Here is a 72,089-nt window from a genome sequence, read left to right as displayed (position 1 = left end):
GAAGATTTGGATTCTGGTTAATACATTTTAAATAAAGAGAAGTTAATATCTATTGTATCTATTATGCTTAATATCACTTTTCAGTACAACCATTCACAGTGATTTTTCCCTAGTGGAAAGGAATAATGTGTCTTTGTTCAAAATGTATAGCACTTCCAGCTTCAAATAAGCTTGTTAAGGCCACATTTTTCCGAGGATATAATAGGTGGCCTGGTTATAAAGAGGCGCTTGTTATCCAGGTGGAACAATCAGGTAGGCGTGCCTCTTCCAGCTACTTCTCAATGGTCTTAGAGTTTATTAAGAAATATAATGAAAAGAAATAGTAGAGAACAAATGAAAAGTTTATTCTATACAATAATGACAACTTAGAGTTTAGAATACATCAAAATCAAGGATGCACATGGGCATGTGCTTGCATGCACACACACACACGAACACTATGTGGGATTCTAGTTCCTGAGACTGTAAGCTCTTTGATGACATACTGTATGTCTCAATTCACCAGACTTCCTAGCATGTGTTTGGCACCTATTTGGTGCGTAATGACATCATGGAGCATGTTAAGTAAACATCTGGTCCCTAGCAAATGGTGAAAACTTGATTAGGTATAGCCAATGATTGATCTCCCAGTGGTTGGCAAACTGCGGCTCGCGAGCCACATGCGGCTCTTTGGCCCCTTGAGTGTGGCTCTTCCACAAAATACCGACTTCTGCACATGGGCCATTAAGTTTCAATCGCACTGTACGTGCGTGCCCGCACGTGGTATTTTGTGGAAGAGCCACACTCAAGGGGCCAAAGATTCGCATGTGGCTCGCAAGCCGCAGTTTGCCGACCACTGTTCTAGGCTAATCTGGGATCCTCCTTTTTCTAATGCTGATAATTCTATTTTGGGTTTCTTTAATTTTCCCATGGAAATCTATAATTATTAGACTGTCTATAGTTGCCTAGTGTTAATAGAACAAACAACAAAATCCTCTTGAACTGATTTATCATAAACTTCAGCCTTTATTCAATAGGGTCTATTGAACTATCAGATGGACTTAAACTGAGGAATGACTTCCCTCTTGAGTTTTGTGGTCTACGACTTTGTCACCCGTGCTATACTAGTGGTTTCCTACTTTATTGGTGATAATACTGTTAAATCTATTCCCTAGATAGAATTACATTAAAAAAATCACAGATTAAAAACAATCCCTATCAAAATTCCAATGCCATGTTTCACACAAAAAATTTTTAATCCTAAAATTTGTATGGAACTAAAAGTGATCCCAAATAGCCAAAGCAATACTGAGAAAGAAAAAAACTGGATACATTACTGGTATATTATATATAGTATATTTAAACTATTAAATACAAAGCCATAGTAATAAAATCAGTATGGTACTGGCATGAAAATGGACACATAGACCAATGGAACAGAATCCAGAGCCCATAAATAAACACTCACATATATAGTCAACTAATAATTGACAAGGGAACCAAGAATACTCAATGGAGAAAGCATAGCCTCTTCATTAAATGCTGTTGGAAAACTGGGTAATCACATGCAGAAAAAAATGAAGTTGGACCCCTATCTCACATAACTCACAAATATTAACTCAAAAAGAATTAAAAGACTTAAATGTAAGACGAAAGCTGCATAAACTTCCAGAAGGAAACATAAGGAACAAAGCTCTTTGATGCTGGTCTTAGCAATGAGTTTTTGGGATTTGACACCAAAAACAAAGGAAACAAAAGCAAAAATAAACAACTGTGACTACATCAAACTAAAAAGCTTCTGCACAACAAAAGAAATTATTAACAAATTGACAAGGCAACCTACAGAATACAATAGAATATTTGCAAATCATATCACTAAGGGGCTAATATCCAAAATATAGAACGAATTCATACAACTCAATAATAATAATAAAAATAAAACAACCCAATTTTTTAAATGGGCAAAGAATCTGAATAGACGTTTTTCAAAAGAAGACATACACATTGCCAACAGGTACATCAGGTACATAAAAAGGTCTTTAACATCACTAATCACAATATATCCAAAAAGAAGAAAAGAATGTATATATCAAAGAGATATCTGTACTTCCATGTTCACTGCAGTATTATTCGCAAAGCCAATTTATAAAAACAGCCCAAGTTTCTGTTAAGATTATATATATATATATATAATCTTCTTGACAGAATATATAATGTTGGTTACTAGGGCCTGGTGGTCAGAGTACAAACTTGCAGTTATAAAAGAAATAGTTTTGAAAATCTAATGTACAGCATGGTGATTATAGTTAACAGTACTGTATTCTATACTTCAAAGTTACTAAGAGAATAGATCTTAAATGTTCTCACCACAAAAAATAAATGGTAATAATGTGACATGGAGGTGTTAGCTAAAGCTATGGTGGCGATCATTTTGCAATATTTGAATGTATCAAATCAACATGTTGTCTATCTTAAATGTATACAATGTTATATGTCAACTAGAGGCCTGGTGCATGAAATTCATGCGGGGCGGGGGGAGGGGGAGTGTCTCTCAACCCAGCCTGCACCCTCTCCAATCTGGGACCCCTTGGGAGATGTCCAACTGCCAGTTTAGGCCCGATCCCTAAACCGGCAGTTGGACATCCCTCTCACAATCCGGGACCGCTGACTCCTAACCGCTCGCCTGCCTGCCTGCCTGCCTGCCTGCCTGATTGCCCCTAACCAATCCCCTGCCAGCCTGATTGACACCTAACTGCTTCCCTGACGACCTGATCTCCCCCAACTGCCCTCCCCTGCCGGCCTTATGGGCCCCAATTGTCCTTCCCTGCTGGCCTAATTGCCCCCAACTGCCCTCCCCTGCAGACCTGGTTGTCCCCAACTCCCCTCCCCTGCTGGCCTGTTCGCCCACAACTGCCCTCCCCTGCCGGCCTGATTGCCCACAACTGACCTTCCCTGCTGGCCATCTTGTGACAGCCATCTTGTGATGACATTGTGCGAAGGCATTGCACAATGCCACCTAGGCTTTTATTATATAGGATTACATCTCAATAAAGCTGGGAGTGGGGACCACATCAACTGATTTATAAGAAAGGCTTATTTTCTTTGCTTATTTTATTGCCCGATGCCAATTTAACTACTACTGATTATTTCTCATTCTGGTGATTCAGCACTAGATCAACCACCATGCAATAAATGTGGTAATAAACTGCAAATAGTTACTGTAAAAAGCTGTAAGCCCTAGCTGGTTTTGCTCAGTAATTAGAGCTTTGGCCTGTGGACTGAAGGGTCCTGGGTTTGATTCTGGTCAAAGGCACATACCTCAGTTGCAGGCTTGAGATCCCTGACCCCGGTCAGGGTGCATGTGGGAGGCAACCAATCGATGTGTCTCTCTCACATTGATGTTTCTCTCTCTGTGTGTCTCCCCCTCCCTTCCACTTTCTCTAAAAATCAATGGAAAAAATATCCTCAGGGGAGGATTAACAACAATAACCAAAAAAAAAAAAAAAAAGCTGTAAAAATAAAACTCATCTTTGACAATCATCAGTCTTTCTGATGTCCAAATGCTCACTTTCAAAAATTGAGAACAAAGGGGATTCTTAAGCTCCATCCTTAAGGAAGTCCATTGTTATTTTGTTATAGTTCAACCACAACTTGCTTTCTATCTTAATCAGGGCCTAATGCATGGCATTTATTTCCTCATAGAAGCAAATAGGAAACTGCACCAATTTGCTAAGACACTGAACACAAATTTTACCTGCCATTTCTTTTCCTCTCACTTCAGGTCTTCTTGTCATGCTCCTCTGAGATTTAATCACATACACAGAAAAAGCTGGATGTTCGTTCATCTCCTACTTCCTTGGAGCTATAATTTTAGTTTCTTTGTTATCTGCAGCATTTATCTTTTCTAGCCCATCAAATTTAGTTAAGATGATTTCTTTTTATGCCTTAGGAAGTTACACTTTTCCTTTGCAGTCATGTTCTGTTGTAAAGCAGTAGAGAGTTTGCATTATTCTACCATGTCCCTGCAACAGATGTTAGTTCCTCTTTGGCCATGAATTTCTTATAGGATCATGTATGTCCTCTATGGATATGGTATCGGTAATGATTGGACTGAATTAGGGGACCTGTTTACAAACTATGTTCTTCAAATGGGAATCTGTGTGCTTCCCAACAGTTTTCTGAGATTTGCACAAGTTAACAACAGTAAAATGTCCTCCACAGGGCTCAATGATTGTAGATTCAACTTATCAGATACCTTATTTATGTCAGGATCTTCACAGAAATTATCATTATTCATGACCACAATCTTATTTGCATTTTACAGAAAGGAAGACAAAGAATCAGGAAAATTAAATGACTTGCCCAAGGCATCATCTAGTCAACTCCTGATCCGTTTTACAATAAAGCTCATTTCACTGCCACACCACCCTGCCTATCTAGTTACTAACAAATATTCCCTTGTCATTTTCCCTGTACCCTATAATATTAATCAAAGCCATCAACTTGCCAACCACAGTGAAATCTGTATTCTAGAGCTGTGGTTGCAAACATCAGAAATTACCTGGGGTGCACATTAAAAATGCAGTTTTTGAGCCCTCTCTCCCAGAAACTCTGACTTAGCATTTTATTGTGGGGCTCATACATTTGCATTTTAACAAGCACATCATCCGATCTAATAATAAACATACATGGTAATTGACCATACCTTCGCCATGCCTCCCATTGGCTAATCAGTGTGATATGCAAATTAACTGCCAACAAAGATGGCGGCTAATTTGCATACTGCAGGCAGGGCAGGACAGTGCCATCCCACCTGCCCTGCCGCCATCCGGGCCTGCTATCTGCGACTCAAGGCAGCGAGCGTCCCATAAGCGACCCGACCCGGGGCGGCTGGGTGGGGCAGCAGCAATCCCCCGGCCCACCCAGGCGTCCCGTGTGCGACCCGACCCAGGGTGGCGGGGTGGGACAGTGTGGCTCCTCTGTCACCCCAGCTTCCTCATTGCAGCTCCCTTGGGGGCCTAAGCCTTTAGTCGGACATCCCCCGAGGGCTCCCTGGCTGCCAGAAGGATGTCTGACTGCAAGCTTAGGCCTGATCCCCCGGGGAGTGGGCCTAAGTCGACAGGTGGACATCCTCCAAAGGGTCCTGGACTGCAAATGGGCGCAGGCCAGGCTGAGGGACCCCCCCACCCCCGCGAGTGCACAAATTTTTGTGCACTCTGCCTCTAGTGTAATTATAATACAAGTTTTCATTTATACCTCACTGGACCACACCTAAGCTAGGCTCACATTAAAATGCTTCTCTTGCCCATCTGGTGTGGCTTAGTGGTTGAGCCTCAGAAGATCACGGTTTCATTCCCAGTCAGGGCAGGTTGCTCGCTCAATCCCCAGTAGGGGGCCTGCAGGAGGCAGCTGACCAACTAGTTTCTCTCATCATTGATGTTTCTCTCTCTCTCCCTCTCCCTTCCTTTCTGAGATCAATAAAAAAAAAATTTTAATTTTTAAATGCTTCCCTTTTTCCATTAAATTAAGCCATATTTTTTTGGATTTTTATTTAATTTTGGTTTTTGCTTGATGGATGACATGAATTACTTATTGAAACTTAGATGACATATTATAATGTGGATCAAAAGCAAGATATTTACTCTCATGTTTATGTAATTCCATTGTGTAGAGCTAGAGTAAATCAATAATCTTTCATTTCTACCAATTACTTTATTTCATTTTTCCAATTCTCTTGTCATTGCCTGAGTCCCTTCCATATTTAAGCTCAGGCATGTTAACAGGAACCTACTATTGTTTTCATTCAGTTAGTGATACAATCAGTGACATTAACTGACTACCTTTAAACTCCACTAGATTCTGTGAGAAGTTGCAAGAATGAAAAACCTAGTAGATCCCTGCCCAGAAATATCAATTTAAACTATAAGAGTAACTTTTAAAAAAACACATATTTTTACATTACATGAAGAAAAATGACAGAAACACCTGCCCATATGGTAGCTACAAATTTATGCCTCCCTGTAGTAAAAACCATTTACAAGTACATTAACAATATTTCTGTTTAGTATTTCACATTTGCACTAACTCTGGTTTAAATGAAACCTAAGAATCATTTTGGAACACTTTTTCCCTTAAAAATGTAGGTAAATTTGGATCAAACAGCCAATATTATGGCCTGGAAAATCCAGAAACCTCCTTTGTATGATTTCTGCAAATTCCTAAACTTATTTTCTTGTGTTCCATCTCAGAAATAAAATTTAGCCTCATCCTTGTTTTCACAAAATATGTGCACCCACAATTTTAGGAGTGTTAGAAGGTTACTGGGGATTATAGACGTTATGGAGAGAAATTAGAGCATGTACCTCACAGCCTTCGGCTGTGTCAGTGGCCCCAGCCCTCTCCTCCTTCTATGTCTGGCTATATGCCAGAGCCTGCACTCCCTCCACATCACCTTGTCACTGCCCACAATGCCTGGGAAGTACAATACTATTCAATCTCAGGAAACTATTTGTTATCTAAGTAAGACCAACCTCCCTGAAATTCTAATAAAATTTTCTCCATCTTGGCTACATGAGTAAAACCATCAGCTATACCCAATAAATGAAAGAACACTAAAAAAAAAAAATGTAAACTATGGAGTGTAAAACCCAGAAATTATTACTTAATTATTTATACATCTACAATCCTAATGAAAACAAGAAGCAGTAGCAACTACATAATAATCAATTATAATATATACTCCCTTAAATAATCTATTTCTATCCTACACATCTTTGTGACCCTCTCAGCATCTAAAATCGATGACAGGTGTGTGCTCTAAAATTATGCACTTACTCAAAGGAGAGCCTGGAGGACTCTCCACAGATTTATATTTAATTTATAAATGCACTTTACATATTAATTTTTATTATGTATACAAAAAATTTAACAACATATTTAGAGGTGGAGAAGGATGTTACTTAGAGGTGATTCCACTCCCAAAAACAGTTCAACCGAAGGCCTGCTGACAAGGTTGTCTAAAACAGAAAGTCTGAAATCAGAGCAAGATTTGGCCAAGTGCAAAAAAGCCCATGCCTCCCTGTAGTAGAATATACTACAATCTCAGAGCCTAGCTTGGTTTTTTTACAGCTACTAGGGGCTCCATAAAATGAATGAGTAATTCAATAAATATAACACTGATCTTATGATGTTAATTCCAAATAAGTAAAATGTCCAATTTATATTTAGCATTTTCATTTTAAGAAAGAAATTGAATGTATAATATATTTCAGAAAGATAAAGCAGTTTTTATATGCAAAAAAAAGGTAAGTCTTTTGCTATTTGAAAAACAGTTACCTGGAAAAGCTCCATCTTTAAGAATTCTGAAGTGGTAATATGTACACATAGCAGAAATAGAGAGCATTCAAGACTATCCCTGATAAACCAATGAATACATATAAATAGATGGAAAATACAAATCACATCCCCATTGTTGTACCTCCCTCATTATCATTATTTATATATCTGAATGTGGCTTTTTCCTCATGTAAAACCATGACATATCAAAAAAAAACTTTTTTAAAAATATATTTTATTGATTTTTTACAGAGAGGAAGGGAGAGGGATTGAGAGTTAGAATCATCGATGAGAGAGAAGCATCGATCAGCTGCCTCCTGCACACCCCCTACTGGGGATGTGCCTGCAACAAAGGTACATGCCCTTGACTGGAATTGAACCCGGGACCCTTCAGTCCGCAGGCCAACGCTCTATCCACTGAGCTAAACCAGTCAGGGCTCAAAAAAAAAACTTTTAATCTTATAAAATAATCACATTTCTCTATTTGCTCTTTGTTTGCAAAGTCAAACTTTGTTAAATTTTTAATGGACTTAGGGGCTGCTGATAGAAGACGGCAGCTGCCAGCCAAATTAGCAAACCACTCATATAGAAGCACATATGTGTTTTCTGCCGTCCTAACAGGCAGTGACTGTGTCATTGACCTGTGGATTGGCACATGCACCAATAGGAGAGTTGGCTAAAATCACTGCTGTAATAGGAACTTGATGAAGGCTGGTCTAAGAATGTGTCAAGGAGAAGGAAACTTAGAACCAATCAGAAAAGTGACCACTGCATTCAACTGGGTGTGGTGTGTGAAAAATGGGATGGATCTCAATGAGAGTTTCTTGGTAGCACAAGTTAAGGTTTAATAGGAAGAGAGAGTACATAGAACAAGAAGAGAATTATAAAGCAAGTCAAGAGGCCTGTAATCTAGAGTTTTAATGTAATTCAAGTTACAATTGTCAGCCATTATAAGTAAAAGATTATAAATAAATGGAGTCTCATGTTAAAAAGACTTTCAACCCCTTAAAATTGAAGGAAGACTTTCCTCTCCAGTGTTTTAATAAGTAGCTATTCAGATTCTTTTTTAACATGTCTTGGAGTAATGAATTTCCTTCCTTACTAAGAAGAACATTCCTGTGTCAGGAAGCTCCTAATTATTAGCATAGTCTTTGTCTTCGCAATATCCACTCGCCATTGATGGTAGAGACATGTGGAACCTCATAGAACAATCTACATCCCGCCTGTTGACCCTTAGAGTATTTCAAAGATAAAAAGCCCTTACTCCATGACATTAAATATTTTTACCCTTTCATCATCTAGGCTGTGCTAAAATTTCACTTCATTTCTTTTTTTCCTTGCTTTCCATTTGTCCCTCAACCCAGTAACATCTGATTACTGATCATTTTACCTGACCAATGTAGTATTCTCGTGCCTAACTTTGGCATTATACTAACAAAACATTAAAGAAAATATAAATAATATTGACAATATGTTCAGAGAAAATATCTGACCATTGTGATTTTCATAATAAATTAAAATATTAAACACATGATGATCTAGAGACATAAATAAATAATAAAAAGACATTAAGATATACTCATCTTCAAACCAGTAGACAAGACTAAATCCTTCCTTATCTATTTTTCACATTTATCACCCTTTTCCTTGAATCTCTGCTTCACTGCTTCTCTTGGTTCTTCTCTACCTCTCTTGCCTTTTTATACTATTATATTTGCCTTTTCTTCTACTAGACCCTTAAGTACTATTATTTCTCAGGGTTCCATGTTTTATTCTCTTCTTTTTTTTACTCTCATCTCTTCCTAGGCAACTTCATTTGTTCTCATAATTTTAATTAGTACTCTTAGGTTAAAAAATTACAATTTTTGCCCTAGCTGATTTGGCTCAGTGGGTAGAGCATTGATCCTCGGACTGAAGGGTCCCAGGTTCAATTCCAGTCAAGGGCACATATCTCAGTTGCAGGCTCGACCCCTGGCCCTGGTCGGGATGGGTGTGGGAGGTAACCAATCTCTCTCACATTGATGTTTCTCTCTGTCTCTCCCCTTCCCTTCCACTCTCTCTAAACATCAATGAAGAAATAACCTTAGGTGAAGATTAACAAAAACAAAAACAAAAACAATTTTGTATTATCTACATAGACCTCTTTTCTAACCTCTGTAAATCAACCTGTATGTTCTGGAGACTCTTTCAAATTAAAATGTCTACAATGGATCTTTTGCTTTCTTCTAACCTGTTTTACACCTAGTACTCAGAATCATCATTGGTGGTGTCACCACACAACCAGCCACACAGACCAGAAATCTGGGAGTCACTTTCAGTCTTTGTTCTCACTCTTTTCTACATAAACCTGTGTCAATCACAAGACCAGTTGGTTCCATCTGCTCTATAGATCTTGAATCTATGCTTTCCTCTGCAATCATATGCCCACAGCCTAGTTCAAGATGTTTTTTATCTCACCTAAACTCTTACCTGATTTTCTAAGCATAGCTCCTTCTAAACTATCTTCCATATTACCACCAGCATGATTGTGCTAAAAGGCACTTACATCATGTCATTCCAACGGCTTAAAGCTCTTCACTTGTTTTCTGTCACCTATAAAATAAAGCCCAAACACTTAGCATGGATAAAAGGACTTTTACAACCTGGCTGCTGCCTGTTTCCTTCTTTTTCTCCTGATAACCTTCCCCTCGCTTTCTAGGCCTGCTCAGTGCTAATAGTTCCATCTGCTTATAAGGCGCTAATCCCACTCACCTATCTCCATCTTCTCACCCCCGGTAAACAAGTCAACATTCACAGTCATTTCAAATGTTACTCTCACCAAAAGCATTCCCTGACTAACCCACACTCTTCTGTGTTAACTCTTTGCTCCTGCATATGTATTTTGTGACCTTATTCACACTGTAGTATAATTATATGTTCACCTACATATCTACCCTGTGGGACTCTAAGCTCCTTGGCAAAAAACAATGTGTCTCTATATCCTTCCTTCTCCCTCTGGTGCATAGTAATTCACAGGCACACAATAATTCAGTAAATATTTATTACCAGGTAAATAAGCAAATGTAAAAACATGATAGTCTAGTAAGGAGAATATATAAATAAACCATTAAAATGTGACCTATTCTATCCCAGATTTGTATGGGTATCAGAGTAACACAGGCTTCACTGACCACTCACAACCCACCTAATTGTGGGTCCTAATGAATGTCACCTCCAGACTTGATCTATTCATCATCTGTAAATAAAAGCTATTATAGTCTGGGAAAATATTGATAACCCCTACTTACCCAACCTAAAATAGAGAAACAAAGAACAAGCCAGGCAGGTGTGGCTCAGTGGTTGAGTGTCGATCTATGAACCAGGAGGTCACAGTTCAATTCCCAGTCAGGGTACATGCCCAGGTTGCAGGCTCAATCCCCAGTGTGGGGCATGCAGGAGGCAGCCAATCAATGGTTCTCTCTTGTCACTGATGTTGAGAGAGAGAGAGAGAAGGAAACAGGCGAAGGCTGGTAGTATAAGGGGCAAAGAGGTGGGGACAGGGCAATAGGTAATGGTTAAAGTGTTGGAGAGCCTGGCACCCAGGTACCAAACAAATATTTCTGAATCAATAAATGAATACTAAGTTGTGGTGGATAAAAGCAGAGTAGGAAAAGGCAAAATAGGTCTAATAATACAAAAAGTTGTGATTTGAACTACTAGCTCTCTCTTGAGTGTGATTAATCTACCATTAAGTAGATTTTCTTTGCTATACATTGGTTCGCTCCCTGTTGCCTTAAAATTGCTAAGTAGGTTGGTTCAAATCACATGCTCAAGGCTATGGGTTATGATGGGAGGGAAGCAACCAATTTTTAAGGAGTTTAGTAGAACCACCATAGGAAGTGACAATAAATATCTGCTTGTTGATTGATTCCACTATAAATTCAAAATCACAACCTCAAATAAGCCCACAGTCTTGCCCAGCAGTCCCACTAAGTTCCACTGGCTAACGCACCCACCCACATCCATGATGACATTTTCAAACCTTCTCTACCCTTCTCAACCTCTGGTCTTCCTACCTTCTCCACCAAGGTCAGAAGACGACCTTACATCTGCTTCACAGAGAAAATAGAGGTCTATAAGTAGAAAAAAACCTTCAAAGGACTTAAAGACCAAAATCCTTAACTTGACCTACAAGGACGTGACAGGACAGGCCCCATCCTCTCTCTAGCTTCATTTCACACCACACCCCTACTCACTTCCCATGCCCCATCTCCACTTGCCTCCTTTTGGTTCATAGAATACTCATATTTCTCTTTTGCCTACACCGCTCCCACTATCTGAAGAAATTTCACCCCTTCCTTTGCCTACTTAAAGCTTACACTTCTCTCATGTCTCAGCTTCTCAGTTCCCTGACCTCTCTGACTAGGTTAATTACATGTTCTTACAGCATAGTGCTAATTTCTCCATCCTACCCCCATTATAATTGTACAGATATTTGTCTCCTTTTGGTTAGTTACTATCTTTTCTACTAAACAGTTACCTCTATATGGGACTAAACCTTGTTTTTGTTGTGTTGTTATTGAGAGGATGCAAGATAAGAATAAAGCACCTCATAACCAATGGACACAGACAGTAGGTGGGTGAGGGCCTGTGCTGGGGGGTGGGAGCGGCTGGGGAGAGGCCAATGAAGGAAAAAGGAGACATATGTAATACTTTCAACAATAAAGAATTTAAATTAAAAAAAAGAATAAAGCACTTCTGTGTGATACTGTAATGGTGGATACATGGCATCTGCCAAAATCCACAACACAAAGAGTTAATTCTAATGTAAATTATGAACTTTAGTTAATAATAATGTGTTATACACTAATATATAAGCTCCACAAAAGGCTTTTTCCACTGATGTATTCATTAAACACAGCAATATGCATCATCCTTCTGGGCTTGACATGTTTGGAAAGCTGGATTCTAGACTGGGGCAGGGGGAGTGGTTATAAAGAATATTACTGAAATAACTGACAAAATTGGAGTATGAACTGTAATTTCTAATGATTTTTAATTTCCTGATTTCAGTAACAGTATGGTGATTTTTGTAGAATATTGTTGCTCTTAAGAAATACATAATGATGTAGGAAGTAAAGAGGAATAATGTTTGCAATTTAATTTTCAGAAAAAATAATAAGTATATACATATGTATAATCAGAGACAGAAAGAGAGGAAGAACAGAGGGAAAGAGAGAGGAGATGGAGAGAAGAGAAAATGAATGATCAAGCAGATGTGGCAAAGTTAAAAACTGGGAAGTCTGGGTAAAAGTTATATAGAAGTTCTGTGTACTATTTTTTTGTAAATTTTCCATAAATTTAAAATTATCTGCAAATAAAAACTTTAAAAACCACATTAAAAAAGGAATAAAGCACTTCACTGTCATTCAAACACATCCAAGAATTCCACTAAAAGTCTGAATAATACCATCCCCTATCCAGTTCTTTTAGAGATTTCGAATGTAGGCCTGTGCCTCTCTTTGGCTTTCCAATTACCTCAGGTTACCTCAGACTGGTACTTGGCTATGCCAAAAGTAAAGTATTTCAAACAAAGTGACTTCACAATGTACGATTTTGTTTTCCACCCCAGGGTCAGAGGGCATTTTCAAGAACATTCTCTAAACGCCATTTAGCTTGTGTGTGTGTGTGTGTGTGTGTGTGTGTGTGTGTTATCTTTTGTTCCTAGAACTAGGGACTACAGGTTCATGAATCCTATAGGCTTATGAAAATAGTAAGCAATGTACTTTACACCTATACAATAAAGATGTGATGATTATCAATCTTGGAAAAGAAGCATGAGCAATTTATCCCATTCTGATGGGATAAATAAATGGGCAGGAAAATTACACTTGCTTACTCTGTGCTAAAACCAGGGTTCTATTTGGATGCATGAACACATTAATCCCAAGGGCTATGCTGGAATGGTAGAATTATAACACTCTTGTGTAACATTTATGAGGTCTTTGGTGCATTTTCCAAACGGAGAAATTTTTTCTCATTGGTTATGTCTCACAGTAGTACTGTAAAGATGAGTCAATCCCCTTATCTTAACAGTATATTTGAATCCACTGGCAAATAGCCAGGTGAAATAAACTGCTAGTATCACTAACAAGTGAGGGAGAAAGCTAGAGTAAGTGCTTTTGTGTCTGGGTTACCAGACAGTTTTAATTTATTTTCAACCGCATCACATGGGCCCAGAAGGGCTATCGTGTGAAGATCTACAAAGTTAAAGACAATTCTTGCATTGGGAAAGAGTCACATACTACAAAGTATTTTTATCGGTCACCTCATCTTATATTCAAAAGCCTGTAAATGAAGGCAAGTATGGTCTCCAGTTTTATCAAAGAAAATACAACCCGGAGAAGCAAAATAAGGCCCAGGGTGTGCAGCTGAAGTCGCTAGGGCTTGAATCTCACTATCCAGTTTTACTGAATTATAATTTTATGTGTATTATTTACACTGAAGATTGTATGTGTCTAAAGACATAACACTGGCTCTACAGCATGACGTTCAAAGAGACAGAATTGTTTCTTTTTGCACTGTGTATACTGAAAGATGAATTAAGCTAGGTTTCCTGGTCCTAATAATGAAAAGAGAGCTTTCTCTCATACAGGCACGGTATCAGTTTTTTATACTGCCTAACTGTAGAATGAAAACTATACAGAATGATTTAGAAAACCTATCAATTTTTCTAATACCCAATTGTGTAATGGAAACAAAAGAAAACAAAAACTATTTACAAGGTTTTTTAATACAGTGTACCAAAGAAAAGAATTAAATATTTAATTTTTATATTCCATTATCTTTAAATACATATGTAATGAGCTAGCTTCCTGTGATTTGGATTTTGTAAGTACAGTCAAAAATATAAGACAAGGAGAAAGGAAATGGACCAGTTCATAAAACCAGTAAAAACATACCAGTATGTTCTCAAGCACAGGATCTATCTGTTCAATAAAAATGTTTCCTAAAAGAAAACAAACTTTTGGAAAGAATCACAAAGCCTAGAGCAGAAGATGTTTTCCGGAAAGCAAAATAAACGTTTCAACAAATATTTAGCAAAGAAATAGCACACTTATTTTTAAATACTCCAAATGTTTGCATTTTTAAATTCTGCGGGGAAAAATCCTATACCTGGAGGGAAACATGTCTAATTGGTTCCAAGACATTAAAGTTATTTTTGTGCTTTCACTTTCAATGAAAAATTGGTTGTGCGTATGATTATATATTTGCAGAGACAAAACTGTTGCCTTTCCTTCAACTTTATAATGTCACCGTGGATTCAGGGCCCATTGAAGATTTCCATCAAGACTAATCTAAAAAAAAAAAAATACTACTCTCAAAGCTTTCAAATCCATTAAAATGAAAAATGACATGAAAATGTATAATTCTTGACACTGAAAATGTTTTACAGTTATCACTCATCCAAAGAGAGGGCAGGCAGAATTGTTTAAAGAAGCTGCAGTTACTTCTCAGGTACAGCAGAGTGACAGCTGATATAAATAGCTCCGTTATTTACATATCTCTCCTACACTGCTCTAGAAAAGACTAGGTAAAAATTCCATGTTGTTTTGTTTGCTTTTCTCCCCTGCATTGGAGGTTTTTCATCTACCACATTTAGGTCTGTCACCCAAAGAATAAATCCACATCCCAAATCAATTAGTAGGTAAATCTTTAGCAATGTAATTGAAACTACAAATCAGACTTTCGATCAAGAACAATGTCAGCAGGGCAATAACAGCAAAGCAGGATCCTGTGGCATTTCCTGAGACAGACAAAGTCTCAAAGGAGAGAGGGAAACTAATTCTAAATAAATAAAAGGAGTACTTACGAGGCTAGAGGTAGAAAAGAGATAACAGAATAGGTAGGAGCAGATAAAGTTTATTGGAATAAAAAGGAGGAGAGATAAAATGTAATGGAGTAGGATTGTGAAGAGAGCAATAAACCAAGTGGAAAATACTAGAATATATTCTTGTTCTTTTCACTATATAGTAGTGCTACAAAAACATTATTTTCTTGACTGAATTTGCTTCTACCAGCAGCATTAATGGGTGAATTGTAAATGATGGTGATGCCTTGCAAGATTAACACACACACAAAAGAACAAGCCTTGTGCAGGGAACATTCCATACAGGAAATTGCTTACCTGTTACCTTTTTCTGGACATTAGAAACATGACTACAAATATCACTTTGGCCCTGGCTGGTTTGGCTCAGTGGATAGAGCGTCGGTCTGCGGACTCAAGGGTCCCAGGTTCGATTCCAGTCAAGGGCATATACCTTGGTTGTGGGCACATCCCCAGTGGGGAGTGTGCAGGAGGCAGCTGATTGATGTTTCTCTCTCATAGATGTTTCTAACTCTCTAGCCCTCTCCGTTCCTCTCTGTAAAAATATCAATAAAATATATTTAAAAATATATATATATCTTTTTGGCCAACAAGTTCACTCTGTCTCCTTGGCCAAAGCCGAATGAGAAGTTTTGAACCAAGGCTTTCCAAAGAGCCACAAAGGGTGGGAAGGTCTGGAGTATGGAGTTGAGGATGCCATTGTCCTGTGGCCTCAGAACCACACTGAGTTCCCTTAAGCAATAGAGCATGGTGTTCAGCTTACATTTCTTTTTCAATTTGCTAACACACCTTGATGGCAAAAGTTCAAAAAGTGTGGTTTATCGCCAACTGTATGGCCCTAACTGCCTATGCTCTCCTGGGAATTCGTTCTTTCTTCTGCTCTGCTGCCTCCCTGGCCTTTGAAAGGAAGAATACACCTGCAGGTAAATGCAATCAGGAAGTCAACCAGCGTCTCCACACACCCCAAACCTATCAGTGTTTATAAGCAGTCTGACCAGTCGCTTCAAGAACATTATTTTCTGTCACAAAATGAGGGAGTTTTGGTCCTCTGCCTCTTATTTAAACTACTTTCTATATTTCAAAGGAAAAAAAAAAGTAATGTTCCCAAACTGATAAACCTCTCACCCTCCTCTCACCAGAGCTCCCAGGCTCAAGCAGAAATACAACCTCTATAGCAGTGGTTCTCAACCTGTGGGTCGCGACCCCTTTGGGTGTCGAATGACCCTTTCACAGGGGTCGCCTAAGACCATCGGAAAACACATATATAATTGCATATTGTTTTTGTGATTAATCACTATGCTTTAATTATGTTCAATTTGTAACAATGAAAATACATCCTGCATATCAGATATTTACATTACGATTCATAACAGATTCAAAATTAGTTATGAAGTAGCAACGAAAATAATTTTATGGTTGGGGGTCACCACAACATAAGGAACTGTATTAAAGGGTCGCGGCATTAGGAAGGTTGAGAACCACTGCTCTACAGGCCCATCATTATTCTGTTGGCAGAATAAGCCCCATCCCATCTACTCACTCTGCTTCTCTTCCAGGTGACAGTGGAGCAAATGCACAGCCAGGAGGAACTGCATCCTTCTTAGCCAGACTTAGTTCCTTACGCGGACGCCTTTAAACAAACCTAGCTCATGATCAAGGCTACTTAAGACTTCACAGATTATCCGAAACCTGTCAGCTTGGTAACTTGCTTGATTTAGATTTCTGGCTCACATATGGTTATTTCCCGTGTCAAATTATTCAATGTAGTCTCTCTCCCACTCTGAACAAAGGCCACACCAACTGCTCTGGCTGAAAATTCTAAACTACTTGGTTTTGTTTTGATATTTAATTCTCACTACTTTTAGTCAATAGATGAGCATACTTAGCGAATAAACATCAAGTAAATAAGAACTCTGAGCCATTTATGTCAGATCATAAATCCTCATCTTTCAAGTTTCCATCTCCTTCATGAAGCATTCCACAATTTTTACATTGAGTTTTTCCTTCAACTAACTTGTGCACCTGAAAGAATCCATAAATCAATGAAATATACCAGACACTCCAATATCTCTGTTCCTAACGCATATATCTAGTACCTTGAAATACAACAATTATATGTAAATAATGTTCAACTCCATTGATTATAAAAGAAGTAAAATTAAAACAAGATGTCATTGTTGACCTATGAAACCAAAAGGAATTAACAGTAAAGTAATAAGTTAAATGTTAAAATACCAAAACTAGTGATTAAATGGTAAAATGTGCATCCTTCTTGCCCTCATTTGCCAATAAAAGAAATCTACTCAAAAAGCACAGGCCTCCTTTCTTTCTTTGCCTATTCATCTTAATTAAATCCAAATGCTGCTAACTTATTTAGTCTTGTCCCCTCGAAGAGTATGGACGGATTATCTTCTAAAGTTACCAAAAACAAAAGGAAAGAACCCTACTTTGTTGTCTTTTTAAGGAGAGAGTAGAGTAATATTAAATTTACCACCACACATACACACACACACACAGAAGGCCATTAATTAGAACTCTTTGCATATGTTGATGACAGGTAATACACTAATCCTAATTCTCCAGGAGTTTCCAAAACTTTTTTAAAAAATCTTTTATCAATGTACAGTTGCCCATGATTACAAAATACAGAGAAGATCCTACTAACCTAACTTAATGGCACACAAAGAGATGACACCTTGTCATTCAAAGGTGCTCCTGCCTCTAATTCATTGACCTTCCTGGGCAGGTGAGATAGATAATACCCCTTTTAATCTGAGCATGCAAAGAAGTCAATAAACTTCACTGTAGCTAGGAGTACAGAAATAATCAAAATTAGATAAGTATGGGACTGATAGATATAAAACAGGATAGATATAAAAGTATTTGCAGTCTCTTTTTGTCTAAATTTCTTAATATGAAGACTTGGAAACATCCATCAAGAGGAGTAAGCAGCCAGGTCGTTGTGGCTCAGTGGTTGAGCATCAACCTATGAATCAAGAGGTCACAGTTCAATTCCAGGTTAGGGCATATGCCTAGGTGCAAGCTTGATCCCCATTAAGGGGAGTGCAGGAGACAGCCTATCAATGACTCTCTCTCATCATTGATGTTTCATCTCTCTCTCTCCCTCTCCCTTCCTCTCTGAAATCAATAAAAATATAGTGCTGGGGTCCAACCCCAGCAGGTCCAGGGGTCCCCAAAGGTGTGGACGGAGTCAGCGAAGAAGGAATGACACGGAGACAGCGTTCAGTTGATCAGCAGCCTAGCCAGGATCTCTAGCCAGGAACTCCAGCCAAAGTTCTGGTCGGAGCTCTGGTTAGGAACTGATGAGGATCTGATGAGGATCTGATCTTTATTGTCTTGTTACATCCGTATTTATACCAGCCGATTTTAATCCTGTCAATTTCTATTACAAAGGTTAGGGCGTTTCTTATCTCCATTCCAGGGAGTAAAGATTATGTAGCTTAACTACCCGCCTGGCATTTAGTTAAGGGGTTGTATCCCCTCCCTAACCTCAGGGAAAAATCCCCACCTGGGGAAACAACCTTTCTCGGAGAGGTGACCTTGGTTAAAACACATGGCGCTAAGGAGAGCAAACATATTAAGAACAATATGCTATATATGCCAGGTCCCTTGAAACATATGCTGTGCAGATGTTTCTTTCCTGCAGCGACTGTGTCAAGCAGCAAGGATGGACCGGCTTCCGGCAAATATAGTTTTTTAAAAAGAGGAAGCATCTCACAAAGAGATTATACATTTAACAACAATGAGGAGATTTCAAATCAAGAATCTTTGCCTTTATCTTTGCACAGAAAACCTACCTCCTCATTCCAAAGCAGGGTTTCCTTAGCTATAAGAGGGGGAAACAGTGTTAGCAATCACTAAATGAGAGAGATATGAAAAGTAGTGTGAACACAGCTGACCTACTTTAAATTTGAGCTCCATAGAGAGAAGAGAAAGAATAGTGCAAATATTTGAAGAAATAATGATTGAGAAATATCCAGAACTGATCAAACACTTCAAGTCAAAGACTGAAGAAATTAAACAAACTCTTAGCAGAACATTTTTTATAACGACACATAACAAAGAAGCAAATATCGTAATGTCAACTCAAGAGAAAAAAGAAATTACATAGGAAGTTACGCATCTTTTAAAAGTATATCAATCAAAATATCAAAACTTTTTACCTTTTTAAGTTGGAAAGGTCATATTTCTAGTTTATTATATCCTTAGTAGGATAGATTGACTTAATTCCCTCATTTTAAATTAAATTTGAGCTTACTCAAAGTTCATTACTGACAAAATGGTACAATTTATTGTTTTATAGGGAAGAATAAAATATGCAAGTTCGTCTTTAGTGACACTATACTCTATTTAGTATTTGGGTATTATCTCACTTTTCAGTAATAATTTCCCACAGACATTTAGAGCCTAATTCACCAAGCAACTCAGCTGTGAGGGAAAAGGTCATATTCTCATTCTCTACGGCCTTCCTGGCTTGCATGGAGAAGATATTATTTTTTAGCCATTTCATGACAGTCCTGGAACATTTCAACTTATTCTAAATATAAAGAGCATTTAATGAGGGTCATCAAGACATTTGAATAAGTGGTGTAAAAGTGGTAATATCTTGCTGTCTCCCGGAAGTCCCTTTTCCTGTTTCATACATTCCACTTTGCCTTTGACCCTAACTCTCTCTTGGTCATAATTGAGCCCTTATACTTTTATTAAAAAATTATTTATTTTTTTCTAAACTATCTGACTTTGCTCATCTCTGGGGTACTTTAATTTGTAATTCTTTATTTTGTAATTCAAGTTAGATTGTTCATTTAGTAATAACTTTTGACATTATTCAAAATGTATTAAGACTTGAAAAATATCCTAGTTTGGAGTGGGGTTTTTTATTATTATTATTGATTTTTAGAGAGAGGGGAAGGAGAGGGAGATAGAGAAGCATCAGTATGAGAGCAGAACACTGATGGGCTGCCTGGACATGTGCCCTGACCAGGAATCAAACCGGCAACCTTTCAGTGCACGGATGGCACCCAACTAACTGAGCCACACCAGCCAGAGCGATCCTAGTTTTAATACATACAATTTCTTTAAGTCATAATACTCTAAGTTAGAAAGTAGTAAACTAAGATACTACCACTTTCTAACTCTAGCAATTAGACTATGGCCTGATCTTCCGTTTATGTGATATAAAGAATGGAAAGGGCAGGACAGAAGAGCTCCAGATTTCAACATCACAACTTTTGAAAGCAGGGTAGACTATTTTGCCTAGTATATACTTACACACACCCTTGAAGGAGAAAAAAATATCCTTGAAGCACTGTCTCCACAGAAGGCATACCATACTGTGAAATAATAATTGTTGAGCTCACTTTGCCTTATAACTATGGGAACAAAGTCTGTGCAATGATTTTGTTCATTATCATTGTATGTGCAAACAAGATGATAACGTTTCAATTGCAGCATAGTTAGCACAATCAAGATTTTCCACACATAGTAGCAAGGATCTTTGTAAAATGTCAGTTCTAGATTCAAACCCTCCAATGTCTTTCTATTTCAGTAGAATAAAATCCAAAATCCTTACTAGGCCATATACTATGATTGATCATGAGCTGGCCCCTGAAGACCTCTCAGATGTCATCTACTTCCATGTTACCAGCATCTTCATCTCTAGCTACATGCGTCTCCTCGCTCTTCCTCACACAGGCCAGGGGCACTCCTGCCTCCAGGCCATTGTAGACTGTCACCTCTTCCTGGAACATTCCGGTGGAGGTCCACATGGCTCCACCCACTGTTTGTTTCAGGTCTTTGCTCAAATGTCACCTCCCTTGCCCGAGCACATCTCCTACCCTGCTTTTGTTCTCTCCATAATAGACAGAGAATATAGCGGTTGATTTCTTTTCGATCTGCATTCCTTCACTGGAGTGTAAACTTTATAAGAATAGGAGCTTTGTTTTGTTTTGTTTTCAAAGATGTGCTCCCAGCACCTATGAGAATACCTGGTACAAAGCAAGCTCTCAATAAATATTAGTCTTAAATGAAGAAATGCAAAAGCTAGCATAGGACACTACTCAACTCACATTAGGTGTTCAGACAATACTAGTACTTCTGACTCCCTATTTAATGAGGCCAAGGCTGCTGATGTGATCACCATAGAAATTAAGCAGTTCGAAGCTGAAATGAAAGCTGTACTCTGCCCACGCTGGTATCCCCTAATCATAACCTATATGCAGCTACTCACAAGGGTATTGGGACAATACAGAGTGGAGAGATTAAAGTAAACACAAAAAAATATAACAGGAAAAATTGTTCAGAGAATATTCATGGTATGTATGAATTGAAACATCAGCCCTGACTGGTTTGGCTCAGTGGATAGAGCGTTGGCCTGTGGACTCAAGAGTCCCAGGTTCGATTCCGGTCACGGGCACCAAAAATAAATACACAAAAGAAACATCAAATGTGTGCTACTTGAAGCTTGCTATGGTTTAAAATTTGGTGTATTACTGTACCTCCCACCCCTGCACAGCCCAAAAAACTTATTCTGCCTGTTGCTGTACGTTCAATCACATCCAACGAAATTTCCCTCACTTATGATTTAAAATGTTATCTCCTAAGAATAATCAAGTTCACGTATCCCTATCATAATTTAGCAACTACCTCTCCCACAGCTCTCTTCACCTTCCTGCTGGTGACCCCTTTTATCACAGAGCTCATGTGCGAGAGAGTGGGAATGGGGCATCAGTGGAAAAGGGATGAGTCTGGCCACTCTTCATTCGGACACGCAGCTGCTCTAAGGCTGCAGGAACCTCCCAAGGCTGAGAAACTCAGACTCCATTCTCTCAGAGGAATCTGACACTGGCCCTTCTGTGCGGCACGTTGGAGGGTCCCAGGTGCCCAGCTGAGCCCTCTCATGTGCCGCATTATTTGTTGATCACATTTATAGAGACCCACCTCACTCCCAGACCCTGAGCAGCAGTTCACTCCATAATCTCTGGGTGGGGTGTCATTCAAAAAACTCAAGGAAAGAAGAAGGTACCATCCCTGGAACTGACAAGAGTAAGGGAAAGGGGAAAGAAAAAACAAACGGTAAAAGTGTTTAAGTTTGAATTTAGTAGCTAAAGCATGTAGGCAACCTTGTTCTCAGCTGGGAGCAATCTCCGTTTGACATTTTCAGCTTAGCCTTAGACAAGGGGCCAATCAATAGCCTTGTCAAGGGAGAGGGACGTTACCTCTACATCACATTTCACATCATCAAATACATATCTTAGTGCTAGAGATAACTGTCTTCTTCAGAATACTTCCAGTATTTTCTGCCACATGAAATTAATTAAGGAACTTTGGTTAGTGCCAGCTATGCATCAAGCGTTGTGTTAAAGTTTACAAGCATTATCTCATTTAAACCAAAAGACAATCTCCTGACACAGATATTTTATCCATTTCACACAGGAAACAGAAGCTCAGTGAAGCGTTGTAGCTTATTCAAGGGCATGTGTGTAGTGGCTTTCATATAGTCTCATTCTCTCCCCACCTCCCATTCTATTTTTTAACTATCAGACTACAGGTAACCCATTGATTTGATTTAACTTTTTTTTTTTCAGAATGGAAGGGAGAGGGACAGAGAGATAAGAACATAACAATGAGAGGGAATCATCAGCCAGCTGCTTCCTGTACACCCTCACTGGGGATCGAGCCCACAACACGGGCATGTGCGCTGACTGGGAATAAAACCACCACGTCTTGGTTCATGGGTCACTGCTCAACCACTGAGCCACACCAGCCGGGTCTGCCCCCCTTTCTTGCTTTCCCAATCTACTCAAGAGTTTCTGTGTGTGTTATATCATATTGTGTTCGGATGTGCACACATTTTTTATTGTAGAGTCACTAAAATAGTGTCACCATGAAGTCATCGCCAACTAAAAGACAGGCGATAAGTTGACCAATGGAAGACTTTAAGCCAAGAGCCCAGACACATGCCCGCAGTCAGAATTTAGACTGAACACCTGTTCTAACATAGTGCTTCATTTTTATTTTCTTTTTTTAACATCAATGTGAGAGTGACATATTGATCAGTTGCCTCCCGAACATGCCCAGACTAGGGAATTGAACCACAATCTAGGTATGCGCCCTGACTGGGAATCAAAGCTGTGACCTTTTGGTAGATAGGATAACACTCCAGCCCACTGAGACACACCGGCCAGAGTTCATTTTAATTTTTTATTTTTATTTTATTTTACTTTATTTTATTTTTTTGGCAGGTTATTCGCCTGTCCGTTTGAGGTTTCTTTGACTCACTTCTGACTGATGCCCCCTGTCCCGCACATACACTCTTCCCCATACAGCGTTTGAAGGCATTTGAGTTTGGACCCTCTGATTAAGGTCAATCATAAATTCATGGAAACTAGTATTCTTTAGGTTGCCTGATTGGAAATTATTGTCTATTCCTACTGAGAAAATAAACGTTCATTTGGAAGACAATGGAAAAGAAGAAGACTCAGAGAACACGTTGAAATACAGGCTTGGGTGTAGAGAATTTAGACCTCAAACCAAAATACTAGTAACTTCTTAAATAGAAAAACTCAGTAAAAGTGAACAGTGTACCCGCTGTCAAAAGTTAAGTCTGGATCCAAGTCACAAATGTCAAAGGAAAGCAGCCCAACTAAAGTAAAACTATTGATTTGACCTTACCTTTGTTTGGTGTAAATGTGGGGGGTCCTGATATTTACGTCTCTCTCTCCATGAGGGCTTGGATCAACGTGCAAGGATGATTCAAAACTTCCAGGCAGATTAAAGCAGATGGAAAAAGCATCCTCAGTCTAGAACTGGAGTGCAGCAACCCTGCTTACCTGTGATGCGCTGGGTAAGCCTTTGAGCCACTAGACTGAGATAACGCTCCACCTATTGGCTATCCCTCAACATGCAGCAGACAGACTAGCTGCAGAAAAATCGTTTGCTAAAATGTAGACTTCTAACCACTCCTCTCCCTACACTGCCACAGGACTTCTCAACTGGAGTTTCAACGTGAGATCTTGAAATCTGTTTATTAAACATGGTCATATGATGTTATGATCACTCAAACTTAGGAACCACTGCCTTAGATTTAAGCCATAGGTCAGTGATGGCGAACCTTTTGAGCTCGGCGTGTCAGCATTTTGAAAAACCCTAACTTAACTCTGGTGCCCTGTCACGTATAGAAATTTTTTGATATTTGCAACCATAGTAAAACAAAGACTTATACTTTTGATATTTATTTTATATATTTAAATGCCATTTAACAAAAAAAAAAATCAACCAAAAAAATGAGTTCACGTGTCACCTCTGACACGCGTGTCATAGGTTCGCCATCACTGCCATAGGTCCTCCTGCTTCACTTCATTTGGACTTGACCCCTGTCCTCCCTGGAACTCTACTCCTCGCCAGTTTGCTCTTGTTGAACTGAAGTCCGGATACGATGCCTTCTGGCTGGCTCTGTTCTATTGCTGCCCAATCTCCAGCACAACAAGGTGATTATATTTTTAATTGCTTCTTCTCTCCATTCTCTGGCTTGGTATTGAAATAACTAACTGCCCTGTTAAGTTGTCACAAGCAGTACTTATGTGTCTGGAAGCTACAAAGTGGGGTGCCTTAAATAGCTAGCTATTCTCTATAACATGGTAGAAGAAAACCATTTCCAAAGTAAACAGAGGGAACTCATTTGACAGATAAAATAGATCAGGCAACGACACCTAATAAATAGTTTGCTTACCTCTAGGAAAACAAAACAACAACTTCTCTGGATTTTGTTCTTGCCAACCTTTAAATCTTTAAAAGAAGTAATTTATTTTATAGTTCATTCCATTATATGCTTGCAAGCAATGAGCAAACTATTGCATTACATTTGCCCAACTTTCCTATCAAGACCACAGAATAAAGGAGTTGTTGGATTATATGTATATATCCTATTAAGATAGATGGAAAATATATATAAATAATTGTGTCTCCTGAGCATAGACAGCATGCAAAGATGTTTAAGGATGATCACAATAATGTCAAAATTTATGACAACTCATTTGCTATAATAGCAACTCTGAGTCACAATGAAAAATTGAGGACACATATGGGAAATAATTGCAGTAGGAAGGTAATCTGTGTATACAAAATTTTAAAAGAAGCAAAGTTCTCTGTTAACTTCAGTAGCATAAGTGCTATGCTGTCACTTCCACCTAGGCCAGTGGTTCTCAACCTTGGCTGCACATTAGAATCACCTGGGAATCTTTTTAAAATCCTGATTTCTGGGCCTCATCCTCCGGAAATTCTGTTTCTTTGTTACTAATGTTGTGGCCCCACCCCATATCAAAGAAACAGAATTTCCGGAGGACGAGGCCCAGAAATCAGGATTTTAAAAAGATTCCCAGGTGATTCTAATGTGCAGCCAAGGTTGAGGACCACTGTCCTAGGCAGCCAAACATAATGCAGGCCTCTCCAGGGATCTGAAATACACTGCGTTTGCTACCATGGCAGTTTAGAAGTCTCAGAATTGTGGGGAATCCCCAGTGGCAGTGGAAAGGTTGTTTCTTTTCCCAATGTCACAGCCCATTAGAACGCGTACCATTCCACATCAGTTGCACAAATACTGATTCTGCAAACAAAACAAGTAATAATGATAAAGGACAAAAGTATGTAGAGAAGCAAAATATCTAATTTAAAGAATTAACATTCAACCTTTTTAGAGGGTAACTTGACAAGACCTATCAAAATTTTAGATGCACATACCTTTTGACTGTTAGGAACACATTGACATTTGCACTAACAAATAAAGATGCATACACAAAACCATTACTTGCAACATTGTTTGTGAATAAAATCCTTAAGTTGCTATCAACGTTTAGCTATACAAACTAGGTTAAATAGCCGAAACCGGTTTGGCTCGGTGGATAGAGCGTCGGCCTGCGGACTGAAAGGTCTCAGGTTCGATTCCGGTCAAGGGCATGTACCTGGGTTGCGGGCACATCCCCAGTGGGAGATGTGCAGGAGGCAGCTGATCGATGTTTCTCTCTCATCGATGTTTCTAACTCTCTATCTCTCTCCCTTCCTCTCTGTAAAAAATCAATAAAATATATTTAAAAAAAAAAACTAGGTTAAATAAACCATGATACATAGTACTTTCTGTACTATTTTAGTGGTTTTATTTTTACTATTAGCCTGTATTAATTTGAAATAAAGACCAAAATGTTTAATAAAACCCACTGTGAGTAACAGTATATAAGTCATCATACATTGTTGGAAAAAGTGTTCACTGGTAACATATCCATGGAGGAAAATTTGGCAGATTTTAAAATTAAAATGTGTATATTATTTGACCCAGCACTTCCTTCTCCAGAACTTCATTCTATAGCTATGGTGACATATGCACAATATTGACATTGCAGTATTGTATATGAGAGCAAAAAGTGCAGCATTGCATATGAGACAGAGAGAGAGAGAGAGACATCGATGTGAGAGAGAAACATTGATTGGTTACCTCCCGCACACACCCTGACTGGAAATCGAACCCAAAACCTAGGTATGTGCCCTGACGGGGAATGGAACCTGCAGTCTTTTGATGTACAGAAAGGACCATGCTCCAACCAACTAAGCCACTCAAACAAGGCTCAAAACTTATTATGGGCCAAGTATAGTTCTAGGTCCTAAAACTCTCTGACCTTATGAAGCTTATATTTGGAGGAAGACAGGGTAGGAGCCGAGATCAGACACATAACTTAAATCAGACATCCTACTTTGGCACTCTGCATGCCATCTAAGAACTTCAGTTTTTATTGAGTGAAATAGAACCATGGCAGAGTTTGAGCAAAGTGGCATGATTTTGATTTATTTATCCAAGGGTCACTCCAACTGCTGTATGGAAATCAGATTGTAAGGAAAAGGGTTGAAAGAGGCTCTTGCATAACACAGGTGAGAGATGGTGGCACTCCCAGTAGTGATGGTGATGGTGAGAAGTGAATGGATTTGAGTACTGCCCAGAGGACTTCCTGATGGGTTGAATGTGAGGTGTGAGAGAGAGAAGCCAAGGATCATTCCAAAGTTTATCCAATCCTGAATGTAAGCCACTTGACATTTCCTCACCCAGGATCTTCCTGCAGCTTCTACAAAAGGAATGCCAGGTGGAAAAGACTAACAAAGAGCCCTGGCCAGTTTTGCTCAATGGCTAGAGCATTGCCCTGTAGACTGAAGGATGGTGGGCTCGATTCTGATCAAGGGCACATACTGCAGTTGCAGGCTCGATTCTTCATCCTGGTCAGGCTGTGTTGTGTAGGAGAGTAAAAGTAGAGTTACTAGAGGTCAATTAACCATCCTGGTCAGGTTGGTTAATTGATGTGTCGTTCTCTCTGTCTCTCCCCTTCCTTCCACTTAGGGGCCCAATGCACTATCTCTGTATCTGTATTATTATTTAATGTCAAAACCATGAAAATCTCTGTTATTCTACCAATATCAAATTATCCTTAAAATAAGCCTGATTGTTGGCACCTTCTAACATGAAAAATAACATTTGTATAAGGCAAAAGATAAATGCATAAAAAGAAATAAGTAAAAGAAAAACAACCTGGCCAGCATGGCTCAGGAGGTCACAGTTTGATTCCCAGTCAAGGCACATGCCTGGGTTGCAGGCTCAGTCCCCAGTGTGGGGTATGCAGGAGGCCTGATCAATCATTCTTGCTTCTTCTCTGAAATCAATAAAAATACATATTTAAAAAAAAACAATTAAGTGGGAAAAAAGAAATAATCACTAGTTTTAAAAGATTTTACGCCCTAACCGGTTTGGCTCAGTGGGTAGAGCATTGGCATGCGGACTCAAGAGTCCCAGGTTCGATTCCGGTCAAGGGCATGTACCTTGGTTGCGGGCACATCCCCAGTGGGGAGTGTACAGGAGGCAGCTGATCGATGTTTCTCTCTCATCGATGTTTCTAACTCTCTATCTCTCTCCCTTCCTCTCTGTAAAAAATCAATGAAATATATTTAAAAAATAAGATTTTACAGCAAGTGAAAAATATGAAATAGAAAGAAACTATCCTATATAATAAAAGCCTAATATGCTAAGTGTCCAATCATCGTTCAGACAATCAAAGTGTAATATGCTAATGATATGCTAAGGCTAATCAACCACTCGCTATGACGTGCACTGACCACCAGGGGGCATACACTCGACCAGTAGGTTAGCTTGCTGCTTGGGTCCAGCTGATCAAGACGGGCCGGACATGTCCTGGAGCCCTCCCACGGTCTCTCCCCTGCTGGCCAACCTCCCGCATCCCTCCCCAGCACCAGTGGGTTCCCTCAGCCTGGCCTGTGCCCTCTCGCAATCCAGGACCCCTCAGGGGATGTCAGAGAGCTGGTTTCGCCCAATCCTGCAGGCCAGGCCAAAGGACCCCACTGGTGCACGAATTCATGCACCGGGCCTCTAGTCCTTTATAATTGTGGGATAATCATAATTAGGTTCTAAGTAGTGGAAGGTAAAGACTGTCATCCTCTTCTCAATGAAAGTGAACAACATATAAAAATTATATTAGTACATGAAATATTTATTAAATGTACATTTCTTCCCAGGCACGTTTCTAAGCATGAGGGTATAGCAGTGGACAAAACAAACAGAAAGTGAGTGCCCCCTTGGATTGTACATTCCAGTAAAAGGTTATAATCCCCATTTTTTTTTAATGAGTCATAATTGCAGTCATTTATTTTAGGTAACTAGCATATGAGTTTGGTCGTAATGATCAATAGGAATCTATCAATCAGATTTCACAAAATGATCTTTGGCTTTCTTTTGGTTTTTAATACCTAATTCTAATCTGAAGTAAAAACAATTTGGCTCATACTTGAGTTTAGAGAGTTCAGAATAATTCTTTCCCTTACAAGTTAAAAAAGTGGTACAAATTACTGCTACATCTGGTCTTGGCTATGGCAACTAATGAGCATAGAAAATGTGAAAAAACAGAGGTTTCCAAATGAAAAGGGAGGAATTTAGGATGTGATATGATTTGGTTGGACTGGAAAAAGGAGATCAATAAAAAATATTTTTAAAAAATAAATAAAAATAAATAAAATGGGGGTGAAATCATGCCTACCTCATAGGGATTTTAAGAACATTTAATATATTTTAAAAAGATGCGGGGATATTCGAGCATGGTTCCAAAGACTGAGACCACAGCTAAAGTTCTCAAAAATGCAAATTCAGACTATGTAAACACAGTAAGTCCACATGATGGAGTAACTGGTACTCATCCAGACTTCCCATAGTAAGAAACTATAAAAATGGGCAAAATACACAAAGCAACTGTTGTCGGGAAGCAGAGACAGTACCGGACTGTAATTCAAAAAAAAGAAGCAAAAGCCACAAAGCAAGTCCCACAACTGCCCCCACTTCTGACTGAACAATTCCCTAACTACAGCTCCTTGTCTGCTACTATTTGAAGTTGTCATGTGAAATATGAGGCTTATTGGTCATTCATAGACAATAAACGTAAGAACAGTTGATGAATAAAGGTAAGAACTGCCTTAGGAGACAGCTCATCTTAACCAAATGAAACACTGCCCAGCTTCAAATTTTGTCACCCAAAGGTAGAATAGACTGCTTTATAAGGCACTGATTTCTTGCCATTGAAAAAAAAAAATCAACCAAGGTAAGTAAACCAGTTGTTATAGGGTGGTGTGGTGAGGATTCTAACATTAAAGGTGTCAATGAATAGGATGAGTTGCTCTCAACTTAATCTTCCCATGACCAGGACTCTGGGAAACACACAAAGGTCCCGAAGGCCTTTGTCACTATGAATGCCTTAAATGTCTCTTCCATTTCTACATTCCCTGCCACTGACTCACGGCAGGTGCTAATAAATCTGCTGAATAGAGTATGGTTGTAAAGTTACATAAGTTACTCCCCATTCTCCCATGTCCCCTAGTGAAATACCAGCACATTTAGAGGAGAGGTGTAAAAACAGGCTGTGCGGAAAATGCCCATCCACGATGGAGTAATTGGTACTGAATTAGACCTCTCCCAGTGAACAGCTATAAAACTGAACAAAATATATGAGGCGACTGTTTCAGACAGCAAGCAACACACATATAAGACTGCAATTCCAGAAAGAAGCATAACTCACAAGGCCAGTCCCACTATTGCCCCCTCTTTCTGCCTGGGGACAATTTCCCAACCACAGCACTGAGCTGGAGCCCGAGCACAGAATGGCACACCCGCCAGGCTGACGAGACAGAGAACAGAATTCAGAGTGAGTGAAATGACTGGAATCTGCAGGCTGTAGACAGGAGGGAGCTGTGCAAAAGAGGCCACAGATATCCATGCAGAGGGCCTCTCCTATGAGTCCAGGGCTGAGAGCTGGGCGGTATGTGTGGGTGAGGTCAGACGTGGGCAGAGCAGATCTTGGTTGCTTTGTGGAGGAGAGTAAAAGTAGAGTTACTAGAGGCTAAGCAGTGCTGCAGAAAAAGCAGCTCCATGGAACACTTGGAGCTTGGCCCACCAGACTCGAAAGAGTTTGCTAACAACCCTGGCATGCAGCTGAGACATCGGTACCACCACACCTCAGAAGAAAGGCTCATTCCCTATCATACATAAGGAAGCCTAAAACTGAGTTCCAAAAAGATGTAAAGAGACAGGTTTTGTAATGTGAATGAAGAAAAAGCTTTGCCTACCCGGCATGGCTCAGTGGTTGAGTGGTGACCTATGAACCAGGAGGTCACCATTCGATTCCCGGTCAGGACACATGCCTGGGTTGTGGGCTTGATCCCCAGTGTGAGCATGCAGGAGGCAGCCGATCAATGATTCTCTCTCATCGTTGATGTTTCTATCTCTCTCTCCCTCTCCCTACCTCTCTCTCTAAAAAAAATGAATAAAAACATATTTAAAAAGAGTTTTGCCCAAAAGTAATTACAAGAAAGGCTAATCTATCACCCGTCTGGCATGGCTCAGTGGTTGAGCATCGACCTATGAACCAGGAGGTCATGGTTTGATTCCCAGTCAGGGCACATGCCCCGTTTTCGGGGTCCATCCCCAGTGGGGGTGTGAAAGAGGCAGCCAATCAATGATTCTCTCTCATCATTGATGTTTCTATCTCTCTCCCCCTTCCTCTCTGAAATCAATATAAATATATTTTTTAAAGAAAGGCTAATATAGTCTATAATAATAAAACTAATATGTGCTTTCTATGTTCTTCTAGACAGTGCGCTAAGCACTTTATATTGAGAATCCCAGTCCATCATTAGGACAACACTGTAAGGTAGTTATGATCTTTGTATGAAAGGAAGGTGGAACCCACTCACCCAAGCATCTGAGTTCACATGGCCAGTAAAGTGCGAGGCTGAGAATTCTAGGCCTGAGAAAGCCGATGGAAATTGTCTTCCTCGGGCTTTAGATCAATGATGTTTCATAAGCCCTCACAGGCTTGAACTACAAGCTGTGTATGTATCTGGTCACAGTGAAATTTACATACAACAAATCATGGTAGTCCTCACCTAGGGACCCTGAAGGCCCAAGCAGACAGCTGCATCTTTTCCCAGGAATAGCACACTTCGAGAAATATGCTTTTTACTTTTATTGAATGTAGTGAAAATGGAAGTGATTTGAACACTTCCTCTATCGTAGAATGTGTGCCAGACCGAGAGGTGACAATCTGATCTTGACCTGTATCTAAAAATCTCGATAAGAAAAACAAAACCACTATTCACCTTATGATAAAGAATAAAATGAATGCTTTCAATACAGATGACATAACCACCATAATGAAAACAGGCCTGAACATCAGATAAAGAGATTTATTATGGAAATTATAGTTATTTTGTCAGTCACATACAACTAAGAATACTGTCGCATTAGTATTAAAATAATCCATAATGTCTTCAGTTATCTTTCTTCCTGTAAAAACTCATTGTCAAGTTCATTGATGGTTCCATAACAGTGCCTGGCACACAGAAGGTAGTGAAAAAAAATATTTGAGGTGGTAAATGAATAAAGATGTCCCTAGGGCAATAAAAGAGTATAATCACGGACCTTTTTAATCTGCCAAATGACACGCACAAGAAGACATACTTATAAAAATGTCCACCCAGAGGGGCTGAAAGCACTGAACGCTACTGCCTTTGGGCATCATTGGAATCTCTCTCCCGACGCAGCAAAGCTTGAAGAGCAATGAAAACACTGCTGCCTTTGGTAGGTTTACGTTCGTGGGAAACTGAGTTCCCAGAACTGCCAGGACTCTGAATCCACTGAAAGAAATTGCTTTTATTCAGTTCAGCATCATTTTCTGAAATTGTTTGATTCAATGCAATGGCATCTTCCTGGAAAGCTACTTGACATATTCTTTTTATATGAAAACAAGCATGGCTGTAATAGAGAGTGAGATGCTTTCAATTTTTCTTTCAAAATAAAACATGATCTTTGAAAGAATTTTCAAACCTTCACTTTGACGTGTGAGGAGGGCATGATGCCATGGATTCTTTGAGGTTACATGTTTGTTCCTCTTTTCTCTCGTTTAGAGATACCTCAATGGGGAGGCTTAAGGAACCCTGCAATTGGTGATAAAAAGAATCTCTCTCTCTCTCTCTCTCCATCTTTCTTTCAGATTTTCACCCTGCAGAAAGGTGCCCACATTGCCTATCTCACTGCTCCTCCCATTTCTGTAGCCCCCCTCTCTTCAAATGACAGTTGTTGATTCCATAGCAAATTTGAGTGACATTTTTTGCACAAAGTTCAACTGAAAGAGAAAAATATGTATTGCAATGTCTTTCTTTCAAAATAAATGCAGTTTTATTGTGTCCGTGACAGGAAAAGAAGAGAACTGTGTATCCCTTTTTGTGTTGTTTTGGCATGAGAAAACAGCCAAGTTTCATATATACTTATATATGGGAACCCTGCATACATGAGAGAGTCAGAGCTCCCACATGCAGGAGAGGTTCAGAGCTAGACAGGGGGACTGGTGTATAAGACACTCTGAGCTAGGGGTGAGGTCATGCACCCTGGAGGATTCAAAGGGTCATTGCAGGATGAGAAGAGCGATGTTTAGTAAATAAAAGTTTGCTCTGTCATGTGGATGGCTGGAAAAGGTTATTGCTTTTTTAAAAAAGTATGTTATTTTTTAAATTTATCTTTATTGTTGAAAGTATTACAGATGCCCCCTTTGTTTTTTGTTGTTGTTCTCCCATTGACCCCCTCCACCCTGCACCGCCCCTCCCAAGCCTTCACCATACTATTGTCTGTGTCCATGGGCCATGCATATATGCATATAAATTCCCAGGTTAATCTCACCCTCCCATCCCCAACCCCCACCTTCCTTCTGAAATTCATCAGTCTGTCATGGAAACCAAGAGCCAAGGAATGTTTGAGAGAGTAGGAATAGTTCACAACAGGAAACTGAGACAGAAAAATGTATTGGATTTAGCTTTAGGAAAATTATTGATGGCTTTGATAAGTTGATGGAGCTGATTTGGAGGTGAAAAGTAGATATAGCACCAACCTCACTCTATTTCAATTATCTATTGACACATCTGTATCCTTTAAGAGACTGTAAATTTCCTCCAGGGCATTGTCTCTGTCTCCCTCACATCTGTCTCCTGAGAAGTTGCCACATTATCTTTAGAGCAGAAATGTAGTAACTAATTAATAAATATAAAGATCTTGGAAATGAAAAAGGAACTTGAATTAATACCTTTATTATTACATGAAAATGTTAAGAGCAATATAAATTGGTATTCTGTGTTCATATAAGAATCAACACCATTGGAGAACAGCGATGATTACCACTCTCTGATGGGAAACCAACTCAATTAATGAGCACCCTTTCCCATCAGAGAAGGCCGTTATTGAAATTTCCCATGTTATTACATTATAGCATGGATATAAAAGTCTTCTGCTTTGTTGATAATCACACTATTACATTAGCACTCTCTGGATTAATGTGCTATTCATTTGATTAAATAAAATAAATATCATATTAAACTGTAGTCATATTGACTACACTGTGTGTGCTTTAGAAAAGCCACAGGGAGAAGGATTTCCATAAAGATTTTCTGTGTAGCTGAACAGTTTCCATTCTTGGTTGGTCAAGCACATAATATTTTAATGCTTTAGATATGACAGATTTCAGATTATTCAAGTTAGAATAAATGAAAGCATTCTTCTTTTGCCAGGAAGGATTGCTTTCCTGCATCTGATCTTAGTTACCATTTCAAAGAAGAATCAAGCCTCAAAAAGAGAAAAAAAATTAATAGCATATTTTGTTTGGCCAACCAGATAAAAACATTAGTCTCCAATGAAAATATGAATTAATGATAAGCAATAATAGACCTTGGGAATTCCCAGGATTCAGGATGTCAAAACAAATCTGCTGCTTTCCCTCAACTTGTATTTAAAAAAAAAAAAAAACTAGGGTAAAAAAATAATCTTCCAATCTTATTCTTCAATTCTTAGAATTTAAAACCTGTGGGAGCCCTAGCCGGTTTGGCTCAGTGGATAGAGCATCAGCCTGCAGACTGAAGGGTCCCACGTTTGACTCCAGTCAAGGGCATATTCCCAGGTTGCGGGCTTAATCCCCAGTAGGAGGCATGCAGGAGGCAGCCAATCAATGATTCTCTTTCATCACTGATGTTTCTATGTCTCTCTCCCTCTCCCTTCCTCTCTGAAATCAATAAAAATATATTTAAAAAATAAAAATAAATAAAACTTGTGGGAAACACTTATAATCAGGTCAACAGATTCTTCTGATATCCAGAAATACAGACTAAAGAATTAAAACTAAAACTTGAAAATCATTCAGAAATATTGACTCTGGATATCTTTAAGTTGGTTGGTGTTAATTGATATCACATGGTTTTGAGAGTGGGTGAATGAAGAAGAAGCTGATAGATATAAGACCTCACTTTTGTTTGATTTAAAAAAAAAAACAACACCAAAAATAATACTGCCCACTGTGAAAGGTGTTTTAGGAAAAGACTAGGCAACTTGATTCTACTTAGCCTGATAAGTCTGACTTGAAACAAAATGTTCCCAAATACACTCAAACACCGGAAAAGCACAAATATTTTTCACTGGTTTTTATAGTCTAGAAAGGATATATGACTTAGATAAATTGTTTTTATAATCTCCATAAACAACTAAGCGATCCTTGTCTCTACCATTAACTGCATTTGGGAACCAGGCTCTGCACAATTCTTGTCCACTGGTGGCCAGGATCTCCCAGATGGAAACTCTATTTAAAAGTACAAAAAAAAAGTGACCAAAATTTCTCAGAAGGTACAGACTCTACTTTGCTAAAAACTATGAAATATAAAAATAAGTCAGACAGAGAAAGATAATATGGTATTTATATGTGGAATTTCACTTACTGGTATATGTGGAATATAAAGAACAAAATAAATGAACAAACAGAACAGAAATGGACTCACAGACAGAACAAACTGCTGGTTGTCAGAGGGGGGCAGGGGGGGAACTTCATTGGGAGTAGAGTCAATAATCCTATTTAATAAAAGCCTAATATGCTAAGTGTCTGTTCAACCAATCAAAGCGTAATATGCTTATGATATGCTAAGGCCGCTCAATGGCTCTCTATGACATGTACTGGCCACCAGGGCGCAGACGCTCTGACCAGTGGGTTAGCTTGCTGCTGAGGTCCAGCCTATCAGGACTGAGCGAGATGGGCCAGACACACCCTGGAGCCCTCCTGCAGTCCTTCCCCGGCTGGCCAACCTCCCGCATCCCTCCCTGGCCCCAATCGTGCACCGGTGGGGTCCCTCGGCCTGGCCTGCACCCTCTTGCAATCTGGGATCCCTTGGGGAATGTCGGAGAGCCTATTTGGCCTGATCCTGCAAACCAAGCCGAAGGACCCCACTGATGCACGAATTCGTGTACCAAGCCTCTCGTATTGTAATAACTATGAATGGTTAGGTGGGTACTGGAAATATCAGGGGGAGAACACTTAGTAAAGTATATGATGATTGTCTAAACATTACACCTGAAACCAATAAAAAATAATACTGGAAGAAAAAAAAAGAAATACGACCAAAATATCTCAGAAGGCAGATTCTCTACTTTGCTAAAAACTAGGAAATACAATGTGCTAGCTTTTGTTTTGAGTAATGAGGCTGTCCATATGTGCACCATAGCTGTTAGAGTAACATTTTTGGAGTAACACTACTGATTCGAGCAAGAAGTAAAGGGGGAGAAGTGGGAAGGACCATGTGAAATTAAATATATCCGTGGCACTGAATTTAAGGGAACTGTTGGTTTACTATCATCTAAAATCTGCTAATGGAAAACAGTTGCCCATTTCTGAGTGAGGAAGAAGTTGGGTCAAGTCCAAATTACTTCTTTCTGTCATTCTATAGGTAGGTGGGTCTTTCCTCCAGTCTTGACAGCTGTGGCCTGGGTATCACAGTCACTTATGACTATGTCTCATTACTCTCCATGAAGGGCTGATCACAGCTGAGTAAGAGGGATCCCCCCTATAAACATTGAGACAGAAATTCGAAATCTTGCTGAAATTAATTCTAGTGGGGTATGAATTAAACATGATCAAATGTTTTATAGTCACATAATGCCTCTGCAAGTGCCCTAGAAATTTTGTCAGAGTCTCAGTTTTAAATTTTAATCAGAAGTTTATTTTTTCCTGTTAAAGGAAATATCTCTTCAACAAACTTGTTAAGACATGTCAGTAAGAAGGAGACTTCTAGCTAAAGTAATTTAGTAAAGGCTTCGTCTGTGAATACAAGTATGTATTAGTTGGTCGATTTATAAATTACAGAAACACATACAATAGCCAAGTAATTATATGTAACTGAACACGGAGATATCGAGGACAGTTTCAAGACAGACTTACAATTTTAAACAGATCAATTTATCCAAGTAGATTATCTGAAAACTCTTAGAAATAATTTATTGATCTGTAAATGAATATTCCTTTCAGTTCAGAAATGCTGGAGAGGATAGGGGATGATCTCATTTTAGAGTGACAAATGCTGAAAAAGCTGAGCAATGAAGTGTGGATCTCTGCTGCTGGAAGAAAATATATTTGGTTAGCAACATGCTCCCATGTTTTCATTGGTAACAAGGGAACATTTGTTTTCAAATTACCTTGCATTTTCATGGCTGTGATTCCTGGAATAATAATTATATCCTCTAAGTCTGTGAGATAGATCTGTGTGGACATAATATGTAAGACATCACCTCGCCTTTCACCATGGGATCTTTAAGTGTAGCTGAGGCCAGAGAGGTTAAGTGACATGGCCCAGGTCTCCTGACATCAAACCCAGTTCTTTTCTCTCGGCTTCAAGTTATCATCTTATCCCTCCTAATGATCCGTGAAAGAGGATCCAAAGTAAGACTGAAGGAAAGAACTATTTCTGAGAAGTCATATTGTATAAATGCATTTACTCTTAAAAATAATTTGAGGTGTGGAACAGTGCTATAATATAAAAATACAAAAAGATGGGGATAAAAATAGGCTATGGTGCAAAGGAGCCTCTAAAAGCGACTTCCTGCAAAGAAACCAATAAACGGTTTTGGACCAGAGGCAGAGGAATGCCTTACGAAGGGAAAAGAAAAGGTGAGGAAAATGCAATTCTCCATGCCAAAATGGATCTATTTTGAATGAAATTACATTGCTTTCACAAATTATATTGTTTCCGTGGATTGCATGGGATTATTTGTGGCCCTATGAACTTCCTCAGTAGACCAAACAAAAATATTTTGGAAATTAAAAATAAAATAAAAGGTAACTTGAGGTTATTGGGGTTATTTAAAATCCAAATAATAGTTCTACGTAGGAGCCTAAATAAGGTGTTTGCCTCATCATCTGATACATCCCTATCTCTGTCAGTTCCCTGTCATTCATAAAAGGCATAATAATCAGGCCTCCTTTTGACTTTTTCAAGTCACTGATACACTTAGTGGATACATTTAATTATTCAGGGAGAAAAGTTTATGTTATGATATGAAAATTTCAGATTAAAAATGATTTTTTTCCCTGTCTTCTGAAGCCTGGGCTAGACTTAGTCAATTGCTTCCAAAGAACATAATGTTAATGTTAAGAAAGTAACTTACCAGTGGTGACACCTAGCAAAGGCTATCTGGCCAGGTGGTCAAGGTTAACATCACTGGGAATAAATCATGTTGATAGCATATCCCTGGTATGTGATGAAAAGGGTACTCTACCTCTATGGCATTGTTCCCCAAAATTCATAACCCTTGCCTCATTATGAGAAAGAAAATCGGGCAAATCCAAGTCTACAAAATCCCTGATCAGTACTCCTCAAAACCGTCAAAGTCATCAAAAGCGAGGAAAGACTGAGACTCTGTCACAGACCAGAGGAGACTAAGGAGACAGAATGACTAAATGCAATGTGGTATCCTAGATGGCATCCTGGGACGGAAGAAGGACATTAGCGGAGAAACTAGTGAAATCCAAATAAAGCCTGCTGTTCTGTTAATAGCAATGCACCAGTATTGGTTTCTCAGTTTTTACAAGTGGTTATGTAAGAAGTTAAAAGGGGAAAACTGAGTGCATGGCATATGGGAACTCTTTGTACTTCTTTTGCAACTTCCCTGAAAATCTAAAACTGTTCCAAAACCCCTTTACCTGTTGTACCCAGCCCCACCCCCCCCCCACCCCCGCAACAGCACCCTTCCCCTCTGACAGCTCTCTGTCTGTTTTCAGTGTCTATGAGTCAAGGTAAAGAGATGAAGAAGGAGAAGAAGAAAAAAGGCACAGACAACAGTATGGTGATTGCCAAAGGGAAAGGGGGTGGAGGGAGGTGGAAGAGGCAAAGGGGGAATAAATGGTGATGGAAACAGACGACTTTGGGTGGTGAGCACACGATGCAATATGCAGATGATGTATTACAGAGTTGTGCACTTGAACCCTGAATGGTTTTATTAACCAATGTCACCCCAATAACTTCAATAAAAGAACAAAATTTTAAGAAAAAAGAAATACAAATTGGTAGTTACAAAATAGTCACAGGATGTAAAATAATAACTATGTATGGTGCCAGGTACATGTTTGAATTCTCAGGGGGATCACTTTGTAAATTATATAAATTGTCCAATTAGTATGCTGTACACCTACAACTAATATAAAATAATATCCTATCTAATAAAGAGGGAACATGCTAATTGACCCTCACACCTTTGCAAAGATGGCGGCACCCACAGCCAATAAGGAGGGAATATGCTCATTGACTGCCCTGCCCTCAAAGATGGCGGTGCCCAGTCCCCTCAGCCCCACCTCTCATTCTATCATATCTACCTTCCTACCTACCTACCTGGGGGCAGGCCAGGATGCTCCACGCACCTGCCTCCGGAGTCCCCCAATCCCTTCAGTCCCCCAGCCACCCAGGGCTGGCATGAGGCACAGGCAAGCCTCAAATGGCAGCTGCTCAGCCACCCAGGGCTGGCCTGAGGTGCAGGCAAGCCTCGGATGGCAGCTGCCCAGCTGACACCCAAGGCTCAGGCAAGCCTCAGATGTCAGCTGCCCAGCCGCCCAGGGCCAGCCTGAGGTGCAGGCAAGCCTCAGATGTCAGCTGTCTAGATGCCTCGCTGCCCAGCTGCCCAGGGCTGTCCGAGGTTCAGGTAACCAGAGCCTGCCGAGGCTTGTGCTGCCAGCAGTGGTAGCAGCAGAGGTATGCTGGGGGCTTCACCTTCCCCTGATTGCTGGGTCATCTCCCGCCCCTGAGGGCTCCCGGACTGTGAGAGGGGGCAGGCTGGGCTGAGGCCTCCCTCCCCTCCAGAGCATGAATTTTCATGCACCAGGCCTCTAGTTTAATATAAACTGTAATTGAAAAATTAAATTAAAAAAACAAAACAATTCCAAAATAACTTGTTTATATTAAAATAGTGATCATTGCATCTACAGTTTCTGAGTATGTAAATCAGATCATATAGAAAGAGTAACTGCAGGAAAAGAGCATGAGTCTGGATCTAGACTGCCCAACTTTGAATCTCAGTTCTGCCACCTGCTACCTCCATGACCTTGCATTATGGCTGTATTTATTCATCTTTAGAAATGAAAGAATAGCTTATCTAATTTGTAAGGTTACTGATGGATTAAAATTATTAATCATGCAAAGTGTTTAAAACCGTGCTTATCAGCTAGCTATTTAAGTACTCTATTAGCTACAACTGTTATGGTTATTATTTATTAACACAAGTTTAAAAGCTTAAGAGCTCTAGTTCACAGTGAATAGAATACAAGCAAATGATGATATACTGACAAAACAAACCAACTGATATAAATTCTACTCCATTAGTAATGATAGTAAAGTATTTCAAAGGCGGAAAGTAAAACTTCTCTTCATCAATTAGACCCTATTAAGAATATTAGACTGGGTCTGGGTATTAAACTTTCAATCAGATATTAACAAATAAGTTTCTTCTGACAAAGACCATCAGGATACCCAATAGAAATTGTGCCATAGAAAGATGCATTTGGAAAACCTGGGAAAGTTTAACCTAGAAAATAGAAAATTTATGGAGAATAGAATACCTGTTTTAAAAATATAAAATATTTTCACATTTAAATAATTCAATATTTATAATAATTTTAAAGCCAAACTTGGAAGGAAATTAAATAATTTATTCATACAAGACAACTACTAATACTTAGTAAGGACCTGAAATATGGTTTAAGCTGCACATAAAAAATATTAACAGAACTGCCTCCTCAAAATTCTTATATGTACTCTATTATAATAGATTTACATTTCTAATCTGTCTATAATATGCATTTTTAATATTTGTTTATGTTATGTTACACCTTAATATGTTACTCATTAATGTGCTAAGATGTCTTGAAGGGGACAGTCCACAAAATGTATGTAAGTGATGGCTTTTTAAAATATTAATTTCTCAAGTTCTATTTAAAACAGAAGAGAAAAGAAGTTACATGTTTTAAAACCCTAAGGTATATTTAAAAACTAGAGTACGATTCTATGAGGAAAAGAAATATGAAAATGCTTCCACAATTCCCTTCCTACATTATAACCTTATAAGATATTTCTTCTTAACATTATGCCCAGCATGGTGCCTTCCTCACTTAGATGCCAAATATGTTTCATGAAGATTTGAAACATTAGAGGCCATCTGCAGCACATGGACCCAAATATCGTAAATTCCCTTCTAGAAATGGGACTATATCATATAATGATTTGAGATACAGGAAAGAGCAAACCTGTATTTATTTTGCATAACTAAATCGGGAAATGTTGAAGACTATCATCCTGCCTCTGTAACAGGCAGTTCATTTTAATAGATGGGCCCCACTTACTGTATATAGTTTGGAATTGCTTTCTCCCTCAAACCAGAATGCTTTCTGCTGGTTTAACTGCATTCATTAGCAGCAGACATCTTTTAGTTTTAGAAATAACATCTGCGAACCCTCCATCAAAGCAGAGTTTGTAGCTATCAGGTCCTCTATACTGTGCAAATAGAATGAATTCAGAGTTTTAACAAGTTGAGTAAACAGGTAGCAATTAAAATAATAGAGGACTCACAGAGGACTGCCAGAGAGATGATGTTATTCTTATATCAAAATGTTATAATTGGTTGAAAAAAGAGATAGAAAGACATAAACAAATGGAAGAACATACCATGTTCATAGATTGGTGGAATCAACATCGTTAAAATGTCCATACTACCCAAAGCAATCTATAGATTCAATGCAATCCCCATTAAGATACTAATGGAATATTTCACAGACCTAGAATAAACTCTCCAAAAATTCATATGGAATAGAAAAAGACCCCCCAAATAGCCACGGCAATCCTGAGAAAGAAAAACAAAGTTGGAAGGATCACAATACCAGATGTCAAGCTATATTACAAAGCCACTGTTCTCAAAACTGCCTGGCACTGGCACAGGAACAGACATATAGACCAATGGAACAGAATAGCGAACCCAGAAGTCGACCCAAGCCATTATGCTCAATTAATATTTGAAAAAGGAGGCAAGAGCGTACAATGGAATCCAGATAGTCTCTTCAATAAATGGTGTTGGGAAAATTGGACAAATACATGCAAAAAAAAAAAAAAAATGAAACTAGACCACCAACTTACACCATACACAAAAACTCAAAATGGATAAAGGACTTAAATGTAAGATGGGAAACCACAAAATCTTAGAAGAATCCATAGGCAGCAAAATATCAGGCATATGTCAGAGCAATATCTTTACTGATACAGCCCCTAAGGCAATGGAAACTAAAGAGAAAATAAACAAATGGGACTACATCAAAATAAAAAGCTTCTGCACAGCAAAAGAAACCATCAACAAAACAACAGGAAAGCCCACTGCATGCGAGGACATATTTGCCAATGTTATCTCCGATAAGGGTCTAATCCAGCCGTGGGCAAACTACGGCCCGTGGGCCGGACCCGGCCCCTTTGAAATGAATAAAACTAAAAAAAAAAAAAGACCGTACCCTTTTATGTAATAATGTTTACTTTGAATTTATATTAGTTCACACAAACACTCCATCCATGCTTTTGTTTCGGCCCTCCGGTCCAGTTTAAGAACCCATTGTGGCCCTCGAGTCAAAAAGTTTGCCCACCCCTGGTCTAATCTCCAAAATTTACAGGGAACTCATACAACTTAACAAAAGAAAGATAAATAATCCAATCAAAAAATGGACAAAGGACTAAATAGACACTTTTCAAAAGAGGACCTACAGAAGGCCCAGAGACATATAAAAACACTAGAGGCCCATTGCAAAAAATTTGTGTGCAGGGGAGGGGGAGGGAGGCATCTCTCAGCCCGGCCTGCACCCTCTCCAATACGGGACCACTGGCTCCTAACCACTCACCTGCCTGCCTTCCTGATCACCCTTAACCCCTCTGCCTGCCTTCCTGATTGCCCGTAACCACTCTGCATGCCTGCCTGATTGCCCCTAACTGCCTCTATCTACCTGCCTGATTGCCCCTAACTGCTCTCCCCTGCTGGCCTGATCGCCCCTAACTGCTCCCCTGCCAACCTGATCGCCCCTAACCACTCTGCCTCAGCCCCCGCCACTGTGGCTTTGTCCAGAAGGATGTCTGGAAGACGTCTGGACTAATTAGCATATTACCCTTTTATTAGTATAGATGCTCAGAGTCACTAATCATCCTAGTGATGCAAATAAAACGACAATAAGGTACCATCTCACATCTGTCAGAACAGCTGTCATCAACAAATCAACAAACAACAAGTGCTGGCGAGGATGCGGAGAAAAAGGAACCCTCTTGCACTGCTGGTGGGAATGCAGACTGGTGCAGCCACTATGTAAAACAGTATGGAGTTTCCTCAAAAAAACTAAAAATGGAGCTCCCATTTGACCCAGTAATCCCACTTCTAGGAATATATCCCAAGAAATCAGAAGCACCAATCAGAAAGGATATATGCACCCCTATGTTCATAGCAGCACAATTTACAATAGCTAAGATTTGGAAACAGCCTAAGTGCCCATCAGCAGATGAGTGGATTAAGAAACTGTGGTATATCTACACAATGGATTGCTACACTGCTATAAAAAAGAAGAAACTCTTACCATTTGCAACAGCATGGATGGAACTGAGGAGCATTATGCTAAGTGAAATAAGCCAGTCAGAGAAAGATAAATATCATATGATCTCACTCATTTGTAGAATATAATGAACAACATAAACTGATGAACCAAAATAGAACCAGAGGAAAAAAAAATATTTTATAATATAATAGAAGTAATCCTGTTATTTGAAGATTTTTAATATTCCCTACAACTTTTATGATATTATACTATGTTAGTACAGTTTTGGTAATATTTAAAAATATTTTTTCTTGAAATATTAATTTTATTGCATTTAAAATCATTTTATTATATTTAAAATCATTTTTCTTGCAATATTGATGTTTATTGCATGTAAAAAAATACAAAAACAAAACAAAAAAGTGTTATAATTGGAATAAGGGGAGAAAGAAGAGAGAGAAAGGAAGGCAAGAAGGGACTTAAGGAAGGAGATCACTCTTTTAAAAAAATTTTTTTTTTTATTGATTTCAGAGAGCAAAGTAGAGGGAGAGAGAGAGATAGAACCATCAGTGATGACAGAGAATCATTGATCAGCTGCCTCCTGCATGCTCCTTATTGTGCCCTGATCGTGAATCGAACAGTGACCTCCTGGTTCATAGGTCGATGCTCAACACTGAGCCACACCAGCCGGGCAAGAGGTCACTCTTTGAAGTCCTTTCATTGTCCTGGATGACTGAAATATTTGAGTAAATGACTTTCCCAATGACCTGGCTTCCTTGACACCCACATCAACAATCCACCTGCAAGACTACATCAGGCTCACTATTGAAACCTGACACCTGAAGCAAAACCCTTAGTCATCCTGCTCTGGACACAGCCTCCTATTCTCCCTGTCAACCAACTCTGCCTCAATTCTTGAATCTTACCGGAATAACATTCTATTCTATAGTCCCTGATACTCTCTTCCTTCTGTCCTCACTTTCATTTACTCTTCACTAAATTCATAGACAGTGATAACGTCCTAGTCCTGTTGTGGAAACCCTAATCAGAGTATGGATGTTCAAGGTCAATTTGCCATATGCATGGGCAAAGGCAATGACACAGCAGTTTTACTGTATGCACTGCGCAGTGTACCTTTCTATACCCCAAATATTGATGTCACTATTTGGCAAAAGAGAAGCCTCTTTTGTCTGAATTGGTATAAAGATGTGCTGTAGACCAGCAAATGCGTGGCTGCTTTGTAGGGCTACTTTGAAGAACTGTTTTGTCTGATGGCTCCTTGTTAGCAATGGCTGCTTGGTCTGCAATAAAGTCTTTCTTATATGCCTATGACTGCTCATATCATCTTCCAGTGCTCTGATACCTGGTTACACAGGTGTTCAGTATGTGAAAATTCGTCAGGCTGTACTTCTATGATATGTGCACCTTTCTGTTTGTATTGCAGACTTCAGTAGTTTACTTTTCAATCCAGGGCCCATAACTTCAACTACTTTCTTGCCAAATGCTCTATCTCCCTTGTTCTTTTGTCCTTCCCATGTGTGAAGCCTCATCTCTATTTGAATCCAGCTATTTGCCCTCCCTGCACTTTTCCCCATGCTGTTCAGCACTGCTGGGAGGGAATCACAGGATCCCACAGACATTACTAGAATTATGTGGTTTCTCACCTTCCTGCCTCCAAATCTAAAAACACACTTGCACCTTTTCTTCTTCATTTAGTTGCAAAGACAGACAGTTGAGAACCTTTACCAGGGTCACCCTCCTCCCCTGTGCTCAGATCCAGGGGTCACCCTCCTGCCTGCTGACTGTCTTAGGTAACTCAGGCCATTGTATGTGTTCTCTCTGTGCTCTGTTTTGACCTGTTTCAACTAGACCCTTCTCATCAGCTTTCAGGTCTGCTCAAATCTTCCAGTTTATTTTCTAAAAACCTCGCTTACCTATGCTATTCTCACTCCATAATTCTTTCCTTCAACAAATATTGATTGAGCAACTATGATATATCAGATACCAGTGACCCAAACAGACAAAAATCCTGTTCTCCTGGACTTATTACCTACTAATAGCAAGCAATCATATAGACTGTGAGAGAATCGTGTTCTGAAGAAAAATAAAGTATGCTGAAGAGAGAGGGAATCGCATAAGGCAACACAATTTTAAGTAGGTTGCTTAAAGAAGACCCACTGAGAAATAATTGAACAAAGTGCTAAAGGACGTGGGCCATGAACCATATAGAGACCTGGGAAAAGCATTCCAGGAAGAGGATCCTCCTTCTCTTCTTCTTCTCTATGTACTTTCCATGGCTTGGGATAGTCTAACTCCAATTTCTGCCTCCGTTCTCATGTGGGGTAGGAGAAACTTTCTCCCACCCTTCTGAGATTCTCTTGGCCAGTTTAATAATTAAATTGACATGAGACAGATTAACAAGAGAAAATAACCAAATTTAATTATATACATATGTATGGGAGCCCCACACACATAAGTGAATCAAAGACCCCACATACATGAGTGGTTCAGAGACAGAAGATGAAAATGAGGCATATATGACATTGTGAGCTAAGGATGATGTAAGTTGCCTTGCAAGAGGAAGGTCATTGCAGGAGGATAAGAGCAGATGTTCAGTAATTAGTAGTTTGCTCTGCCATATAGATAGGTCAAAAGGGTTATCTCTGATCAACTCTTATGATGAGCAAGGGCCATAATTTAAATTCTTCTAGGTAATTAAATGGGGGCAGTTTCTCCTGAGGCTGCAGGGTCTCTATTGCCTTTAGCTCAGAATAATCCACTGACCAGAGAGGCACATCTTGGGGTGACTCGTAGTATGTATACTCAGCATAACCCCAGTCTCTGCCACCCATCTGTTTCTGTGTCTTCTCTTGGATCTTCTTATAAGAACCCTTGTCACTGGATCTAGAACCCATCTATGTAATCCAAGATGAACTCCTCTCAGGATCCTTAACATCTGCAAAGACCCTTTTTCCAAATAAGATCACATTCACAAGTTCCCGGGATTAGGACATAGGCATGTATTTTGGGGGGACCACCATTCAATCCACTACACTCACACATATTTCAAATGTGCGACTATGTTCAAAACTAAACTTGATCTTCCCCCAATCACCCTTTGTCTCCATCTGCTCCTCCTACAGTGCTTTCTCAGCAAATATCTCTATTATCCATTCCATTACCACTGTCCTATCTTATTTTACCATCTTCTCACAAAAACACTCTATCTTGTCTACCTGCTTCCAACTTTGCTTCTATTCCAAGTCGCCCTTCACAGTTCCAAGCCTGTGAGGTCCTGCTAATGATCTCATCTTGTTTTGCGTCTTTGAGTGTCACATTCCAGAGGCTTACAAAACACCACACCCCATTTCCCATGCTCTGGAGCCATCTACTTTTCCAGAATGACTGCTTAGCACCCCCTGCCTCACACTTCTCTCAAATCCTCAAACCAGCCATTCCTAATGTAAAACTCTCAGGTCATCATTTATGCTAATCTCTCCAAGAGAAACACTCTATTCTCCACCCCCCACTCCAAGTCATTTCCTACTTATTCTTAAAACTTTTCCAAGAAGCTTTCCCTGACCTGTTAAACAATAATAATAACAGTAGGTACCTTGCACATCAATTAACATCTATGTTATCATTTATTATTGTCATTGTTAATTGCCATTCTCTTTAAGTAGATTGTAACATGAGGCAAGCAGGGACCGTGCATTTTGCTCCTTGATGTGAACTCAGAGTTCAGCTCATTGCCCGGCATGTAGTAACGCATAACAAATGCATGTAATTAATTAATTAATTATTAAAGGGGGCCAGCTGAGAGATGGGTTCAGGGTGGGCTGTTTCCTCTGGAACACAATTAGTTCACTCAGCATCATCAGAAAAAAATCCTATCCACCATTTTCTTTTCCACAGCAAAACTTGAATGAAACAACTGATCATTTCTTATCTAAAGAAACATAACCTGGGTGTCCTAAAACACTCATTTGCTCAAAATTTCATAAACCCAAATAAACAAAGCTGACATTCAATTTTCAAGCACACAACTTTTTCTTTTTTGCCATTAAAGGAAGAGATCTATATTTCCAAATTGCAAGTCCTACATGGAATGTTAAAGCTACAAGGGCCTAGAAAGGATCAAACCCACCACCCTCTTTTTACAAGTAATGCAGTCAGCTGAAAGGACGACACAGTATTTTTTAATGACAGTGCCTGTACAAGAACTCTTAACTATCCTTACAATAGCTTCCCAGTCTGCCTGGCTGCTTCTCATTGGAGGATGGGGGAAGGGGGTAACAACAACAACACACAATGCCCATCACAGAATTATGCTGCAAACCATGGGACTGTTTGGGGATCATTAGAGACTTTCTCATCCTATAATAAAAGCGTAATATGCTAAGTCTCTGACCGGGGGCAGACGCTCCGACTGGTAGGTTAGCTTGCTGCTGGGGTCTGGCTGATAGGGACTGGGTGAGAGGGCTGGACATGCCCCAGAGCTCTCCTGTGGTTCCTCCCCAGCCAGCCCCCATCGGCCCAATTGGGACTGGGCGAGACAGCCCTGATCCCCTGATCGGGCCTCTAGTAGATTATAAGAGCAGGCAAGAAAACTAGTATTTATCAAGCCCCTGATACATGCCCATCACTCTGATAGGAACATTCTGTGTACTCTTTCACTTAATCTATACAAGAGTCCTGTGATTAAATATTATTATTCCCATATTACAGTTGAGGAACCATAACAGAAGTTCAGAAATATAATAACTTCCCAAAGTAATATACATTGTAAAGAGCATGATCTCTATTAGGATCCAACTCAGTCTCAAAGTAAAAAGCACTCCCTTTATTTTGACCTAAAAATGCTTTTTTTTAAAAAATGTTCACAGCTGCCTGGCTGGTGTGGCTAAATGGTTGAGCATCAACCCATGAACCAAGAGATCACTGGTTCAATTCCTAGATCAGGGCACATGCCTGGGTCGCAGGCTCGATCCCCAGTGTGGGGTGTGCAGGAGGCATATGATCAATGATTCTTTCTCACTGATGTTTCTATTTCTCGATCCCTCTCCCTTCCTCTCTCTCTCTAAAAAATCAATAAAAACTTTTTTTTAAATATCCACAGCTGCTGTCGGGCCTGAGGGTTCCTTTTACTGCTCTACTCATTGGCCCAAAAGTTCTAGGGCTTTTTTCAAAACAGTATTTTTATTTTTATATCCTACTTGGGAATAGGGGCTTCATGAGTTGTTAAGTATACTAAAATCTGGTATTGATAAATTAAAATCATATATCACTAAAGTTTGCAGAAAACTCCAACTCAATATTCTACTAAAGTTGAGCTATTACAGCAAATCCCTTCATGCACACCCACACAAAAATAGTGGAAATTCCCACATTTATATTCTTGGTCACTGACACATCACCAGAATAGCTTTCTTTCTTTTTTCTTTCCTTTTCAATTTCATATGGCTATGGTTCCTGTTGCTGCTATTTTCACTTTTCACTTGTAAATTATCACCACCTGACATTAGCAGCAGTGGTTAGAGCATTGGCTCTGGAGCAGGTGACCCCTGGCTGTGGCCCTGGGCCCACTGCTCAGCCTCAGGTCACTTGTAGGGTTGTTCCTCACAGAATTAAAGCAGAGATGTTGTCACATACTTAGAATAGAGGTTGAAACAGTGGCTTCTTAATAAATGTTCATTATTCTTATTGTTTCAAATTAGTTTTGTAAGATTATTTGGATATGTCTATAGTGGGTGGTAATGTATATTTGCATAAGTAATTTTTATCTTTAATTGTTCACTAACTGGGACTTAAGAACTGTATTGTTTAATCATTCATTATACCACTATCAAAGTAGATGATTTTATAATCCCCTCAAAATTTGCTTGTTCATTTATAGGTCATTACTGTGGTCTGTGAATTGTCTATTTAATAATTTATAACATTACCAAATGGAATGTAATTAAACTGTTATCATTTTTATTTTTTAGAGATTTGCATTATAAAAATATGAACACATATCCTCATAAATATAAATAAGTCATTCACATCTTACCAACGTTGTTTTGTTTTGTTTTTGTTTATTTTTTAGAGAGAGAAAAGAAGGGAGAGGGAAAAAGAGACATAAACATCAATGTGTGAGAGAAACATCAATCGGTTGCCTCCTGTACGCAGCCCAACCAGGGATGGAATCCACAACCTTGGTATGTGTCCTGACCAGGAATTGAACCCATGACCCTTTGGTGCATGGAAGGACATTCCAACCAACTGAGCCACACTGGCCCAGGCACCAACAGGGATTATTTGGTTCTTGCCTGGATCTTTTTTTAAAAGATTTTTTAAAATTGATTTTGAGAGAGAGAGGGGAAGGAAAGTAAGACACAGAGAGAGAAAAACATTGATGTGAGAGTAAATAAACATCAATCAGCTACCTCCTGCACATTCCCTACTGGGGATCAAGCTGGCAACCCAGGCATATGCCCTTACTGAGAATCGAATAGTTAACCCTTCAGTGCATGAGACAATGCCAACTGAGCCACACTGGCCTGGGCACCAATGAGTTTTAGTTGGTTCTTTCATGGCTCTTTTCTTTTTTTTACCCGTCCCCCCTCCTCAAAAATTACAATCAGTGATTTAGGTGGGCCACTGAGAATTTTGCCATTAACAAGTGGAGTACGGTCAAAAAAGTTGTGAACCAAAACAATTACTCTATCACTTTGAACCTCAAAATAATCACTGGCTGACTTATAGTTATCTTCCAATGTACCTCTTAACTCCTCAACAAGATTATATTCCCTGGAGGCCAGGGACCCTACTGATTAAACGGATTATCGGTCCCCTGTTACACTGAGGGGAGAGTCTCTCACATAGTAGATTCTCAGTGAGAAGTAAGGAAGATGGCCTTAGCCACTCTTCAGGGGTGGGTGTATCCTTTAATCCCACCCTGGTAAAGATGAAAATGACTTCCCTCATGACTAGCTTTTGGGTGAGAAATTGCTGAGATTAGAACACCATGATAGACTTTTAGATATGCTTTATGTTTGAGCTATTTTTATGTTAATGACAATGATATTTAAAAATTAACTATGAATTCATAAGCAGCCTTCTAATACCGGGATTTCATAGGACTTTTTAAATGGCTAAGGTCCAGCGTTAAAGGTTATGGAGAAGATGGGAGCCTCACAGGTACTAACCTCCGTGCAGGTGAACTAGCATCAGAAGCGGTCCTGCCTGTCACCACGCCAACGACACACACCAACATTGACTGGCAGGAGTTCTTCCATTCGTGGGAATTGACTTAAGTCACTCTCGATCTTTATTTTAATGATTGATATCTAAAGCGTCTCTCTAGCAAGAAGTTCTCTTGCTTTGACATTCAAATATCTATGTCACAAGCTCCAAGAAAACGAGCCAGATGGTGAAGACCAGCAGGGAATGTAAGGCTGCGAAGTACAGCTCTGCCCCTTATTAAGTGAGAGTTTGAAATCTGGGAGGGTTGGGGAGGAACACCTGCCAAAGATCAAGTCTGTTTATTACATAGGAATATGAGATAACTATTTGACTTTGTTTTATGCAAAACATAGTTATGCTTGATAAGGACGATCATACTGAGTAACTGGGTAGGACCACACCTAGGTAATTGCCTCGGCTGTAAAAGGTGAGGATGAAAAACAGAGAAAGGATAGAAAACATTATCTTTCATCTTGGTATTTTACTTCACTTCAATATGTGGGATCACACCTCCCCCAAAGATTAAGGTGGCATGTCCTTGTATCTATATGGGAGGGAGGCAGAGTGACAGGAAAGATAGAGCGCTGTGTGGAAGAAGTAATTCTCTTTGGACAATATGAATTATGTGTTTCCAGAGACATTTTTTCTGCCTGTAGCAAATACCTATAATGTTTTTATTTGTTCCCCTTATCCAAGAGCTACTATAATTGCCATTAAAGGAAATTCAATTTCATTCAACAAATATCTGATGGCCCTTACTATATAAAGCTCCAAAGGGGACACAAGGAAAAGTAAGGGAGGGTTATTTCTCAGAATTTGTCATCCAGAAGAAGGTGAGAATAATATTTCAAGGTAGAAGGCGGTGAGTGTCATGGGAGCCTGGCTGCCAGACGGTATAATCCTGACCTGCAATTTCCCAACTATAAGCACACGCAGGTTCCGGGATCTGGTGGTGTCTCCCTGTCTTTACCTGGAAAAGGGGGAAATAATAGAGTGTACTAACAGTTCTGTGTGGGAATTAAACGAGTGAATATATGCAAGTTCTTCATACTGACACATTAGAAACAGCCCATGTGTCATTAGCAATACTCAGTTGGAGTGCTATACCTCAACAGAAGGAGATACCGCATTCTATGCAGAGGATCAGAAAATGTTTGTGGAAGAAAAGTAGCACTTGGAATGGGTCTTTAAATATAGGTGTGATTTTGAGAAGTGGGGAGAGAACTGTGTAAGGAATGAAGGAGAGGTAGAAAAGCTTAAAGCGTGACAGAAAACAGCACAAAGCAGTATCAAGTCACAAGGATGTGAGGTACTTATACAAGAAAAAGGAAAAATGAGTCTAAGGCTTAGAAGTGTTAATGGAAGACTCCCCATCTCAGAAGGTAGGCTTTTCACAGGGAGGAGGTTTGCAGGGCAGGCTATTATCGAGGCATGCCAAACACAGATTGACAGGAAGCAAGAAAACCGGAGCATCTTCCAGACAAAGAGAAGGCAATGGCGACGCACTACCCTAAGCCAGCAGAGCATAGGTGGGTATGTCTTGGAAGAAGTAGAAACTTGGATTTGAATATGTTGAGTGTAAGATGTCAGTAAGATATCCACATAGGCAATTGGAAATATATCCAGCTGACCCATGAGATAAGTCTAATTAATAAGTCGTGGTCAGAAACATTCTGTTTACAGGCTTGTAGTTTTTTCTTCTAAAATGTTTTGGAAACTGAAATGCTAGACTATTAAATAGTTTTTCCATAATTACACAATTCATCATTCACAACGATAAAAACATAATTCATGATTTCTGATTCACTTTTGCTTAAGGCCTCATGCTTATTACTAGTAACTGATATTCCAAAGTCCTTTTTAATGTTGGAGGGGTACCCTCTGAAGTGAAGATGAGTGTAGCTGGTTGTTTGGGTTCTAATCCAAACCCATGACCTCAAGATTACTATCACATGAAAATAATTATAGACCCTTTAATTTTAAGAAATACATATAAAGAAAATAAATTGCCACATTGAGTCACACATTGAATTACAAGAACAAAGGGGTGTGTAGCTTTGTGCAAGCTACCAAAGCTAGAAGTACTATTGTTTCTTTCTCACCATTGATGTTTCTATCTCTCTCCTCTCTTCCTCTCTGAAATCAATAAAAATGTATTTTAAAAAAGATAATTTCTTCTGGATTTATAAAAAATGCCATTGGTATTTTGTTACAGATTGCATTGAATCTGTAGATTTCTTTGGGTAGTATGGACATCTTAATGATTTTGATTCTTCAAAATCACCATATATGCTTCCATTTATTTGTATCTTCTTCAGTGACTTTCTTTAATGTCTTATAATTTTCCAAGTACAGTCTCTTACCTCCTTGGTTAATTTTTTTAATGCAATTGTAAATTGGATTGTTTTCTTAATTTCTCCTTCTGATAGTTCATTATTGGTGTATAAAAATGCAACCAATTTTTAAATATTACTTTTTTATCGGGCTACTGTACTGAATTTATGTATCAGTTCTAATAGTTTGTTGTTGTTTGTGGAGTCGTTCTGGCTCTCTCTATATAATATCATGTAATCTGCAAATAATGATAACTTTACTTCTTCCTTTCCAATTTGGATGCCTTTTTTAAAAAATATATTTTTATTGATTTCAGAGAGGAAGGGAGAGAGATAGAGAGATAGAAACATCAATGATGAGAAGGAATTATTGATCGACTGCCTCCTGCATGCCCCCCACCAGGGATCAAGCCCACAACCTGGGCATGTGCCCTGACTAGGAATTGAACCATGACCTCCTGATTCATTGGTCGATGCTCAGCCACTGAGCCACACCAGCTGGCTGGATGCCTTTTATTTATTTTTCTTGTCTGAAAGCTATGTCTAGGACTTCCTATACTATCTTACCTAATAATAGACAAACATGCAAATTGACCATACTTTCGTTATGCCTTTTAAGCCACACCCACCAGCCAATCAGAGTGACTATATGCAAATTAACCCAACCAAGATGGCAGCCAGCAGCCATGGAGCTGGAGAGAGCAGGAGGCTTGTTTGCTCCAGTGATGAAGGAAGCCAGCCTGTCGTGGGCTCTGAGCTCCACTGAAAGCAACAAAGTTTCAATTATAGAAGGTAAATAAACCCCAGCTACCTGCTTTCAGCCAGCCGTGGTCACGGAGCTGGAGCGAATAAAACAAAAAACAAAAAAAGGAAAGGCTGGGAGCTTCAGTCATCAGGGGGCTTGGTCAGTCTGAAAACAGCCATCATCCCTTCACCCAGGCTGGCCAGGCACCCCAGTGGGGACCCCCACCCTGAAGGGGGTTTGGGCAGCCTGAAAATAGCCATCAGCCCCTCACCCAGGCTGGCCAGGAACCCCAGCAGGACCCCCACCCTGAAGGAGGTTTGGGCAGCCTGCAAACAGCCATCAGCCCCTCACCCAGGCTGGCCAGGCACCCCAGCAGGACCCCCACCCTGATCCGGGACACCCTTCAGGGCAAACCAGTCGGCCCCCACCCATGCATCAGGCCTCTATTCTATATAATAAAGAGTAATATGCAAATTGACCCTAACAGCAGAACGACTGGGAATGACTGGTCACTGTGACACACACTGACCACCAGGGGGCAGATGCTCAATGCAGGAGCTGCCCCCTGGTGGTCAGTGCGCTCCCACAGGGGGAGCTCTGCTCAGCCACAAGCCAGGCTGATGGCTGCCAGTACAGCAGTGGTGGTGGGAGCCTTTCCCGCCTCCTCAGCAGCACTAAGGATGTTTGACTGCAGCTTAGGTCTGCTCCCTGCTGGCAAGTGGACATCCCCCAAGGGCTGCTGGGCTGCCAGAGGGATGTCTGACTGCCAGCTTGGGCCCAATCCCCCAGGGAGCGGGCCTAAGCCAGCAGGTGGACATCCTCCGAGGGGTCCCAGACTGCAAGAGGGCATAGGCCAGGCTGAGGGACCCCCCAATTGCACAAAATTTTGTGCACTGGGCCTCTAGTCTACCTAATAGGGTAATATGCAAATTGGTTAGGATGTTGTCACAGTAACAACCAATCAGCAGGCTGCGCACGCAGCAGGCTCAGGTGAGCAGGGACTTGCAGCATCAGGGCCAGGGGAGGGGCCACGGCGGGGGCTTCTGCACGCATGTACCAGAGGCCCTGAGGTCTGCAGGCCTCCTCTGCAGCCCGACCTGGGGGTGGGGCCATGGTGGGGGTCTCCATGCGCCTCCGCCATGGCCTGGCCCGGGGGTCCATAGGCCTCCCCCAGCTCCAGCCTACCTCTTTGGGGCAATCCATCAAGGATCCCCAGATGGGTGGGCGGGGCCTACCTCTTTGGGGCAATGGATCATGGGGCTCCCGCACTGTGACAGGGCACAGGCCAGGCTGGGGGACCCCCCCCCCCCTGAGTGCACGAATTTTGTGCACCGGGCCACTAGTGTTCAATAAGAGTGATGAAAGTGGACATTCCTGTTTTGTTTCTGATCTTAAGGGAAATGCTCTTAGTTTTTCCCCATTGAGTATAATGTTAGCTGTGGGTTTGTCATATATGTCCTTCATTATGTTGAGGTATGTTCCCTCTATTCCCACTTTGCTTGAGAGTTTTTGTCATAAATAAATGCTGGATTTTCTCAGATGCTTTTTCTGCATCTATTGATATAATCATGTGATTTTTATCCTTCATTTTGCTTATGTGGTGTATCACATCAATTGATTTGTGAATTATAAACAGACCTTGCATCCAGGAATAAGTCTCACTTGATCATAGTGTATGATCTTTTCAATATATTGCTGAATTTTGTTGCTAATATGTTATTTAGGATTTTTACATCTCTGTTCATGAGAGATATTGGTCTCTAATTTTCTTTTTTTATAATGTCTTTGTTGGTTTTGGTATTAGGGTAAAGCTGGCCTTGTGAAATGAACTTGGGAGCCTTCTCTTCTCTTTAATTTTTTGGAATAGTTTGAGACGGATAGGTGTTAATTCTTCTTTGAAAGTTTGGCAAAATTCACCTATAATGCCATCTAGTCCAAAACTGCTGTTTGTTGGGAGATTTTATATTACTGATTCAATTTCATTAGTAGTTATTATTGGTTTGTATGGAATTTCTACTTCTTGATTAATTCTTGGAAGATTATATTTTTCTAAGAATTTACCCATTTCTTCAAATTTGATGGCATAAAATTGTTCACAGTATTTTCTTATAATTCTTTTTATTTCTGTGGTGTCAGTGTTTACTTCTTTTATTTCTGATTTTATTTATTTGGGTTCTTTCTCTTTTTTCTTGATTAGTCTGATTAAAGGTTTATCCATTTTTGTCTTTTCACAGTACCAGCTCTTGGTGTCATTGGGCTTTTGTATAGTTTTTTAGACTCTGTTTCATTTATTTCTACTGATTCCACAAGTACTCTTTTTCCAAATAAAGCCACATTCACAGATTTAGGGTGTTAAAACACAGGATAAACATATCTTTTGGGAGGGTCATCATTCAGTCCACAGCAGAGGTTGAACAATTTCCCTAAATCCATACAGATAATAAGGGGCAAATTCCACCTGTCTGACCCCTGCATACATGCTCTTAAACACATGGCTATTTAAAAAAAAAAAAACAACACACATGGCTATTTATAACTGCTCTCTGACAAGTTACATGTTCATCAGGGAGGAAATTCCTTAGTTGGGAAATATATTAAGCATTGAATGTGATATTTGCAAGGCATTATAAAAATGCTATTTTAAACTTTTCTTGAAACACACTAAGTTCAAAACCATTGAATATAAATGCTATGTATTATCCTGAAAGTGATTTATTTCACTTAGAAAATAATGAAATGGCCATCTTTCTTAGTTTTAGTCTTTTTAAATTACATTGATTCATTATTATTCAGTTTGCTTAAATACAAATGGACAGGTCTGACAATTGCAGTAACTTCTTCATCCTACTTCAAGTAATTAGGTTTATCTTTATGGAGTCAATAATTATAATGCCCAATCAAGAAGCAGCAATGTCCTTACCTAACACTGGAGGTGAGTCTCTGAGTGCTGTGGCAGATCCACACCCTGGGGAAGAACAAGAAAGGAATCATTATTCCCTCAAGATTTCTATGTCTGCCTGGCTGGCATGACTCAGTGGTTGAGCATTGACCTATAAACCAGGAGGTCATGGTTCGATTGCCGGTCAAGGCACATGCCCGGGTGGCAAGCTCGATCCCCTAGTTGGGGGCATGCAGGAGGCAGCTAATTGATTATTCTTTCGCATCATTGATGTTTCTACCTCTCTCTCCCTCTCCTTTCCTCTCTGAAATCAATAAAAATATATTTTAAAAAAGATTTCTCTCTTATTTTATTTTTTGGTTATAAATTAGGTAAGAATATACTACGACAGTTAAAACTGTTTCTTAGAGATTTTAAGATGCTATGTCCCTGTGGCTTTTAAATGATCTATTAGTTGGGGAAGAAGGTGGGGAAAGAATAATAGTCTTTTAACTCCATTTGTCTGAAGAAGAAATTCTTCTTCTGCATGATGGCATAATGATGGAGCATTATCAACTCCACTCTTTAATGGTCCAGAACAAAATAAAATACTCAGATGGCCGTTGAGCCTAAGATGCAGCAAAAAAAAAAAAAATCAGAGCTACCTGCTCTGAGCACCATTAAAGCAAATGAGAAAATAGCCCATTTTTAGAAGAATTAATTTGTGTGATAGACAGCCAACCAGAATTCTCTTGGCAGGGGTATCTTTTTTTTTTAATCTTCTTATTGCTTTGGGCACAGAAAACATTTGCATGCAGCAATCATTTAGTAAAAGTAAAAAATAACGAAGAATAAGGCTGAGAGATACTGTCTACTTTCAAATACAGAGGCTGCAACCAAACTTAAAGACAGTTCAGATACAAATATAGAACTTTCGAATAAAACTGGAGAGAACTGTTATAATTCTTACAAAATTGTCGCAGCTTGAAGAACCTTTGTTACTTTGCATTGACAAGCAAGCTATTTTTCTTCTTTCCTGTTACAGATCACAATATTCTTACCAGATATCAGATTTTTTACTGCATTTTTTCCATCTGTGTGTGTCTAAGGCACGTGTTGTTTTTCATTGTCTTATTTGTCTAAATAATAAGGTGGTGTAAAGAAGAAAGCAATCAACCAGCAGTTATTGAGCTATTTAAATGGCCAGCATTGTGCAAAGTGAAGTAGGAGAAACAGAGGAAGCTCAGATAGGATGTCATTAAATACCAAATACGTGGAACATGCTCCAGGAAGCAGCAGTGAATAAAAGCTTCACAGGCAGGAGACTTGGACTTGGCCTTGAAGCTCAGGTAGAACATATACTGTGAGAAAGATGGAAGGCTTTCTAGCACAAGAAAAGGCACAGAGGTGGGAATGTACACTTATATGTTTGCTCACTAATTGATCCCAATAGCTGCCATAGTGCCTGGCACATATGTGGTACTAAGTATCTGTGGATTAAGTGGTTAATAATGTATGCAGATAATATTGATATAGGAATAGCCCAGCATCTTAAAGACTTCTGAAGCTACTCAGAGTGCTTTAATGTGACACAGTAAGCAAGGAAGTGCACCATTATTCTATAGCAGTGATGGCGAACCTATGACATGCGTGTCAGAGGTGACACGTGAACTCATTTTTTTGGTTAATTTTTCTTTGTTAAATGGCATTTAAATATATAAAATAAATATCAAAAATATAAGTCTTTGTTTTACTATGGTTGCAAATATAAAAGAATTTCTATATGTGACACGGCACCAGAGTTAAGTTAGGGTTTTTCAAAATGCTGACATGCCAAGCTCAAAAGGTTCGCCATCACTGTTCTATAGTATACTAGTAAATAGGCTAGCTCACTCCAAGAGTGTTCTGTTTCTAGAACATGAAAACAGTAAGAATTTAAATTCTTATTGCAATAATTTTCCACTGGATAGCCTGGATGGGGATGGGGAAGGTGTTGGTCCAGAAGGGGATTAGGAGGGATCTTTAGATCATTTGCTTTATCCAGTTCTCATCTGGAGTTCAACCAACCTTAACAAGCATCCAGTGACATGGTGCTACTATATCAATCAACGTATCCAAAAGAGCCCTTCCATGAGTGATGGCCCTAGAGCTATTCTCCTCAAACTAGCCTCTCAATTTAAGAATAATATTCATTTAAAAACTATGAAAAAAGTTCAATGAGAAAGCCATAACTTCCAACTGCATCGGTACTAGATAATGCTTGAATCCCAAGTCCAACTAGCTGGAATGATATCATTAGATATCACTGAGCCTGTGTCTCCTCTTCATTCCTGATGTGCTCCCGTGCCTTTAAATGGTACCCACAGAGGACTGAAATGTGCTTTTTAGCATATATTGGATATATTGGCTAAAGGTTTATGTTTCTGCTCCTTGATTTTAGAGCAGATGGTTAATGAATGTGCTTGGGCGCATGTGTGTGTGTGTGTGTGTGTGTGTGTGTGTGTGTGTGTGAGTATGTGTGTGTGTGTGTGTGTTCAAATGACTTTCTCTAAAAAGCAAGCCAGAATTAAATCGAATTCTTTTCTGTATCTATGACTCTCAGCTGATGGCATTATCCATGTGCATCCATAGCTCTCAGAGGCCCAGGACCTCTCGGCTAATTTTTAATTTCTCTGATATATTTAAAGCCCATGTTTAATGCATGACAAAAATATTAGTTGTATTTCAATATTAACAATTCCACTTGGCTTCCGCAAAATGCCAACTCCCAGAGGAGTGATATCACATATGCTGTGCCAAAGCTGTCTTTTCTTCTCCCCATTCCTCTCATTCTCCATGATCGAAAGTGCTTCCTTGTAGGTTTATTAAGCAAAAAAATAGGTAGAAAACAGCATGACCTTTATACCTTCTTTCCCATTTGTACTTACTGATATAAGCCAAATTTACTGTTATATATCAATTTTATCATTTTGGTATTGAGGGACAGACTTAATATCAACATAACGGACTATTTCACTGTTAAGTAAACAATTGTTAGTGTGAAGTGCTGGCAGGAACGTGAGATAAAAACTCTTCAAAACCTCACTGAAAAAACTGAGACCATCCCTGGTGGCAAATACAACAGAAGAATAATGTTTTAGTTTCATATTTAAATATTTCAACATAGTATTATAGAATATTTTCTTCCTAAATGTTAACATGACATTGAGGTATGACATATATTATAGAATATATTGTCATACTTCTGAGATTTTTAGGATTGTCACTGAGATGGGGGAGGTATAGAAATATAGACATAGAGACAGAGATATAGTCTCACCAAAGATATATCAGCCTGAATAGAAGCTTTTACTTGAAAACTAGCCCAGGAGGCATGTTTGTGGGGGAGACTTCGGATCATCATGTCCTTGATCCAACCACCTCACTGCTTTCAGATTCCCAAGTACAGATTCCCAACCAAGGATAAAAAATAATGTGTTCCAGCTGCAGTTGGTTGAATCCGCAGATGGAAAGATCTGGCTGTATTTACGGGGGGCGGGGATGGGGGGAGTCTGCACATAAGTGTATCCGTGTGGTTCAAATCAAAGTTGTCCAAGGCTCAGCTGTGCGTTTTCTCTATATTCTTCCCTAGTAGGGCCCAACCTATGAGGACTCTGTTCTTTTTGTGTTGTTTTTCCATAACTCATATTTTTCATTTTGGTAAACATCATGGGCAGTTTCTTAAACTCTCCATCAACTCTCAAGACAGTTCTATCAACTCTCAAGGTGGAAGCCATCCAGAAACAGAACACACCAGACACCAGGAGAGCCAAGCACCGCTGAAGTGAGTAAATTGAACCTCTGGAGATCGGCCTTGCTGCACTGAAGTGTGACACTTCTGAAGCTCCTTTATGAATGGGGAAATACACAACATCACTCATTTGGCATGTGCAAATGAAACAAATTTATAGGACAAAGTCTTTCACCTCCACAACTTACCAAATTTCTGTTCTATCTATAGATCAGTTATTTCAATTATACCAAATACCCATAAAAATTAGTATTGTACATACAGAATACTTCATTTAGCTATCTAAATGTGTAAGGGTTAAAGGTGGGTGAAGCCAACAAGAAGTTCCCTGTCTACGCTAGTACACTGACTCACCATATCTTTGATGAGACTATATCTCTCTTAATGACTTGAAGCAGCTTTAAACCTGCTCATTATGCATGAGAAATTGTATATATTTAAATACAAATTATTTAGAAATAATATCCTGTTTTACTTTTAACTATTCCTATTCTTTTTAAATAAGACATGAGTAGGTCACTCAATATAAGAATAGTAATAGCACTATGTCTTATAGCCCAAGCCTAGCTGAGTACCTGGCGTGCAATATACTGGTAGTTTATTGAACAAAAACATAAATGAATAAATAAATACATGAGTGAATGAGAACAAATGAAGAAAATCACCTAGAAGTTAATATAGAAAATCAGAGAGAGCTTTTCATTAATGTATATTAAGTATATAACACTCTCTCTTTGCAATAATCTTAACACATTAGAGTCATGGGAGATGAATGGGGATTCTTGCTATAAAAATAATTTCATATATAATTCCACAAATATTTCTTCCAAAAAATGATGGCAGAAACACAAACATCACAAAATGGGGAAGATTGCACAATAGCTCCAACATTCTATAGTTAGTCAAGATACTTATCCAAGGCAAAAATATATCTATATCCGTATTACCATTAAGGCAAAGGGGGAAAGCTTATATTTAAGGAATTGGTCACGATGAACTAGTTTATGCTAAGTAACAAACAATATCCAAATCTTAAGACAACAAAAGCTTATTTCTCACCTTTGTGATATATCCATCACAGAGTGGTCAAATTTCTGCTTAATAGCATCCCACACTGGGCCTGACCTGGCCAATGGAGCCACCACCATCTGGAATGCAACCAGTCCCCTTGCCAAAGAAGAAAGAGCATTCCATAGTGTCCTGCCCTGGCAATTAAATTCTCTGGCTTGGAAATGTCAGTCACCTGAACCCTAGGAAGCACAATCTTACTATGTGTACAGAAGGGAAGGAAAGCTGTAATATTTCATAAATACTGACTACCACGTTTAGAAAGTAAACCCTGGCTGATTTCCATGAAACAATAAAATCTTACAAACGTCTTAAAAGGATCATGAACTAAGATGTATTCAAACCCTAGCAACTTTCTTTTCCCGGCTTGTAGTGAACGCCTCCTGAAGGCCTGGAGACTTGTGCCTTGGGATGTGTGTGCCAGATGGCAGGGCTGCACACAGCAGGGCCTCAGAGCCCACCCAGTGCCACTCGCTGGCAGTCCTACGCCTGCTTGCCCATGTGGAAGAACACCTAAAAAGAACATGCCACTGTGAATGTGGTTACTTAAGGAAACCAATTCTTTACAAATTATAAGTGGCAAAGACACCAGCGGGCAGGTTTTAAATGCTAACACTAATCTTCAAGGTTTTCTAGAAGGAAGAATGATGTGTGGATGTGCATGTGTGCGCGCACGCGCTCACACTTCACTTGGCTGCCCTTTCCAAGGAACCAAGAGAAATTATGTGCAGCCCCGTAAAGAGAAAGAATGGAGTGGCCTGAGGTTGTAAATTCAAGGAAATTCAAGGAACATTTAAATATTGAATATTGAATATCTTCCTGTAGAAGTCGACAAGGATTAAAAGAGGAGAAAGAATGAAGGGAAAAGGATTTACAATCTGTTAAAGTCCCAGCTCCCCACCCACCCCAGTGAAGAGAGAGAGGCGTTCCTCTCCTCTCCCCTCCCGCCCCTGCCTTCTGAGGTGAGTCTCTGATGAACTAGTTCAAGGATTTTCATAAGGCTGGATGGGCAGAGAATACAAGAGAAGAGGGGGAAGCCTAAAGAGAGAAAAAAGTAACTAGAAGAGAGTGAAAAAATTGGGAGAGAAAGAGAACAGAGGAGAGAAGAGTGAGCCAAAGAGTTTGGAGAAAAAGAGGACTTATTTGGGGAGCTTTCCCTGTGTGTGAGGGGTGGGGAGCCAGAGATGAGAGGCTCCGATATGAAAGAGAATTGTGAAGATGGGGAAAGGAACATGAAAAGTATTCCCGGGGTTTATTAATTGTATCCCCTTTACTGTTTTCCAGAGACTGGATGTTTTGATTATTTTTTGTTATTTGGACATGCTATTTGAATAGGACTCTCCCTAAGGTTTGCATTTATTTCTAAATATACAGGTAAAAACTGCTCTACTTTATTTAGACATGCACAAATTATTATGCCAGAATACACTGAAGAGTTATCAAAGTATTTGAGTCTTTTTGCCAACAGGGGGAAGAAATGGTTGCTTGCTAGCATCCTCTTTAGGGCTCTCCTTTCACAGACTGAGCAGAGCCGCAATCTTCCTTGTAATGCTGGCATTGCCTCTCTTCACTGTTCTTGGACCCTGTGCCGGTTTTAAATGTATTGTCTCATAAGTCGAAACACATCCTTGAATATAATGTTTTATGATAAACCACAAATGCCCTTAAGAACTTCTCCTCTGGCCCTAGCTGGTTTGGCTCAGTGGATAGAGCGTCCGTCAGTGGACTAAAGGGTCCCGGGTTCAGTTCGGGTCAAGGGCATGTGCCCGGGCTGTGGGCTCGGTCCCCAGTGGGGGGTGTGCAGGAGGCGGCCAATCAATGATTCTCTCTCATCATTGATTTTTCTCTCTCTCTTCCTCTGAAATCAATAAAAATTTTAAAAAATAAAATAAAAACTTCTTCTTTGCAGTGGACGTGATATTAACCTTTCCCAGCAGAGGACGCTAAAGGACAATTCCCAGCACAGGCAGGGCAGGCAGGTGGGTGTCAGCCAAGTGTGGATGGAGCTCTCCAAGTCTCAGGACCCTGAAGCCTCAACCTGGTGATAACAGATCCTTATCTCTCTGGGAAACTTTTCTTCCCTTTGCTCTCCACCTTGCAGCTCATTTCACTCCTGACGGCCTCTTGCCCTCTGGCATCCACACTCCCCCTGCCCGCCCACACCACCTGTGGCTGATCTGCTCTCCCCTGCATTGCCCGGGCTGCCTCCTGTTCCCCGTGTTCCCCAGAAACACCACTCCAGTCTACTTCTCTGCTATTGGGTGGCGTGTACCCAGGACATCTGCACTCTTCCAAATGTGTCCTTCCTTGGGTATTCTCCCTTCAGCCCTAGGTGCCAGATGGAGTTCCTTCATATCCTATAGTCACTCTTTTATTAGAGTTAAGAATTCTTATATTAAACTCCCCTGTTTAACCTACTATGTGTTTTCTCTTTCAATGAGACCCAGACTGCCACAGACTCTTCAATGTGGTTTGGAAGACCAAATGCCACTGCTAATACCACGTTCCTGATGGCAATGCATAACTGGCTCACTACTTGGAAACACCCACTTTATGAATGCTGAAAAATGGGCTGATAGAATGACTCACACAGAACAGCAGGGGCTGCAATAGATCCAAAACCAGATCTCAAAATTCTAAAAAATTCCCTTTGTTCCACTTCTGAGTGCACAGTAAAAAATGAGTTGGATCTCAAGGGGAGGGGGGTGGGGGGAAGGGCAGAGATTAACCAAAGAATTTGTATGCATATATGCATAGTCCATAGACACAGACAATAGTGTGGTGAAGGCCTGGGGTGGGGCAGGGGCTGGGTGGAAGGGGACAGGAGGGGTGAGGGGGGGGAATAAGGGACAGCTGTAATACTGTCAACAATAAAAAAAAATGAGTTACAGATACATAGCAAACCATGTTCTGTGAAAGGCAAAACACAGGGATGAAACGACATACCCAAAACTGTAACAGATTTGAGTCCAAGTCACTATATCCCTTTCACTATATCCAAAATCTCAATGACACACCTTCACGCTGTGTAAGCATGTTTATTAACATGTCATACAATCTTAGGGAGCACTCAGGGCCTGTTTCTTTTCTAGGCATCCTGTCACCATTATTTCAGAGATTTGATGTTTCACTCTGAAAAGTTAATAGCTGAAAGGTTAAAATGACCTTTCTCACACACACACACACACACACACACACACACACACACACAACTTTTGGTGCATCTGAGTTCTGAGTTGCATTTATTCGTACATCCTATGATTTCTCTTTTTTCTTCTCTCATTTGCAAGTGCCACTATTGCTTTTGAAATTCGGGTTATAATTTACTGAATTCAAAATGTCTTAATTATTGGTCCTACAGCCTCCTTAGTCTATATCTCTTGAACAATTATCTGTGGGGGGTTTTTTCCCCATATTTGTCATGCCACATGCCTTACAAGTCATTTGCATATTTTTAATATCATTTGAGGGCAAAACAAAATTATCAACTTAAAAATTAGCCTGCTATATTTGGTCAAACATTTAATTAACTCACCCCTAATGCCTTGGCAGGGCCAGACCAAATAATTTCTCGGGGCTTATACAGCCCACTGGCCAAACATTCCCCACCCATGGATTAAAATTTACAACCCCAAGCCCATAAGTCCCAAGCTTAGAGGAGAGAACCTAAGGTTAAATTAGCTTTTGACCAATGAAGTAACATCCTGTTGCAAATACCTTTAAATCAAACATGTCATGCTCCAGAGGGCTCATTTTTTTCAAAAGTGCAAAGTTCAAAAGGCCAAGAAATGGACATTGAATGTGTGATCTTGAGTGCGTAATATCTAACTGTGCACTTCCTGCATTAAACATGTGTACATTCAAAGCAAATGAAATGTCCCTAAAAATCCACTGATGGTCACAAACTAATATGTATCTTAGTAATCTCTTAACAGGAATGGGACCAAATATAAATTTGAACCATGCTGGTCCAGTTACTGTCTGATTTTCTTACATGTTAAAGAACACACTAGAAAAAAAATTTCAGTAGAGGAGAAAAAATAAGAGAGGTCATTATAAAACACAAGTTGAGAGTTTTTATATTATGGAGAGAAACCAAGATGGCGGCATAGGTAAACACCTGAAATTGCTGCCTCGCACAACCACTTCAAAAATACAACTAAAAGACAAAATGGACATCATCCAGAACCACAGGAAGGCTGGCTGAGTGGAAATTCTACAACTAGAAGGAAAGAGAAAAGCACACTGAGACTCAGAGGAGGTGCGGAAGTAAAGTGCAAAGGTACGAAGGTGCACGTGGAAAGGGCTGGCAACTGAGGACATGGTTGTCTTTTTCAATTGGGAGGGAGTCTCAAGCTTCCAACTGCTCTGAACTCCAGTTCCAGGCGAGTCTCTGGGGACCCAGACTCATACGGGGAGAAACTGGACTGTCTGGCATCGGTCAGAACTCAAGGGCGGCTTTCTCTCAGAGGTGCTTGCAGCGATTACCAGGACACTGAGACCTGGGGTCTCTTAGGGCAGGACTGAGGATCAGCCATAGCTGTTTGCTCCGCCCTGTTGATTCCCTGAGACCCCGCCCCACCCAAGGTGTGGCAGAGGCTTTTGCATATGAATGACCTGGCCCTTTGCAATCTAAAATTACCTAACAAACTGCAGCTGGGTCAGAGAGACCCAGAACATCCAAAAGAAGGCCCAAGGCCCCACAGCAGCTTGCATTGCTTCATAGCTGGGCCTCATCTGGGCACCTCCAAACCCCAAACGAAGAAGAGGAATCTGCAGATCTCTCCATAGCTCCTGCTGGGTAGCCTCAGGCAGAGGCTAAATTAGCACCTCCTTAGAGATCCAAGTGCCAGTGTACCCAGTGGTCAGAGTGGGACCATTCGGATTACAACTCCTCAGATCCATAAGGGACACGCTCAGGGGGAAGACTCAGTGAGCACAAAAGCCCCACTGAAGCAAGTCTTGCCCCATAAGGGTGTTTCCAGCACAGAAGTTCTCCCACCATAGACACAGCTGATTCTCACAGCCAATTGGCCTGGAGGTCAATTCCTCCCAGTGATACCAACTACAATCAAGGCTTAACTACAACAAGACTGTGCACACAGCCCAAAAAGGGGTGCACCAAGAGTGTCCACCTCAGGTAATTGGGGAGGCTGAGCTACTGGGCCCTATAGGACACCTAGCACAGAAAGATACCCTATCAACACAGGGAAGCAGCCAAAATTCAGAGACAAAGAAACAAGTCACAAATAACAGAAATGGAGGAAAGCAAACTACTGGATATAGAGTTCAAAACCACGGTTATAAGGTTTTTCAAGAGTTTTCTAGAAACCACTGATAAATTTAGTGAGACCCTCAATAAATCTAGTGAGACATCTCGATAAATTTAGTGAGACCCTCAATATATCTAGTGAGACTCTCGAGGATATGAAAAAGGACCAAATAAAAATTAAGCATACACTGACTGAAATAAAGAATATTATACAGAGATCCAACAGCAGACAAAAGGATCCCAAGAATCAAGCCAAAGATTTGAAATATGAAGAAGTAAAAAAACCCAACCAGAAAAGAAAAAAGAATCCAAAAATATGAAGATAGTGTAAGGAGCCTCTGGGACAACTTCAAGCAAACCAACATCCGAATTATAGGGGTGCCAGAAGAAGAGAGAGGGCAAGATATTAAAAACCTATTTGAAGAAATAATGACAGAAAATTTCCCCTACCTAGTGAAAGAAATAGACTTACAAGTCCAGGAAGTGCAGAGAACCCCAAACAAAAGGAATCCAAAGAGGACCACACCAAGACACATCATAATTAAAATGCCAAGAGCAAAAGGCAAAGAGAGAATCTTAAAAGCAGCAAGAGAAAAACAGTTAGTTACCTACAAGGGAGTACCCATAAGATTGTCAGCTGATTTCTCAACAGAAACTATGCAGGCCAGAAGGGAGTGGCAAGAAATATTCAAAGTGATGAATAGCAAGAACCTACAACCAAGATTACTTTACCCAGCAAAGCTATCATTCAGAATTAAAGGTCAGATAAAGAGCTTCACAGATAAGAAAAAGCTAAAGGAGTTCATCACCACCAAACCAGTATTATATGAAACTAGAGGCCTGATGCACAAAAATTTGTGCACTCAGGGGGGTCCCTCAGCCTGGCCTATGCCCTCTTGCAGTCTGGGACCCCTTGGAGGATGTTCACCTGCTGGCTTAGGCCTGCTCCTTGGGGGATCGGGCCCAAGCTGGCAGTCAGACATCCCTCTGGCAGCCCGGCAGCCCTCGGGAGATGTCCACTTGCCAGCAGGGAGCAGACCTAAGCTGCAGTCAGACATCCTTAGTGCTGCTGAGGAGGCGGGAAAGGCTCCCGCCACCACCGCTGTGCTGGCAGCCATCAGCCTGGCTTGTGGCTGAGCAGAGCTCCCCCTGTGGGAGCGCACTGACCACCAGGGGGCAGCTCCTGCATTGAGCATCTGCCCCCTGGTGGTCAGTGTGTGTCACAGTGACCAGTCATTCCCAGTCGTTCTGCTGTTAGGGTCAATTTGCATATTACTCTTTTATTATATAGGATAGAGGCCTGGTGCATGGGCAGGGCTGGCTGGTTTGCCCTGAAGGGTGTCCTGGATCAGGGTGGGGGTCCTGCTGGGGTGCCTGGCCAGCCTGGGTGAGGGTTTGATGGCTGTTTGCAGGCTGGTCAAGCCACCCAGTGGGAACCCTCACCCCATGGGGGTTTGGCCAGCCTGGGTGAGGGGCTGATGGCTATTTTCAGGCTGGCAACAGCCCCTTCAGGGTAGGGGTCCCCGCTGGGGTGCCTGGCCAGCCTGGGTGAGGGGCTGATGGCTGTTTTCAGACTGACAAAGCCCCCCAGCAACCAAAGCTCCCAGTCTTTCCTTTTTTTTTTTTTTTGCTCCAGCTCCGTGGCCATGGTGACTGGAAGCAGGTATCTGGGGTTTATTTACCTTCTATAATTGAAACTTTGTTGCCTTGAGAGGAGGCAGCAGCCGCCGGGAAGCTTGGCTTCTTCCATCGCTGGGGCAACCAAGCCTCCTGCTTGCTCCAGCTCCATGGCTGCTGGCCGCCATCTTGGTTGGGTTAATTTACATATAGTCGCTCTGATTGGCTGGTGGGCGTGGCTTAAGGTGCAGCAAAGGTACGGTCAATTTGCATGTTTGTCTATTATTAGGTAAGATGCTGAAAGGTATTCTTTAAGAAGAGGAAGAAGAAGAAAAAGGTAAAGATAAAAATTATGAACAACAAGTACATATCTATCAACAAGTGAATCTAAAAATCAAGTGAATAAATAATCTGATGAACAGAATAAACTAGTGAATATAATAGAATCAGGGGCATAGAAATGGAGTGGACTGACAATTCTCAGGGGAAAGGGGTTTGGGGGGTGCAGGAAGAGACTGGACAAAAATCGTACACCTATGGATGAGGACGGGTGGGGGGGTAAGGGCAGAGGGTGGGGTGGGAACCGGGTGGAGGGGAGCTATGGGGGGAAAAAAGAGGAACAACTGTAATAATCTGAACAATAAAGATTTAATTTAAAAAAATAAAATAAAACACAGTTTGAGTCAAGTCCTGGAAGATACTATCAATTGAAACCCATTTGAATGCATTTTCAGTGAGACTTGTGATGTTACAAAGTGAAATCAAGTAGCCTGAAAGGCACCAGATGTAGACATTGAAAAACCCATTGCTACGAATGTCAAAAACTGAAAAATAATGTTAAACAAAGTGAAGCATGTTGTTTATTAATATATTTACCATCAATCACTGGTTTCATATCAGCTGCAAGTCTCCTGTTCTTTCAAAGTTCTCTACAATTCTGATTGTTTTTTCAACTTTCTGAAACTTTACTGTTGTAGAGGTTTCCACATGGCCTGTGGGTACTCTGTTTTCAGGAAGTTTCTACCAATTCACTGTAGTCTCTTTGGTATATGCATGTCATCTTTCTCCCCCAAGGCCTGTTTCCTTACAACATTTTGAAGCAATGGCTTGGCATTCTTTCCAACTATCTTCTAAACTGCTCTTAGACCAGCCCCTGCCTCCTTTGCAGGCTCCATGATCCTAATACAGGCTCTCTTCATCTTTCACCTGAACAACTCCAGAAGATTCCAAACTTGTTTACTGCTTCACTTCTCATCTATTTTTCAACATTACCTCTACAGGTACCTTTAGAAAACACATCTGATGGTGTCAACTTCCTGTCAAAATGTGTAAACTCAATATATGAAAATGAACATGTTAATATTTCCATATACCAACAACAAATAATTTATATGCCTAAGCAGAGCTTCACAGGTTCATTCTAAGATTTTCATGGGAATGGGAAAGACCAGGAATAACTAAAACTTTTTTTCTGGGGATGAACAAGTTATTAAGACTTGCTTTACCAGTTATTGCGACTTATTATAAAGCCATGGTAATTCCGAGAATGTGGCATTAATGCACAGATAGACAAGGAAACCAATGAAACAGAATGAGGAGGCAATGCCATGCCACCTTAATTACAAGTAAGAGTATGCTCATTTCAGTTAATGTTCTGGAATAAGTACATATCCATATGGAAAATAATGAAAGTGCCCCTTTACCATATACACATAAAAGAATCAATATGCTCTGAATTCAAATATATATATATATATGTGTGTGTGTGTATATATATATATATATATATATATATTCACGTTAGAGGCCTGGTGCCCATGATTCGTGCACTGGTGGAGGGGCGTGACCTGCGGGGATCAGCCCGCTGTGGGAGTGCCACTCATCCCGTTCAGCCGAGCAGCTCTTCCACTGTGGGAGCACACTGACCACCAGGGGGCAGCTCCTGCATTGAACATCTGTCCCCTGGTGGTCAGTGTGCATCATAGTAACTGGTCAACCGGTCGTTCTGGTCATTCAGTCGCTGGGCTTTTATTATATAGGATATATAGAGAGAGAGAATCAATACGTTTAATGTGGAAAACAAAGCTGTAAACATTTGAGGGGATGATATAGGAGAGTATCTTTCTGGCTTCAGGAGAGGAAAAGTTTTCTTAAATAAGACATAAAATCAACCAGAAAAAGAGAAAAAAAAAAAATATATATATATATATATATATATCAGTGCATTAAAATTAAGAACTTATAATTCATCAAAAGACACATTAATAAAGTAAAAAAAAAAAATGAACCCAAGCCCTAGCCAGTTTGGCTCAGGGGAAAGAGCCTGCAGACTGAAGGGTCCCTGGGTCAATTCCAGTCAAGGGCACATGCTTGGGTTGCAGGCTTGATCCCCAGTAGGGAGCATGTGGGGGGCAGCCAATCAATAATTCTCTCTCATCATTGATGTTTCTATCTCTCTCTCCCTCTCCCTTCCTCTCTGAAATCAATGAAAAATATATTTTAAAAAAACCACAACAATAGTGGGGAAAGCTATGGCAACATGTAAAACCAGACAAACATTTATATCCAAAACATGTTTACAAAAAAACAAACAAAAAGAATTTAAAGGCAATTCTACTACACACCCACCAGATTGGCAAAACTTAGAAGTCTGACAATATCAAGTGCTGACAAGGATATGGAGCATTGGGAACACTCACACTGCTTGTAGCAGGTAAAATGGTCATGCTGCTTTAGAAAATAGTCTGGTCTCTTCTATTCAATTTGAAGAAATGGTTCCCTTATGACCCAGAAAGGGCACTCCCTTAAGAAACTTGTGTGCATATGCATGAGAAGACAGTGCAAGTACAGTCACAGCAACATGGCCTGTATGATCTAAAAGGTGGAAACTACAGATGTGTCTATCAACAGGAAGTTGTCTAGGGCAGTGGTCGGCAAACTCATTAGTCAACAGAGCCAAATATCAACAGTACTTCTTCAAAATAGCATGTGCCCTTGACTGGAATTGACCCAGGGACCCAGGCCTAAAACCGACTTCTGAGCATGGGCCACGAAGTTTCAATCGCACTGTACGTGCACCCGCATGTGGTATTTTGTGGAAGAGCCACACTCAAGGGGCCAAAGAGCTGCATGTGGCTCGCAAGCCGCAGTTTGCCGACCATGGGTCTAGGGTATTCAGATAATGGAAAACTACCTGTCAAAGAAAATGAACACCTACATAAAGCAGGTAATGGCATTAAGCAAAAGAATATATAGAGAGACTGACTTAATGTATATAAAATTCAAAGCAAGTAAAACTAAATTGCAGTGTTTAGGGATTTAGGTGGCTAAACTCTGCAAGATGGTAAAATTATAAAGTTAAGCAAGGTCAGAATTGTGTTTAACATTAGAGGGGAAGGTGTAACTAGGAAGGATTTCTGGTGTGCCGGCACGGCATCACCTGTGACCTGGGTGGTGGCTGTTACATGAGTGTT

The sequence above is a fragment of the Myotis yumanensis genome, unplaced genomic scaffold, assembly GCF_028538775.1.
Source record: "Myotis yumanensis isolate MYYU_CA2020_CCGP unplaced genomic scaffold, mMyoYum1.0.hap1 SCAF_5, whole genome shotgun sequence".
Lineage (NCBI taxonomy): Eukaryota > Metazoa > Chordata > Mammalia > Chiroptera > Vespertilionidae > Myotis > Myotis yumanensis.
The sequence above is the reverse complement of the archived record's forward strand: the minus strand, read 5'-3'. Positions refer to the sequence as shown.